Source organism: Erythrolamprus reginae, chromosome 8 (assembly GCF_031021105.1).
Source record: "Erythrolamprus reginae isolate rEryReg1 chromosome 8, rEryReg1.hap1, whole genome shotgun sequence".
In the NCBI taxonomy this organism is placed as follows: Eukaryota; Metazoa; Chordata; class Lepidosauria; order Squamata; family Dipsadidae; genus Erythrolamprus; species Erythrolamprus reginae.
The window spans coordinates 33,470,913-33,531,217 of record NC_091957.1 but is presented as its reverse complement, the minus strand read 5'-3'; the positions used below and the strand labels follow the sequence as shown (position 1 = coordinate 33,531,217).

The 60,305-nt window shown below is 43.1% G+C and overlaps 1 protein-coding gene and 1 non-coding gene across 4 annotated transcripts; one reads left to right on the top strand and one right to left on the bottom strand.

Moving 5' to 3' along the window:
- Positions 1–2,498: 2,498 nt before the first annotated feature.
- Positions 2,499–48,891, bottom strand: ATP7A (ATPase copper transporting alpha). Of its 3 annotated transcripts, none has more exons than XM_070759613.1 (23): positions 48,821–48,891; positions 38,599–38,738; positions 34,190–34,679; positions 31,393–32,130; positions 27,318–27,536; positions 25,815–25,978; positions 24,249–24,410; positions 23,323–23,399; positions 22,435–22,657; positions 20,809–21,042; positions 19,628–19,719; positions 18,894–19,021; positions 18,638–18,792; positions 18,166–18,300; positions 15,693–15,887; positions 15,345–15,527; positions 13,436–13,649; positions 11,075–11,221; positions 9,538–9,680; positions 8,862–9,065; positions 7,813–7,930; positions 5,879–5,981; positions 2,499–3,763 (listed from the first exon to the last, which is right to left on the bottom strand). In XM_070759613.1, the coding sequence occupies exons 2-23, from the start codon at positions 38,734–38,736 to the stop codon at positions 3,487–3,489; spliced, it is 4,539 nt and encodes a 1,512-aa protein (XP_070615714.1). In that variant the 5' UTR covers positions 38,737–38,738; positions 48,821–48,891; the 3' UTR covers positions 2,499–3,486. The 3 variants fall into 3 exon arrangements, with proteins under 3 accessions (XP_070615714.1, XP_070615715.1, XP_070615716.1); XM_070759614.1 differs by lacking the exon at positions 48,821–48,891 and adding an exon at positions 38,831–38,900; XM_070759615.1 differs by lacking the exon at positions 48,821–48,891 and having other exon boundaries at positions 34,190–34,704; positions 38,599–38,701.
- Positions 48,892–55,857: 6,966 nt separating this feature from the next.
- Positions 55,858–55,971, top strand: TRNAL-CAA (transfer RNA leucine (anticodon CAA)). Its single transcript has 2 exons — positions 55,858–55,895; positions 55,926–55,971. It is a non-coding gene; the product is annotated as a tRNA-Leu (tRNA).
- The last annotated feature ends 4,334 nt before the right edge of the window (positions 55,972–60,305 follow it).

The window sequence follows — 60,305 nt, the reverse complement described above, 5'->3', positions numbered from 1 at the left end:
CCTTAACAAGACTGGGATGAGGACCAGCAGCAGTTAAAATATCTGCTGCTGTGGAATGTGCAGGACAGACATAAAAATCTTCAGAAATCCCCATCATAAATGCAATAAAACCAACCCTGCATTTATTTTAATTTTGGATGCACTGAAGTATGTTTGCATGAGATAGACAGGTAATCCTTGGCTTGTGACAAAGGAAGACTTGCGACTCTAAAACACTTCCAGCTGCCAACACTCCCCCCCCCCTTCGTTCAGATGACTTCATTTTGGGTCTTGGCAGCAACCAACTGGTTGAAGGTCCTATGGTCATCTGACTGCAATTTGCAATGCTTTTTGAGAAAGTGCCCATTCAGGAGAATGGATTCATTTAAACAACCATGTGATTCCCACAATCACGGATCTGTAAAAACTCTTGCACAAATTGGATAGGCCATCTGGATGCCTCAATCCACAACTTTAATTACTTAGGACCAAAATTCTGGCCTAAGCCGAGAACTATTGATTGGTATACTGCTGGAGTGAAAATCTGCTCTGGAGGCATTCCAACCCCCCCCTTGTAACTTGGGGAGCCTGCAAAAATGCTTGGACTGCAGCTTTGCATTATCACCAGCCATGCTGCTGCAGGATGCCAGATGACCATGTCAGGAACCAGGATGGATGGAAACTTCCAAGAGGGTTGATGCTGGCTTGGGAGATCTAATCAGCTAAAGGACATTAAAAGCGCCATCACTAACCCTGGACCTCCCCTGAAGCACTTTTTCAGCATTTTTTTTTAAAAAAGGGACTTTTTAAAAGCCAGACAGAAAAAGGGGAAGAATGACAAGGGGAAAATCCTGACTTGCATATATGTCTGCATATATGCTTTGTCTAATAACTTAAACAAATCAGAAAAACATGTTCCAGATACATGGAACTACCGGAAGCAAATAACAAAAATAAATACAGTTCAATGAAACACAGAGCTTGTTCTAAAATCTGCTTTGGAAGCTTTTTGGCTGACCTCTGACCGTCTTCTTTATCAGGGGCGCTTGAGGCAGGAACAGCAAAGTTTCAATGAGCATTGCACATTCAAAGCATAGAAGCAACTTTTGGTTCTTTGAAACAAAGTCAAATATAAAACCTGATTCACAAACATACCAATATAAACACTCTAAAAATCTTACCAAGGCATGCCAAGATGGCAGAAAAACTGGAGGAGAGATTTAGAAACTGAAACTACGGAATTCAATTCACTTTTCAGTTTTCACACTTTGTAATACTATTCACCTGGCTAAGCTGAGGCATATTACTTCTTACACTGAGATATATACTGCTCAAAAAAATAAAGGGAACACTTAAAGAACACCTCCTCTGAATGAATGAAATATTCTCATTGAATATTTCGTTCTGTATAAAGCTGAATGTGAACAACAGCATGTGACATTGATTGTCAATCAGTGTTGCTTTCTAAGTGGACAGTTTGATTTCACAGAAGTTTGATTTCCTTGGAGTTATATTCTGTTGCTTAGTGTTCCCTTTATTTTTTTGAGCAGTGTATAATATGACGTGCCCCGTTCTGTGAACAGAACTTTTTTATATACATTTTAAAAGCCCAAATTTACTTTGTTCCATATCAAGAGCATCAATGCTGCTCTTCCGGGAGAGCCTGGGCAAGTCAATTTCCCTGCTCAAAGCTGAGAGCTGCTCCTGTCATGGGCCCCTTTCTCTGCCAGGTTTTGGCCAGAAAGCAGGATAAAAGCTGCGAATATTGGGAACCATAATCCACAGCCATCTTGGCTGAGGTGGGCTGCTAAGGTGGAACGGTGACATGTGCTCGCCCCCGTGGCTCTGAGTGCTAGCGGAGTCCAGCACAATTCTGGTACTGCACCTGTGCAGGTAGCAAAATCACGCGTGGAGATGCAGGCGCGCCCGTCTTTCGGCATGTTTTTTTGCTTCCGCGCATGTGATTTTGCTACTTGCACAGCTGCTGTAGCAGAATTGCGCTGGACTCCGCTAGCACTCAGAGCCATGAGGGCAGCCCACCTGTGCATCTTGGGCGGGGGCAAGCCAACCGTGAGCCTCCGTTTCCAAACAACCCGATCCGCTAAGAGCAGAATCAGAGCCTGGAGAGTGAAAAGGGGGGCAATTCTTCCTGGACACAATCTTTTCCTTTCCCATTCTCTCTTGGAATCCTTAGTGGATGCAACAGGCCATTCAGGTTTTTTTGTGAACAACTCATAGGAAACATAAATAAATAGTACAAGGTATCCCTGGAAATGGATTTTCACTAATCTATGAACAATTTTGCAATGGTTTGTTTTTCTCGGCACAATCCCTGCCATTTTCTTAGTCCTCTCTCTTGTGGAGGCCACTCCCAGAGGGCCAAAAGAGGAGATAAGGAGTTTTAAAAGTTGTGGCTTAGGCTATGTTTCTCTAGGTGGCTACTCCGAATAGCTTTATAAGGGATATTAAAATGCCTAAATTGGCTGACTTCAACCAAACTGAAAATGAAATAAACAATCTTTTTCAAGAACTTTGATCCTGACAGATGTAATCTCACTTCTTTCATTGAAGACAAGTCCATCATAGGTAAAAAAGACCCCATTGATCTTTCAGGGCTAATTCTTGCAATTCTCACTAATTCAAAATTCTAAAAGCAACAAAGTCAATTTTGTTTTGCCGGAAGCTGCTCATAATTGAGCCAAATCTCGTCTTCTCTGAATCCTCTCAGCTATGCAACCCTGACCAATTATTTTAACATGATGGAACCCCATGAGAAAGGGCGGGAACAACAGGGAGGCCACTGACCATCTCAGGTCTTCAGGGGTCTGTATGAGGATGGAAGGAAAAAGGAAGAGCTGATTTTGCTGGACTCCCACAAAAAACGCAAAGGTAAGAAACTGGACGGCATGTGAAGGAGTGGCACAGCTTTGATTCCTGCAAAACAGGCAGGGGAAGAGCAAGCTAACCACAAGAGTCTGTTCTGGCAGGCCTCACAAGCCACAAATGAGGGCAGGAGAGAGGAGAGGGAGTCCTGCTGAGGCCCAGGCAGTTCCAGAGCCTGACTGGCTTCCAAGAGCCTCAGGAGGAGGAAGAGGAGGAAGGGGAGGGTCCAGTCCGTGGTTGGCCAAGAGGCAAGGCAGCCAGAAGAAGGACCGCTCTGCTTTCCCTCTTTCCCAGTTCCAGATGTGACCTTCCCTGAGAGTGCCTCTGCTTCCGGCTAGAAGTAAGGCACGCTTCTTTGGTAAATGGGGAAATAACAGCCTAGAAACTATGGGCGGGCAGCAGCCTAGAAAATATCCTTATTTTGGCTTCTTCCCCCCAAAATCATCTTGAAAAACGACTCAGTATTGAAACTCCGAGTTCTGCTCCATTTTGGAATCTTTTGTCCCAGTTCTGGCTGCTAAGAGGGTCAAAACAGTGTAGAACACACTGATCCCCCTGTAGCAGAGAGTGCTGAGCAGGTCCAGCACAAGAGAGCCAAGGACCCCCTGGGCCTGATCCACCTCTTCAGACGGTCGTGTCGTCTTCCTCCCGGGAATCCCCAACCAGAAGCGAATGCTTGTCAGGCTCGCTCAGGGCAATGTTGCTGAGGGAGTGCTTGTCGGAGAAGAGGGAGCTGATGGAGGCTTGGCTGTAGTGGATAATTCGGTCCATGAGGCTCAGTTTTGGAGACCCAGGTCCAACGTCGTCAATCCCGATGTGGACGCTGATTTCCGAGGCGCTCTTGCACCTCACCTGGGTGCAGGCGTGGCGCTCGTACTTCTCACAGGTAGGCTTCTTATAACTAGAGGGGAACACAGCCTAGATTGGTATGTGGTTTCTTTTTTTCTTTTTTTAAAATAATTTTTATTAAAATATATACATTTAAAACACAACATATAAATACTTAAAGGCACACAGTTATACACACACACAAATAAAAAAAGATTCAAATTATTCTCGTCCATTAAACACATTATCTCCATAGTCATTTTTATGGCTATTACAGACGGTGATACTGAAAAAGGAGATAGTTTTGGTTATTTAATTTATATACATGTTTGCTCTGCTTTTAATCGCCTTGAATCAATCAATATTGCAATATCTTAGTTAATACAAATCAAATGGTTGATCACCGATCTTTAAAAGGTTATTGTTTAAATAACTTTATCCTTCTTATTTTTATATCTATTCATAATTATATACTAATTTTGTTCTTTCCTTATTTCTAAGCATTCATAAAATTTATTCCAAGTTTTATAATATTCTGAATCTTCTTTGTTATTTAATTTTAATGTCAACATGTCTGCTTCTGCACAATCCATAATTTTCTTTATTAATATGTAATCATCTGGTAATTCTTTTTGTTTCCAACATTGCACTACTGTGATTCTGGCTGCTGTTAGTATATGCAATATTATATAATACTGTTTTTTCCCCCATTTTTGATCTGTTATTCCTGTGTGTGGTTTCATTGAAACTCGAGCAGGGATTGCCCAGACCTTCAAACCCCAAGAGCCCCATGTGTGAGGCTAACTTTTCTGGCACCTTCTATATTATTATTTTTTTTTGGGGGGGGGGGGGGGGGGCACACTTTGTGTCAAGAGTGTGAAGGGCGCAACTCTTCCACAAAACTACTCCCGGTCAAGAAACTCCTGGTCATGACTTCTCTCTATGTCTTCTGTAGCCGCAAAACATTTTCCTACCTGCTTCAAGCCTATCATATACTAAACTTTTTCTTTAACCAGACAATGTTGTTTTGCAGGACCTAGGAGAAGAGCCTTCTCTGTGGGGGATTCGTACAGCCCCCACCCTCCTTGCCTTTCGTATGAGTCTGAAGACTCATCTATGCCGCCAGGCTTGGAGTCACTAGACTCTAGCCCCCTGGCCGATTAATGTATGGTGAGTTTGTTGACTGAATGGATATGAGTGCATTTTAATTGGTTTCTGGTTTTTAGATTTTTAACTATAATTAATTGGATTTCGATGTACATTGTTCTTTATATGTCCTCGGAGAGTCCTCGGAGAGGGGCAGCATATAAATCCGAATAATAATAATAATAATAATAATAATAATAATAATAATCATCATCATCATCATCATCATCATCATCATAATAATAATTTATTCTTTATTTATTAATTGGATTTGTATGCCACCCCCCTCTGAGGACTCAGGGTGGCTCACAACATATCAAACAATATACAATGTACATATCTTAAAAATCCAATTAATATCGCTAAAAAACTTTAAAAACCCTAATAATATTTAAAATCATTCATTCCCATTCACACAGCAAGACATACTACACTTGTCGGCCAGGGGGCTACGGTCTAATGGCCCCAATCCTGGCGGCACAGATAAGTCTTTAAACTTTTATGGAAGGCGAGGAGGGTGGGGGCAGTACCAATCTCGGGGGAGAGGAGCTGATTTCAGAGGGCCGGGCCCCCCACAGAGAAGGCTTTTCCCCTAGGTCTCGCCAAATGACATTGTATAGTTGATGGAATGTGGAGAAGGCCGACTATGTCGAACCTAACCAGTTGCTGGGACTCAAGCCTTCCTTGCCCAGAGCCCTGTGAAGGGGAGCCTGGTTCCCTTTCCTGCCCCAAGGAGAAGGCCTCTTCTGAGCTGGGTCCACTTTGCGTGGTTCTGCACTCCACTTTCATCCACCCACCAGCACGCATCCAGAGAGCAACTTTGCCATCCTCCACATCCAGCCCTCTCCCTACAGGATGCGGCCCACTAGGAAGGTAGGCAACTAGAAGAGCATCCTGGCTTCTCCTCCTCATTTAGCAAAAGACCAAGACCTGGATGGCCTTTCACTAACGGGGATCTCTCCCCCCCAGAAGGAACCCCCCACCCTCTCCTGCACTAGTCACCCAGTGGAGCTACTCCCCTCCTGTCTGCAGAGCTACTCACAGTTTTAGCAGCAGAGAAGACAACACAACCGACACAGAGGAGGCTGCCATTGCTGCAGAGCCCATCCAAGGCTGCAGAACCAAGCCGATCGGCAGGAAGACACCTAGGGACAAGCACACTAGAGTTTGAGGGAGCGCCAAAACTCAAATACACAGAGCGTGGTGTTTTCATAGAAGATTGATGGCAGAAAAAGACCTCATGGTCCATCTAGTCTTCTCTTATACTATTTCCTGTATTTTATCTTAGAATGGATATATGTTTATCCCAGGCATGCTTAAATTCAGTCACTCTGGATTTACCAACCACGTCTGCTGGAAGTTTGTTCTAAGCATCTACTTCTCTTTCAGTAAAATAATATTTTCTCACGTTGCTTCTGATCTTTCCCCCAACTAACCTCATATTGTGCCCCCTTGTTCTTGTGTTCACTTTCCTATAAAAAACACTTCCCTCCTGAACCTTATTTAACCCTTTAACATATTTAAATGTTTCGATCATGTCCCCCCTTTTTCTTCTGTCCTCCAGAGTCCAGACTATGCAGATTGAGGTCATGAAGTCTTTCCTGATAAGTTTTATGCTTAAGACCTTCCACCATTTTTGGAGCCCGTCTTTGGACCAGTTCAATTTTATCAATATCTTTTTCTAGGTGAGGTCTCCAGAACTGAACACAGTATTCCAAATGTGGTCTCACCAGTGCTCTACATAGCAGGATCACAATCTCCCTCTTCCTGCTTGTTATACCTCTAGCTTTGCAGCCAAGCATTCTATTTGCTTTCCCTACTGCCTGACCGCACTACTACTTCCTGTCACTGGGGGGAGGGGGGGGAGAGGTAGGAAAGAATTTCCTTTAATCCTCCAAGGCACATGTTCTTCATCGTGGATCAAAGCTGTCGAGTCCAATCTTACCAAATTAGGCTTCTCCCCAGCTTCAATACTCGAGATGGACTGTGATCTAGCACAATGATTCCCAACCTTGGCAACTTGAAGATATTTGGACTTCAACTCCCAGAATTCCCCAGCCAGCAAATCTTTGACAGCTGGAATCAGCAAGTAGCAAAGCATTTGCCCTTGTAAAGTGCCATGCGCTTCCACCAGTCATTTTGTATGGCAAGAATAAAAGAACACCATTCACTAAAAGACTTTGCCCTTGCGGCTCAGGAGAGGTGGAGACTGAGGGGCATATGCTCCTGAGATGCTCCTTTTATACGGAGATTAGGAAAAAACACATTCTGCCATTAATCGCAAGGTATCCAGGCTGCTTAGACACTACTTATCTCCAGTGGTTGCTTAAGGATGAACAGGACATAATCACAGCACAGGTGGCCAGATTCTGCACAGCAAGTGGGGGATTTGTCGCAAGTGTCTTCTTCACCATAGAGATATATACAGACCATCTGTGGTTAGCCTTAAAGTGTCTAATCCACCATAGCTAATTTATACAACAAATGTCGCAACCCAGTTTATTCCTTTCCCTAATAGTATTAAACTGACTATAAGCCTCAGTTTATTGGATTGTAATTTTAGTGGTATTGACATGTGTAATTGAGAGACTGGATTTTATCATGGGTTTTATCTGTTATTGATTGCTTTATCTTGCATCATTTGGTTATACTTTGGCTGAGTGTTTTCGTTTGTTTTGGTTGGATTGAATTCAAATTGAAAAGAGGGGATTTAGGAAGCTACTTGCAGAGAAAAACATTTTAAGCCCTCCAAATATATTTTCTCTGAGAAAATTCAATAATTTCCTCTTTCTCTACCTAAACTAACTGGAGCAAAATGGGAGGGAAGTCTGGAATTTGATGCCCTCTTCATGCTGCTTTTCTTAGGTATCATTTTCTGCAGATTTTTAGCTTTAATTATTAGCTCTATACACATAAATGTAGAGACCTTTTGTGGAGGACACCATGCAGCAGTTAACACCAACAGACATTACATACCTGCAGCAACGGGAATACCAATAAGATTGTATATGAGAGCAAAGACAAAATTGATCCGTATCCTTTTAACAGTTTTCCGTGATAAATCTATGCTGGCCACCACATCCAGCAAGTCGTTCTGCAAAACATGTTGTTTCAGAAATTACTTCACAGGATTAATTCTATCAATCAACGCTTTAGATTCCTGGTAACTTAACAAAGCCCCCTCTCGGCTAACTCAGCACCATTGGCCCATTTTAGAAAGTGCGCATATAATCAAAAAATGTAGGGAGCAGGCTGAAACAACCCATAACCCCGAGGTCTGCTTTGCATCCCTTTCCCCTTCCTCTACTTTCCAAAGGAACTGCTGGGCTTCTGACTCGTCTGGAGAAGAAGCACACAAGAGGGACCCCTGAGGCTGTATAGACTGGGCTTCAAAGAATAAATAAGCAGTGCTATTGCTATTATTTTCTATTTCCTTTTCCGGTAGAGTGCTTATTTATTCTTTGAAGCCCAGGGTTCCTTCTCCATAAAGTCTATACTTCACAGCCCTCTCTAAGCAGTTTACAGAGCCAGCGTCTTGCCTCCAACAATCTGGGTCCTCATTTGACCCACCTCAGAGGGTTGGGAGGCTGAATCCACCTTAAACCCAGTGAACTTTGAATTGCCAACTGCTGGAAATCGGCAGCCTGCAGTAATGCATTCTAAGCACCAAGCCACCACAGCTCATCTTTCAAAATCTTTTAAAATCCTGGCTCTGGCCTGCTGACATTGTACCCCCTGTCTACCCACTGGGCCTTTCATCAAAATAGGGTTCCTGGCCACCAAAACAGTCAACGTTTTTCATTAAAATGAAGAAAAGCTGCCAATAAGAGCAATTCAAGAGTGGGACGAGTGGCCTAGGGGCCATGACCCTCCCCCTTCCCTGAAGGAGTCCTCCACCAAGCAGAGCTTGAGTTAAAGCATCTCGGATTCCCCTGTAGCTTTTCCTCCCCATTCCACAAAGGAAATGCACAAATCAATGCAGGCTCAGACTTTGGCAGAGTCTTTCCTTCCACGGCACAACTTACCCTGATCAAAACCACGTCCGCTGCTTCTATAGCCACGTCTGTGCCTGTGCCGATGGCAATGCCAACGTTAGCCATGGCCAGGGCTGGGGAATCATTGATGCCATCGCCCACCATAGCCACCCGTTTCCCTTCTTCCTGCAGCTGCCTCACTTTGGCAACTTTGTGGGAGGGCAGAACTTCGGCAAATACTTTTGTGATGCCAACCTGAAAGCAAAAGTGGGAAGGTTGAAAATCCCCAAAGGAAGGACACTATAGCAATAGCATTAATATACCGCTTCATAGTGCTTTTACAGCCTTCTCTAAGCGGTTTACACAGTCAGCTTTTGGCCCCCAGCAATCTGGGTTTTCATTTTACCCACCTCGGAAGGATGGAAGGCTGAATCAACCTTGAGCCGGTGGTGAGATTTGAACTGTTGTACTAGGAGTTGGCTGAAGTAGCCTGCAGTGCTGCACTCTAATCACTGTATCACACTGGCTCTTGGGGGGCAGCACCAGGCTCCGAAATCAGGGTGAGTCAAGCCCCCCCCCCCCCTACATTTCAAGAGACCCTGGTTTTCCCAATACCTATCTCCAGTCACCGGTGAGGGTGTATGTAAGGTACGTTAAATGAAAATATGCTATAAGACAACTGCCTAGTGGAGGCATCCAGGGAACCCTCAGGAATCCAGCAGCTTACCTGAGAAGCAATCGACCTGGCGGTTTTGGCATTGTCCCCCGTCATCAGGACCACCTCCAAACCCATCCCCTTCAGAGTCCGCACAGCAAGATCTGCTTCGGGCTTCACAGTGTCAGCAATGGCTACCAAGCCACACAATTCCCCTAGGAGACAAACATGTTCCCATGAAGGCACGGATGCCTCGGAAAAGACCCCCTTTTCCATTGTGTTCCTTCCTAAACTAGGATCTGACTTAGTCATGTTTCACAAGATAAAGACGTGTTGATTGTTGTGAGCTGCCCACAACAATTTTTGAGAGTCAGGCAGCCTACATGTTTAAAGAATAATAACAGTGGACCACTTGGTTAGTCCTACAAGATCACCCAGACTGACTACAAACAATGGCGTGACAAACTAGCAACAATGATTCATTGGAAGAGCATATATTTTAAAAATTAAATCTTGTTGCATTTATATGAATGATTTGCCCTTATATGAATGATGTGAAGGATTTCTGGAAGCCAAAATTACTTGAAGTCAAATATGTGGTTAGGATTAAAAGAGATGAAAGCTCAAACGATACTTCAATCTTGTTGCAATTATAAATACTGAAGCAAGGTACAGATCTACAAATAGCGGAGGCAATTATTCTTTGGGGAGGGGGCAGCAGTGAAGAATCAAGAGGGAAGAGAGTTCTCATTTTTAGTCAAAATAAATGTGTTAAACTTAATATTTATTTCAGCTTTTTATTGCAGGAAAACTGAAAAATCACACATCCATAAAATTAGACTTTAGAAATATACATTCAGGGTACTGTATATGTCTCGGGAGGGTGCAATTTGCATATCATGACACACTTTCACAGAGAATAAACCTACATTTGCTTAAGCAAACGGAAGCAAGAAAATACTGTGCTCATCCAGGGTGGGCTTAACCCTGTTTTATTGTGGCATTCAATTTAGTCCCATGACTTAAATATTCAATGAAACAAAGAGAATGTTTTATTTCTAAAAGAGTTTATTAAGAATCAATTTACTTATTAAATTTATTAGCTATCCATCTCATATTGAAACAACTCTGTTGAATATTTGAAGGCAAGACTATTTGATTGTATGTATGTACGTATGTATGTATGTATGTATGTATTTATTTTATTTATTTATTTTATTTATTTAGATTTGTATGCCTCCCCTCTCCACAGACTCGCAGACATGTATGTATGTATGTATGTATGTATGTATGTATGTATGTATGTATGTATGTATTTGTATTATTTAAGACAATGACAATAGTTAACACAGTTTAGATTGTCAAATGATTTATGTTCATTGTAAATGCAATAAATACTCCTAAATTGCCATTCAGAAATACTCTGGAGTTTTATTCCTTATTTAGAATTGTTATGAGGTACATCTTTGGAAATAATTTCCCCCACATCAATGAACATTTCTATCCCTGCCCCATCTGTTTCAACACATCTGGTTATATGTCCTTTTTCCCCCAGCTCCTTTTGGTCCCCTTAAACTAAAATACTGAATATCCCAATCCTCAAACCCACCATCCACAGCTATAAGAACCGCCGTGCGCCCTCGACGCTCGTGCTCCGTCATGGCTTCATCAATATCATTTCTGAGAAGAAGGCCGTTCCTAGACATCCACTCTCGGTTTCCAATGAGAACAGAATATTTGTGCGATATCCATGTGTCTGAAAGGAAAACTTCCATTATCCAAAAAAGTGAAAAAGAGGGCAACAAGAATGAAAAAGGAAATGGAGCACCACCCTTATGAAACCAGGTTGCAATGCCTTAGTCTCTTCAGCCTAAGACGTCATTTCAGACGGCATTTAAGGGGTGACTTGATCGAAGGATATAAAATCATGCATGGGATAGAAAAAGTGGAGAGAGAAAAAATATTTTCTCTATCAGACAATACTAGGACAAGGGGGCCCTCCCTAAAGCTCATAGGTAAGAAAGTGAGGACGAATAAAGGGAAATATTTCTTCACCCAGAGGGTCATTGGTTTATGGAATTCCTTTCCAGAAGAGGTCGTGACAGCTGTCAGCCTTGATAGCTTCAAGGCAGGATTAGACAGATTCATGGATGCCAAGTGTGTCGGTGGTTATTGAAACGGATGTCCGTGTGCTGCCTCTATGTTGGTTAAGGCAGGCAGGATTCCCTTGACTACTATTTGTTGGGGGTCAGGGGAAAGGGAGGGTCTTGCCTTCTCTTTCTGCTCAAGATCCCCATGGACAATTGCTGGGCCACTGTGTGGCAAAGAATGCTGGACTCAATGGGCTTTGGCCTGATTCAGCATGGCTCTTCTTAGGTTCTTAAAAAAGGAGGAACAATTTAACACTGAGAACCATGGCACCAGTGTTCCCTCTAATTTTTTTGGGGGGTGGGCGGAAAAGTATAGTGTCTGAGCGGCAGTCCCTTCGGGACTGGGCGGCACAGAAATAATAAATAAACAAACAAATAAAAAACCCACCCTGTTTTGCCTCAGAGAATTTCAAAATAAAATACTGTACTGTGTGTCTATAACAGTGAGCTCATAATAGGGCAACTCTATCAATATCAAAAGGCCACTTAAATAGTTGAGCTAGTTTCAAACTAGATTTTGATTTTCTTTCTCTCTTCCTTACTCCTTTCTCCTTTCTTTCTCTTTTCCTTCCTCTCTTTTTTCTATCTGTTTCTCTCTCTTCCTCTCTCTCTCCTTCCCTCTCACTCTTTCCCTCTCTGCTTCTGGGCAGTTTTGGAAAACTCTGAGTTGATGATGATTTTTAAGTGAGCGATTGCTCACTGCTCAGCTTAGAGGGAACTATGGATGGCACCCTTTCTGGCTAATGAACGTTATTCAAAGATACAGGCTTTAGAATCATAGGGCTGGAAGGAATCCAGACCTAATTTCATCCTGGACTAATGGTTGTCCAATATTTTTTATTTTTTTTGCAAACCACAACAATGGCGCTATTATAAGCTTGGGAGGCCATCTGATTCTCATTGTTAGGGAGATTCTCCTCAGTTCCAGTGGACTCTCTGCAGCCACTGCCTTTTGTTGTGTCCTCAGATGCTTTGGCCCTTTTGGCAACTGTAGCACACAGCTGGCTCACCACAGGGATGGAGCATGAGGACACCTAGATCCCTCTCACAGGTATTACTGGTATTCATAAGGTATAATTCACAACAGGTGCGCAAAAGGTATAATACACAGACGTTGGTCATCAAAACAAGGTTTGAAAACAAGGACAAAGTAGCATAGGGGCATTTCAACCCCATAGACAAAGACACTATTATAGCGGGGGGCAGGGGGGGAGCTTTAATAACATGGTAATAACATTTAATTAATCAAGAAGAGAAGCCACATAGAGCCAAGGAGGGTGCATAAGTGCATCAGAGTGCCTTTCGTCCCCTGTCCTAATGTTTCTCTTTTGCTAGTATCATGTATATAGAAACATAGAAGATTGACGGCAGAAAAAGACCTCATGGTCCATCTAGTCTGCCCTTATACTATTTCCTGCATTTTATCTTAGGATGGATCTATGTTTATCCCAGGCATGTTTAAATTCAGTTCCTGTGGATTTACCAACCACGTCTGCTGGAAGTTTGTTCCAACCATCTACCCCTCTTTCAGTCAAATAATATTTTCTCATGTTACTTCTAACCTTTTCCCCAACGAACCTCAGATTGTGCCTCCTTGTTCTTGTGTTCACTTTCCTATTAGATATAAATATTATATCTTTGTATACCAATGAGTACTTGACAAAACAAACAAATAAATAAATAAAAATAAATTGTCAGACAATGCACAATAACAATCCAATCCCCAAAACGGAACTCCCCTCCTCTCTCCAGAAGCCAATTCCCTGCCAAGAACACAATCTTCCAATTACCAGACACACAAGTGTCACACGTCAACTCACCTGGCATCTGCTCGTTGATGATCAAAGCCGGCTGCATGAGGGGCTCATCCATCTCATCCATGTTTACTAAAGCAGCGTTCCTGACATTGGTCTCTTCCACAGTTTCGCTTTTGCGACGGAGTAAAGCTTCAATATTGGTAACTTTACAGCTAATCCCACAGCCGGGCACCACCTGGAAATCTGTGCACGTCCCAAGAGTATCTGAATCCAATTCCTACAGAAACGAAAGGAGCACATAACAATCTCAGCTGGGCAAAAACAGGACCAACATCTGAAACAAGAGTTCCAAATCCAGATTCCAATAGCACTAGCCCTTGGACTTATACAGTGGTACCTCTACTTCAGAACTTAATACGTTCCGTGACCAGGTTTCTTAAGTAGAAAAGTTTGTAAGCAGAAGCAATTTTTCCCATAGGAATCAATGTAAAAGCGATAATGCGTGCAAACCCATTAGGAAAGAAATAAAAGCTCGGAATTTGGGTGGGAGGAAGAGGAGGAGGAAGAGGAGGAGCGAAGGGAGCGTTTCTTTTCTTTGGGCGCTGGCAGAGGTTTATTTCCTTTCCAAGTGCCCAGAGAAAGGAAAATGCTTTGTTCACTCTGCACTGCCAAAGCCTCCTTAAGCACCACTGAAAGGCTCCTCTGGCAGCCCAGAAAAGCCCGAGATGGCCAGGATTAAAGGGAAAAGGGCAGGAAACTGGCTGGCCCTTCGTGCCGCTCTTAAATTTCCTGGAAATTTTTTCTGGCTCGGGTTCTTAAGTAGAAAATGGTTCTTAAGAAGAGGCAAAAAACATCCGGTTCTTATCTAGAAAAGTTCTTAAGTAGAGGTAGCTCTGTATATAGCTTCATGGTGCTTTATGGCCCCCTCTAGGCATCTGGCCCCCAGCAATCTGGGTCCTCATTTGACCCACCTCAGAATGGAAGGCTGAGTCAACCTTGAGCAGGTAAGGCTCGAACTGCTGGCAGTTGATAGTCAGCAGAATTAGCCTGCAATACTGCATTCTAACCACTGCGCCACCACAGCTCCTATGTGGGAATACTGCAATCTTCAGCACTACCGATGCACCTTCTCCATTTCTGGCGCGCAGGCCTGTTGGTGCAAGATTTCACTTCTGCACATATGCAACAAGCAAAATCTTTTGTGAAGACGCTCAGGTGAACAAGATTTCAGCAATTTTCGCTGATATTTTTGCTTCCACGCATGCGCAGAAAATTGCCAAAATCTCGCTTGCACAAGCATCTTCACACAAATTTTCACTTGCTGCGCATGCACAGAAGCAAAATCTCGCATGGGGGTGCACATTTATTTTATTTATTTATTTCTTTATTCGATTTTTATGCCGCCCTTCTCCTTAGACTCAGGGCGGCTTACACCATGTTAGCAATAGCACTCTTTAACAGAGCCAGCATATTGCCCCCACAATTTGTGTCCTCATTTGACCCACCTCGGAAGGATGGAAGGCTGAGTCAACCTTGAGCCAGTGATGAGATTTGAACCACTGACCTACAGCCAGCTTCAGTGGCCTGCTGCACCACTCTGGCTCTTGCGCACATTGAGGGAATGCAGTTGCGAACGCATCCTGAAAATCGCTTCGGGAACGTAGCACCTTAGCATTCCAGCAGCAGGCCATCACTAGTATCAGGTCTCCTGCCTTAAGCAGGAGTCTGCTTGGAACAAACTTCCAGTAGATGTGGTTGGTAAATCCACAGGAACTGAATTTAAACATGCCTGGGATAAACATAGATCCATCCTAAGATAAAATACAGGAAATAGTATAAGGGCAGACTAGATGGACCAGGAGGTCTTTTTCTGCTGTCAATCTTCTATGTTTCTAAGCAGGGGGTTGGGCAAGAGGACCTCTGAGTAACCTTGCAGCTCTAGGATTCTATCTTCTGCGATCTGCTCTTCTACCTGTTTGCAGTATTTGGTGATCGCTGCTCCTAAAGGGTGCTCACTGTGGCTCTCCGCTGTTCCCACCAGTGCCAAGACTTTCTTGCGTGGTATCCGGTTACTCTCCAGTAGCATCTTCATCTGCATCACCACTGGAGTCCCGTGGGTGATGGTTCCTGTTTTATCAAACATCACAACTTTAACCTGCAAAACACCCATACGCCCACAGAACTTGAGAGTTGTAAACAACAGCAAATAGTTTGGGGTGGGAGGTGGGGGGAAAAGATTGGTAACATTCTTGGACAAAGGCAAGATGTAAGATCTTTTTGCCTCTGCCACTCAACCGAAAAGGGCATCCCATTCCCTCACCTTGTGTGCCATCTCCAACGGTTCTCCGCCTTTGATCAAGATGCCATTTTGTGCTCCCACGCCAGTCCCCACCATCACCGCGGTTGGAGTGGCTAATCCCAAGGAACAAGGGCAGGCAATACACAGCACGGTGATGGAGGCTTGAAAAGCAAAGCGGATCACGACCTCCGCATTGGAAATGCTCTTATTGTAGCCCTGTTGGCACACAGAAAGGACCAGATGAGCAGTTGTTTTAAAGAAAGTCGCAGTTAGATGAGGTCAAACACTGCTGTAAATGAGTTTTCTTTGCCTTCAAATTAATACAATAAGGCAGTGGTTCTCAATTATTTTCTGTTATGCCCCCCCAGGAAAAAGTAAACATTTCATGCCCCCCAACTCTCTGCTGATGCGCATCTTGTAGCCCACTCTGCCAGACCTGCCACCCCCAAACTGTGCCCCACGGCAAGATGTGCATCCTCCCTGACGCTTGTGCCGGTACCTCTGTCACGATCCTTGGCGTTGTGTCCAGGGCAGCTCGTTCTAAAAGAAAATGTCTCACGAGTTCGAGAAGTTTGATTGAACTTGTGTGATTTTTTCTCTTAGAAGGGGCTGCCCTGGACACAACGCTGAGGAACATGATAGAAGTACCAGTACAAATGTCAGGTAGGACACACGACCTACTCTCTTTGGCAAAAAAAAGCATGTTGCCCGGGGTCCCATGCCCTCCTTGGCATCACTCTGCCCCCCCCCCCTGGGGCGGGGGGCTGCCACACTATTTGAGAAGCACTGCAATAAGGGAACTTGCCAGTTGTGGCATATAAAATAGGGTGTAAACATTAACCCAGCCATAACTGTAATTTATACAATTCTTCCACAGATATGTGCTGCTAAGTCAGTAAGATGGTTGTAAAGTGAACTTGGCTTCTCCATTGACTTTGCTTGTCAAAAAGGTCACAAAAGGCGATCACGTGTCCCTACCGTCATATACACACACCAGTTAGCAAAAGCATCCAGATTTTGATCATGTGACCACGGGGATGCGGCAGTGATTATAAGCATGAAAACTGGTCACTTTTTCAGAGCCATTATGATTTGAGCAATTATTAAACGAATGGTTGTAAGCAGAGGTGGGCTGCTAAGGTGGACCGGTGAGGTGTGCTCGCACCTGTGGCTCTGACTGCTGGCAGAGTCCAGCACAATTCTGCTATCACAGCTGGACAGGTAGCAGAATCGTATGCGGAGACGCAGGTGTGCCTGGGCTCCACTAGCACTCAGAGCCACAGGAGCAAGCACACATCACCGGTCCACCTTAGCAGCCCACCTCTGAATACGGCATTAAAAATATTACAAAAAGTATAAACGTGCATTGTTTCTGAACACAATTAAGCAGGTGATCAGTGGAAGATTAAAATGGCCCTTTCACACTCCGAGACCTATAAAGAAAGAGTTCCTTTGTGCAAGCACAGATCATTTTTTTTGCTGCCTCCTTTTAAGTGTGGTGTCTTCTAGCCGCATCTTCAGAGAGCTTTGTTAGCAATTATTAGCATTTATTTTTTTATTTCTTCTCCACCATAAAATCATAGATACATTAGAACACATGTATTTTCAGTGAATAATAGTATACTTATAAAGTCTCTTTCATGCAAAATAATAAAAAATCCTAAATCTCAATTATTCATTCTATCTAAAGAAAAGCCATATCTAATTTTAACTTAAGAAAAAATAGCCTAAACAGTTTTCTTCATTTTTCAATTCTAGTACTCTTTTTTTAACTCTTCAATTCCACTTCAAATCTATTTTTAATTTAGTTTTAAAACATGTGTTATATATTTAACTAATGCTGCCTCCTTTTCTCTTTCTGTCATCCAGGTTCTGTCAATTCTATTTCTAATTTCCTTATTACTCTTATATTAAATTTACCTAACATTAACTTTTTTTTAAATTTTCAACCAATTCATAAAATTTCCCCCAAATTTTGTAAAACTACAAGTCTTCTTTGTCCTTAGTTTTCATTGTTAAGTCTATTCGTTTCTGCACAGTCCATAATCTTCCTTAGTACCTCTCTTTCTATTGATATGCTATTCAACTTCCAATTTTGTGCATACACAATCCTAGCAGTAGTCACTATATGCACAATTTAAAATATTTCTTCCTTATTAAATTTCTCAGGCAAAATACGTAATAAAAATATTTCAGGTTTTAAATCAATACTTTGTTTCAATATCTTCTCAATCCATATTCGAATTTATTAGCATTTAGAAGATAATCAAAAATCTGCAAAAATGTAAATGTTAAGTAATGCAGGCAAAGCAACATAAAACAATGCATCTGAATGTTTCCTTTTTGTTTTTTGGGGGGGCTGATTAAATTCAAATTAATCTATCATACATAATATAGGAAATATGAACAATAATCAAGAAAGGAAACCTTTTGGTTAATTGGATTTTGCAGATCATTTCTTTACAAAAATTAAAACGAAAGGAAACAGACTTACAAGAAAATAGGTTTCCACCACTTGAAAATTGACAAAGCCAATCACAATCCAAGCAAGAAGTGTAATCACGGAAACACCAACAATGAAAGGAACAAAATAGCCACTCAGTTTGTCAGCAAACTGCTGAATTGGTGCCTAAAGGAAGGGAAGGTGAGACAAAGAAGCCACGTTAATTCTAGAAGTCTTGTTTCAGGTTGAGCTGCTTTGAGTTTTAGCCTGCAGATCTGTCATAAATAATAAGACATGATTTGTGGGAAGAAAAGGTCTTTAACTCATACTTTTCTGATGCTATAATTATAGGCAGGGTAAAAAAAAAAAAAAGGAGGCACAGAATTCTGCTGAAATCTCACTGCACAGACCAGTTTGGCATATTGCATAACCATATACTGCAGCTAACTTTAAGCTACTAACTTGCTGCCTAGAATCACAGCCTTCAGACAGGAGAGAAACCTAAAGGTGTTAGTCTAAATACCTTTGATGTCTGAGCTTCTTCCACAAGCTTTACGATCTGGCAGAGGGTAGTGTCAGACCCAACATGGGTTGCTGAGATCAACAGGGATCCATTCTGATTAATCGAACCTGCTATGACTGAACTTCCAGGTTTTTTCATCACGGGCATCGCTTCACCTACATAGATCAGAAACAAATCCAAATAGAGGCCACTCTTTGACAATTTCTCTCCCCCCCAACCTGGAGTCTAGGGCCCACGAAAACCTATTCCGGCTTGCCTGTGATAAGCGATTCGTCCACCATCGAGTGTCCTTCAATCACTCGGCCATCCACAGGAAACTTGCCACCTGGGACCACCTTCACGATGTCACCCCGCTGAACTAGTTCGACATCCACTTGCTCTTCGCTGTAGGGAGGGCAGAACATTCAAGACTCAGCGATGGAAGCTATGTACCAGTTCAGATTGTTGCATCCTGCACAAGAGAACACCCTTTTCTTTTAAATTCCTGTTCAAGGTCTTCTTCATCTGCAGGAGGCTACAGTAATGTAAGGAAATCCCCAGCTGAAATTACGCTTTGGGGAGTTCATACACTGCTCAAAAAAATAAAGGGAACACTCAAATAACACATCCTAGATCTGAATGAATGAAATATTCTCATTGAATACTTTGTTCTGTACAAAGTTGAATATGCACAACAGCAGGTGACATTGATTGTCAATCGGTGTTGCTTCCTAAGTGGACAGTTTGATTTCACAGAAGTTTGATTTCCTTGGAGTTATATTGTGTTGTTTAAGTGTTCCCTTTATTTTTTTGAGCAGTATATATGCAAATTAATGTCAGGCTGCTACTCTTATCTCATTGACAAACATTTATAATTTACACTGAACTGCATAGTTCAGAAGTAAATTATACAGAAGAATACAGAAGTAAAGACTACCAGGGAATTACAGAGAACACAGCACTGAAGCATATAAATATTTCATTAAAAAGCCACAGCAGAACTGGAAATACCTTATGAGGATATTATCTGGACCTAAAGTAACAATAGTTGCTTCTGTTGCTTGTAGTGAAATTAACTTTGCAAGGGCCTCTGAGGTTTTACCCTAAAAAAAAAGATTAAAGTGTTTTATGTTCAAAGCACCATAGAAATTCATCGCAAGCATCAAAATCACTGGTTAAGCAAGAGATCTTTAACCAAGAGACTTTCTTCACAAGGTAGCAAGGAAAGAGAAAATCCAAGTTCCAAGGAAAGCATAATTATTTCCTTTTATTTGGCTTTTTTTAAGGACCCTTCAGTTATCAAGGACATGCACAGAGAAAATGTGGGATTGCAGTAAATATCCAGAAGATATGAGTAATTATCCAGTCATACACACAAATACATTAAAGTGCAATTAATGTTTACTTTTAGAAAAAGTAGTCACGTTAAACAGTCCAGGTGGTACGCATTCAAATGAGTCAACATCTCTCAATACAATAATCTTCTTACAAGCCTGGTTTTTTACATATTAAACATACATTACAGCTTACAAATACATCTAACTATTATAGAATAACAGAGCTCACTATATCAGTCAAAGAGTCAATAACAAATGAATCAGCTGTGAGAGAATCATGAGCTCTATCTCCCTCTTATGGTAACATGCAACACTACAGCCAATCAGAACTCAGTAATACATTTAAAGCTATATTACCTTAATACATACAAACATAAAGCATACAAATATACATAGTTGGCTTGTTTATATACTGCTTAAAAAAATAAAGGGAACATTCAAATAACATATTCTAGATTTGAACGAATGAAATATTCTCATTGAATACTTTGTTCTGTACGAAGTTGAATGTGCACAATAGCATGTGAAATTGATTGTCAATCAGTGTTTGATTTACTTGGAGCTATATTGTATTTAAGTGTTCCCTTTAATTTTTTGAGCAGTGTATATTGCCAACCCAACCCAAGAGTACTAATAGAGTGTGACATTTGTTTGAAATACATTTGCTTATTAAGAGTTTGTAATGCCAGCCACTGGTAGATTTAAAAAAAAACCCTTTCATTAATCTGCAGGCCATTTTTAATAACATCAAAATTGAATTTTAACAAAGGTAAGCCCAGAGCATGGCAGGCAATTTGAAAGCATGGTTTCCTTCCACCACCATCCTGAACCAGAGGAAGAGTCTTTTGCCCTGACCTTAGCCACGTGCTCCAACCAGCGCCCCAATGCAATGAAGACGAAGAGCATTGGCGGTGTGTCAAAGAAAGTCACTGGATTGACCACTGCCCGCTCGGCCATTGCAACCAGAAGAACTACAAAGGAGTAGACAAAGGCGATGGTCGTGGCCAGAACAATCAACACGTCCATATTGGCTGCTTTATGCTTCAGCGCTTTGTAGGCCTGAATGTAGAAGTGCCAGCCTCCGAAGAACTGTAAGAAGAGCAAATATCAGCAGCCACATTTACACTGAAACACAGAAAACAGGGAGGAAAATGCCAAAGTTTGAGAGAAAATGCCCAGGTGCTCCCCTTTTGGCATGAGCATCTCAAGAAGACAACCTCCCATCTAGCCTGGACTTGGCAGGCAGGCAGCAGTTCCCAAGAGGCATCTGACAGAGCAATCAGGAAATTCTAGGAGTGTTGTGGTCCACCAGCGGCCTGCAGAACTGGCAGCAGAGTCAGGCAGTGAGAAGGCTGGGGACGAACCTGGGCCAGGCCTAGAATCTGGAGAAGGCAGAGGATCCAACCTGGGTCATTAGGAAGGTTTGTCCTGACTCCAGAGCCTCCAGAAGCTGACATGAGCGAAGCAGAGGAACAGGAGGAGCCTGTTCTCAACGTGCGCATGCACAGAGCTGCCAGAAGGCAAGAAGAGTTACAGAGGAGAAGGACTATTTGGGACTAAGGCTTGGGGATAATTGACTCCACCCATAGGCTATATAAGTGGAGCCCACGAAAGAGTTTCATCACAAGAAGCAACTTCGCTCAACTCTAGCTCTAGTCATTCTAGTTGGGACTCTATTTCTGTTTCTCTTTGGCCTTGACAAATTTCTTGCTAATTGGTCCTTGGCACTTTGTTAAGGAAGATCAAGGTTCTGTTGTGTTTATCTTCTTTTCCCGTAAAGACTCTTGTCGGACTTGTTATCATTTGTTTGGGACCTATTATGGCTGGCAATGAAAATAATTACCAGATATTAAGAGGTTTTTGGGTGGAGTATGATTTAATCAGGAAGCCTCAGACAGAACAAGGGGAACCTCTTTTTCGGCGGCTGCCTCACCAGCAAAATTTAACAGGGACATCCTTAATTTCCTATCTTTTCTTTGGTTCTTCCATTCTTTCCTTTACCTTCTCCCCAACAAATGTTTGGTTTCGGAAGAAAATTCAGAGCAATTGAGAAATCGATTTTGTTTCATCAGGAAGCAAAATCTCCTACTGTATGTCATGGGAAAATGATACTGAAAATAACTAAACCTTAGATCTAGATGCTTGAAATGCCAAGATAAAAACATTACTCTTGACTTTTTTCCAAAAGAATAGAAAAGGAAAACTATTTCAATAAATGAAATAGTCTTTTAGTGGGAGCAGTGAAATAGTAGAGTCAAATGTTAACTTTAAAGGATGACGCCTACTGGACAGTTGGCGCTTTCTGGTGACAATCCACACAATTACATGCTCTGCCTAAACACTAAAGCAGTACTCTGAATTTTACTCACCCAAAGAGACTTAGTCAGTGTTTCAAGATTAAGTACCGTGATTAATCCTTAACCCTAACAGTAAAAAGAATTGGATCACGACCTTTATGCTCTGCCATCTCTTTCTACTTGCCTGAACAGGAACACACAATAAAAAGGAGAGCAAATTCATAATGGACAGCCCAGGAAGAATCTGCTGCTCCAGGAACATTGCTGGGTGGTGAGCTATTTCTTCTTGAGTCAGGTTAGAAGCCTGGGACATGGCTGACATATGACTGTCCATCACCATCATGTAAATCATGAGCCCCATTACAGGGATGCAGAAAATGAGGCTTACAAGGAAGGACCGTTTCCACCTAAATAAGAAGCAGACAAGATAATATTGAATAAACCATCATAACTTAAGAAGTTACACACAACTTCAAAAGGCAGTATGTACATATTTTTCGGAGTATAAGACACACCGCAGTATAAGACGCACCTTAGGTTTTTTGGGAAAAAATAGGGGAAAGAATCTGCTTACCAGATATTCATCTGGCTAGCGTCCTTAGTCTGGTCAGCTTCAGCACATTATTTTATCCCCTGGTTAGGGTTTTTAAAAAAAACTTATTCAGAGAGAGTAACAATAAAAAAACTTTCAAGCCAGTAAGAACTGGGAACATAATTAGCACCTGGTTAGGGCTGGAAAGAAACTTATTCGGAGCAAATTAGAGCAATGGGGGGAAAAACCTACAAAGACAGAGTTTTGAAAACATTCTTTGCAAAGAGTAACAATGAAAGAGCTTGCAAGCTGGGAAGAGCTGGGAAGATCGTTAGCACCTAATTAGGGCTGGGGGGGAGCTTCAAGAAAAGCTACATTTAGAGTATAAGATACACCCAAATTTTCAGCCTCTTTTAGGGAGGAAAAGGGTGTGTCTTATGCTTTGAAAAATACAGCATTTGGGGGGGGGGGGGGACGGGGGGGGACCATGTTCCAGAAAACATGTTGCAAAGTTATAAACAAGCACAAAAAAGGACGTACTGTCTTATTTCCTGCTTGTGGTCTAGATGGCTAGCAGATCGGTCTTTCTTTACCAATGTAGCATTAAATCCCAGATTCTGGAAAAAGACATAATGTGAATATGCACATTTCCACACAGGTAGATAAAAATCAGTAAGACATATACTACTAGCAGAGGGAAACTGATTCCTCATCAGAGTTGCTTCATAATTTTAGATATTTCTGCAGATTATTTAACAACCTTTGTCCCAAAACATATTGCTTTAGAATGAATGATATAAATTAACAATGATGGAACACTGGCACCAGCTTAGAGCCTAAACAAATACCGGTAGATATAAGAAATAAGAAAATATTAGGGTGGGAGTGGGGGGAATAAGAACATAAACTAAACTTAGAGAACCTAAGTTTCAGTCTTCAACCTAGCACATCACAAAAGATATATAACGATTAGTAAAGAATATAAATATGTAAATATGAATGATTTGAAGAGACTTTGCGATTGTATGAAATAATACGAATATTACTGTAATTAATTAATATGTACATTATAGGCTTTAATGACATATCTGATGTAGCAATGCAGAAATACTGAATGTTTGCTGATATCACATTTATTTTGTTTTTTGTTTCTTTTGTTTTTCCCCTCTTTGTCTGTCTTTTGTTATTATTTGTCTGTTTTAAAATATATTTGAAAACTAATAAAAAAAATTCATTAAAAAAAACCCCTAGCAACTGGTTATATCTACATATTGGGATCAGAAAATTCCAACTTCGAACCCACTTCCACATTCAGCCTCTGCTTTCAGAGTATCCTCTTTTTAGTTACAATGACTTTTATGGAAAGAATAAATCGAGTCAATAAAATGAAATAATAAAACAAACACAAAAATTAAAAAATGTAGCAAACTCACAAAAAGGGAAATTGTGCTGGCAAAAAACCTTACCTGTATAATCTGAATAATATCTCGAGGGCCAATGATCTCCAGATCATACTTAATATGGGCTTTGTTGGTTGCAAGAGCCACTGAGCTGTACAAAACTCCTTTTGTTTTCATGAGGGTAGATTCTATTTTATGAACACACGATGCACAAGTCATCCCTCTTACCTGTGAGGAAAAAAACCTTTGTTTGAAGAATATTGTTTCTTAAAGAATAATTTTGCCTGCATGATGAATAATGAGTGAGAAAATAACATGATGAAAGGTGATAAAATTCCCTTAAAAAACTCTAATTCTAGCTCAAGATTTGTGCTCGCTTATCATTGGTTTTTGTTATCCTTCTGTAATTACTCAAATGGGTAAATAGAGCCACTTGCTTTAGTGGTTAAGGCACCAGGTTAGGAACCAGGAGACTGTGAGTTCTAGTCCTGCCTGGAAACAAGCAAAACAAACAAATCGCTCCTTCTACTCCTGCAGAATGGAAACAAGGCACAGATAAATAGATTTTTAACAGTCCACCAAAGAATCAAACTCTAGGGAAGTTAGGAAAGTCTGCTGCTTGCTCTGCATTTCAACACCCACCCATTCTGTCAGTTAGCAGTTATGTTTCCGGTCTGCCTACAGCCTTATCCTGCAAAGTTTGCCTTCCTGACCAACAGGGGGGGAAACTGATACAGACACTGAAAAATGAATATACAGTGGTACCTCTACTTAAGAATGCCTCTGCTTAAGAACTTTTCTAGATAAGAACCGGGTGTTCAAGATTTTTTTGCCTCTTCTTAAGAACCATTTTCTACTTAAGAACCCGAGCCCAGAAAAATTTCCCAGGAAATTTGAGAGCAGCACGAAGTCCCGGCCAGTTTCCTGCCATTCCCCCTGGGTTTCTCTCTCTGCCAGTGTATGGGAGGCAGCCTCGTGCTACATCAGTCGTTATTTTTTTTTAAAGCCTTAAAGTTTTGGATTTTTTTGATTCCCCTCACCTCACCTTCTTTCTTCGGCAGCGACTCTCCTCCTCCTCCTCTTCCTCCTCCTCCTCCCACCCAAATTCCAAGCTTTTATTTCTTTCCTAATGGGTTTGCATGCATTATTTGCTTTTACATTGGGAAAAATTGCTTCTACTTACAAACTTTTCTACTTAAGAATCTGATCAGGGAACAAATTAAGTTCTTAAGTAGAGGTACCACTGTATACAGAAGCACGCTTCTGTTTGAGTAAAGGAGTGATATCCCACGAAGACAAGAAACTTGGAAACAGTAACAGAAACATTCTCAAACTTTTTTGCTGCACAGGCAGAAATAGATATGACAGCAAAATGAAATGGTTTTTAGTTATAATTTTGAGGGGAATGGGTACTACATTCAAGGATATGTCCACCTAAGCATGAGGAGCACGAAAGTGGCGTTGGTAGAGTTGGTTGTCCACCTCAGTGTGGTCTCACTTAGATAGAAGAGCCGCAGGACTTCCACATTTTTCAGAAGCCCTACTATACTGCAGTTCCCCAAGGGCTTCCATCCTTTTCATGCGTGGTGTAAAAATGATGCATGAGTGTTGATAGTGAAACAATCTGCTTACCACCAGCTCCAAGATGCCATCTCCTTCATCATAATCCTCCAGCACCAGAGCACCAAAGCCCAGTTCTCTAATCCTCTCTGCCACAGTCGGGGGCTGGATGACGGAAGGGTCGTATCTCACTTCAGCCTTCCCAGCCATCAGGGCAACGAGCACAGAGCAGATTCCTAGAAAGAGAGAATCACACTTGGCAACACTTGGGGGGAAACATAATAAGTCTGCTGTACAATCACACTGTGCTACTACTTTCATCAGTGTAAAACTGATGATCTTAGGACATCTCGTGGCCCAGATCCAGAGGTGTGGTGCTACTGCTCCCCAAAACCTTGATGTGTAGGACTCCTTTTACAAGTGATTCCCTTTATTCCCCACAAATATGGGAAAATTTGAAAAAACTCTAGCGCAGTAAAAATTCTGAACTCTGGTTCAGAGTATCCTGTATTAGTGACAATCCTCAGGAGGAAAAAAAGGTGCCTTATGGTCCAAGTGAATCAAGTAACATGGTAAAACCTGCATTGGGGGGGGGGGGGCTCTCTCCTTGAACCACACAGGGCCCTGCCTCATCCTTGAGCAGCAGCTCAAATCAGAATAGCTCTCCTTCGGCCTTTACCTGAGATCTGGTCAACATGTGCCTCATGTGTCCCAGCGGAGTTGGCCTTCTCAGGGTCCCATCAGCCAGGCAATGTTGTCTGGCGGGGTCTACGGAAAGAGCCTTCTCTCTTGTGGCTCCGGCCCTTTGGAATCAACTCCCTTGCAGAGATCCTGACCGCCCCATCCTCCTGGCCCTTCTGGCCTTCCTCATCTTTGCCAGCAGGCCTGGGGCCGTGGAGTGCTAATATCTAGCTCCGGCCAATGATATGAATGTGTAATTTGATGGGGTGAATGTGGATAACATTCAGAGAGGGGTGGCATACAAATCCAATAAATAAGTAAATAAATAAATACTTTTATGGACTGGGGTTTTAGACCACTTTTTCAAAGTTTAGTTTTCTTACACATTCTGTTTTTTATATTTTGTATTTATCTGTGTTGTGAGCCCCCTGAGTCTACAGAGAAGGGCAGCATAGAAATATATATACAGTGGTACCTCTACCTAAGAACGCCTCTACTTACAAACTTTTCTAGATCAGAACCGGGTGTTCAAGATTTTTTTGCCTCTTCTCAAGAACCATTTTCCACTTACAAACCTGAGCCTCCGAAACTGTAACTGGAAAAGGCAGGGAGAAGCCTCTGTGGGACCTCTCTAGGAATCTCCTGGGAGGAAACAGGGCCTCCACCCTCCCTGTGGTTTCCCCAATCACACACATTATTTGCTTTTACATTGATTCCTATAGGAAAAATTGCTTCTTCTTACAAACTTTTCTACTTAAGAACCTGGTCACAGAACGAATTGAGTTCGTAAGTAGAGGTACCATTGTATATATTTCAATCAATCAATCCATCAATCAACCAGGCATAAATTCTGGGACTGCAAATGTAAACCAGCCTCATGGAAGGATTTCTTACCGTCTTCTCTCTTCAGGTTCCTCTCAATGTTTGCCACGCAGGAAGCACAGGTCATGCCAGTGATCTGAATGTAGCATTTGGATGGTGCCTTCAAACCCGATTTGTTCGGAATGTGGTTGGGAGGAGCGATCGTTTTGGGCAGCTTGCTTTCTTGAGTTCTAGGCAGCCTCTCCTGGGAAGACTGAGTGATCAGCACCATGGGCTCTGGGCTTGGTGGCACTAGCAGCAGAAAAGGAGCATCAGAAAACAATGTTCCAGCTCTTCAACTAACTGCATTCTCATGACCGGAGTAGACATGCTGATCTTCCTGGATGCCTAAGCTCCCTCCCCCACCCTGGCTTTAATTTTTAAGGATTTTTTTCCCTTTTAATTAAAAAGTAAAACTAATACAGTTGATAAAGGCAACTATATCACCTCCAAACTGATTTAACTTTTGTTCATAAAATCATACACCAAAATGTCCTCCCCGTTAGCAACTACTTCACCTTTAACAACAACACAAGAGCACGCAATAGATACAAACTTAACACAAACTGCTCCAAACTAGACTGCAGAAAATATGATTTCAGCAATCAAGTGGTCAATGCCTGGAATTCACTACTGACTGTGTAATTTCTTCCCCAAACCTCAAAACTTTAACCTTACATTATCTATAGTCAACCTCTCCCCTTTGGTCTGTAAGGGGCGTGCATAAGCGCACCATTGTGCCTAGCGTCCCTGTCCTACTGTCTTTTTGTTCTTTCTATCACTATTTTCTACTTATGTTATGTTAATACAAACTATAATTCCATACTTGTTTGACAAAATAAATAAATAAATAAATAAATAAATAAAAATAAAGGCAAAGGTTTCCCTTCTCCAGTCTAACTCTAGATGTGGTGCTTACCTGTTTCCTAGCCCAGGGAGCCAATGTTCTCCAAAAATATTGCCGTGGTCATGTGGCCAGCATAACTATATGCCAAGGCACTTGGAACGCTGTCACCTTCCCACCAAAGTGGTACCTATTAATCTACTGTTTCCACAAAAATAAGACGCTGTTTTATATTATTTTTGAACCCATGTTTTATATTATTATTTGTGTTTCCCCCAAAATAAAACCGTTTTATATTATTTTTGGCCTTATTTTAAGGGAGGTCTTATTATTTTGGGGCGCATGGAGCAAGACGGGAAAACATAGAAGATTGACGGCAGAAAAAGACCTCATGGTCCATCTAGTCTGCCCTTATACTATTTCCTGCATTTTATCTTAGGATGTATCTATGTTTAGCCCAGGCATGTTTCAATTCAGTTACTGTGGATTTACCAATCAGGTCTGCTGGAAGTTTGTTCCAAGCATCTATTTCTCTTTCAGTAAAATAATATTTTCTCACGTTGCTTCTGATCGTTCCCCCAACTAACCTCAGATCGTGCCCCCTTGTTCTTGTGTTCACTTTCCTATTAAAAACACTTCCCTCCTTTAACATATTTAAACGTTTTGATCATGTCCCCACCTTTTCCTTCTGTCCTCCAGACTATACAGATTGAGTTCATGAAGACTTTCCTGATCAGTTTTATGCTTAAGACCTTCCACCATTTTTGTAGCCTGTCTTTGGACCCGTTCAATTTGATCAATATCTTTGCAGAAGTGTGGTTGGGTGCCACCTAAACAGACCCTGCAGGATTACAGGCAACCTTGAAACTGGCCAGCCTATCATGGTCATCATGTTGTGAAAGAGTCCTTTATATTTTACATGCCTCACTGTCTTTCCTCCAGACACTCAAGGCCTCTGCCACAGTCTTCCTCCCGTCAATTTTCTCCCATAGCACCAACCCAGGCAGGCAGGCAGGCTAGGCTGAGAGAGTGCAACTAGACTACACAAAAATAAGTCAGGGAGGTTCCATGGCACAGGATGAGTTAAATTTGGGACTCAAATTTGATGGTGATGATGATTTTTTGTAACACCACACTGATGTGTCTCAAGAATTTTCCCAAACTCTAAATGTGTCCCCATGAGCCCAAAAGATGCCTGTCTCTGCCCAGGGCCCCTTGCTACTGTCTTAAGCATGTATTGCAGAATGAAGAAAGCTACAGGTGAATGTTGCTCTTATCAGAGTGCCAAAGGAAACTGCAAAGAGCAGAGTCATTCTTTGTCAAGTGGACCAATTTTCAGAATCTTCCCCACTTAACCACCTCCAATTTCAATGAAACCTTTGCACGTATATTCCTTATGGTATAAAACCGAGGTGTGCAAAATTTTAGGTTTAGGATTTGGCATACCTCAGTTTTATACCATAAAGAAGTTTCATTGAAATTGAAGGTGGTCGAGTCGGGAAGATTCTGAAAATTGGTCCACTTGACAAAGAATGACCCTAGAAGGAATCTGGACCCACTCCTACATTGTTTTTCAGAAGATGCTGAAATAGGGAGACTTTCTACAATCCCCCCACAAAAGTCTAATAGAACCTGGTGCTCTATGACAGCTGAGAGGAGGTTACTAATCATCCTTCACCACATCTAATCTGCTCTGCTCTGCAAGGCATGCAGAACATAGCAAATCGTGGGGATCCAAGTCATTTTCAGGATAGCCGGACATCCCATGCGACTAGATTTACAATCCTAGTTTAGAAAGCTTGGAACTACGTCACTTTAATCACGACCTAAGCATAGCCCATAAAATCATCTGCTACAACGTCCTTCCTGTCAACGACTACTTCAGCTTCACCCACAACAAAACACGAGCACACAGCAGATACAAACCTAATGTAAACCACTCTAAATCGACTGCAGGAAATACAGTGGTACCTCAAGATACAAACCCCTTGTCTTACGAACAACTCAAGATACGAACCTGGGGTTCAGAAAAAAATTGCCTCTTCTTACGAACTTTTTTCGTGTTATGAACGCCAAACCCGAACTTCCGGGTTCGGCGTTCGGGAGGCTGCTGGGAAGCCCACCGGCTGTTTTAAAAGGTGACAGCCGGGCGGCGGGGCTTCCCAGCAGCCTCCGAACGCCGAACGTGGAAGTTCGGGTTTGGCGTTCGGCTTCGGGAGGCTGCTGGAAAGCCGCCCGGCTGTTTTAAAAGGTGACAGCTGAGCTGGGGGGCTCCCCAGCAACCTCCCGAACCCCGAACCCGGAGGTTCGGCAAAAGTTCGGGGTTCGGGAGGTTGCTGGGAAGCCCCCCAGCCCGGCTGTCACCTTTTAAAACAGCCGGGCGGCTTTCCAGCAGCCTCCCGAAGCCGAACGCCAAACCCGAACTTCCACGTTCGGCGTTCAGAGGCTGCTGGGAAGCCCCGCCGCCCGGCTGTCACCTTTTAAAACAGCCTGGGGGCTTCTTGGCGGCCTCCCAAACGCCGAACCCGGAAGTTCGGGTTTGGCGTTCGGCGTTCGGGAGGTCGCTGAGAAGCCCCCAGGCTGTTTTAAAAGGTGACAGCCGGGCGGCAGCGTTTTTTTGTGAGGGTTTTTTTTTGGTTGCACGGATTAATTGACTTTACATTGTTTCCTATGGGAAACAATGTTTCGTCTTAAGAACCTTTCGTCTTACGAACCTCCCCCTGGAACCAATTAGGTTCGTAAGACGAGTATGACTGTACAACTTTAGTAACTGAGTAGTTGATGCATGGAGCTCATTACCAGACTCTGTACTATGGTCACCTAACCCCAAAAACTTTACCTTTAGACCATCTTCTATTGACCTCTCCTGATTCCTAAGAGGTCAATAAGAGTGGCTTCTGTCCCCTGTCCTAATGTTTCTTCTTTTACTACTATCATGTATATGAATATTATTATATATTTACATACCTCCAATATGTACTTGACAAAACAAATAAATAAAAATAAATAAAATATGCCCCCCCTCCCCCAGAAATCTTTCTCCTAAAGAAACAGTCATGGTTGTCTTCTCAAACCTGCCTGAAATCTAAAGAATAACTCTATAAAGAGTAACTGTGCTTGGTAAATCCACAGCAACTGAATTTAAACATGCTTGGGATAAACATATATCCATCCTAAGATAAAATACAGGAAATAGTATAAGGGCAGATTAGATGGACCATGAGGACTTTTTCTGCCGTCAATCTTCTAATGTTTCTAACTTACCAGCGATGGATGCCTCAAAGCCCATGTCTTCAATTGAGTTTTTTAAATCGGCTGGAGAGATCAGCGTTGGGTCATATTCAATAGTCCCATTACAGTCCCGCAGCGACACACAGACCGACTTCACACCAGGTTTCTGTGAGAGGAGCCCCTCAACCGACTGCACGCACGAGTGGCAAGTCATCCCTTCGATGCGGATGACGGTCACCAGCATCAGGGGATGAGTCCCAATGCTCTGAACAGCTGCCGGAAGAGAAGGCTTTGGTGGAGATGTGGAGCTGCTCGGGTGCTCGGCCATTTCGTGCGCGTCCAAGACCTTGAAAGTCCCTGGGGAGACGGCTTCAATCGCCCGCCTGAGCCCACCAAGGCCGATGAGGCTGGGGTTATACTGGATGATGGCCGACTGCTCTTGCAAAGACACCGTGATGCCGTTCACTGAAGGGAGGGCCGAGAGGCTGTTCTGAATGTTGGACACACACGAATTGCAGTGCATGCCGTCCACGCGGAAGGAGGCAGTCTTCCCAGCCAGCTTTCCTTCTGGGCTTTCCGGAGCGGTCCTTCCCGAGGGTTTGCTGTGGCTGCTCTTGAGCCCCACTAGGTCAATAGAGCCGAGCTGAAGCGGTTTAGGCGTTTTCTTTACGGAGGCGATGAATCCTGCCGCTTCTATTTGCTTCTTTATTTCTTCGGATGTAATGACGTGAGGCTGGTGAGTGACAATGGCTTCCTGATTGTCCAGGGAAACTGCAACATAAATGAAAAAGGGTTGGCCTGACTCCCCCTTGGTATTTCATAAAACATTTATCCATCAAAAGACTTTCTGTGGGTAATGGCCTAGTTAACTCGAGGAGCTGGAAATGAGGGACTCAAAACCCAGCCCAGAGCCTGCTGGTTTTCTGAGAGTGGGTGGTTCCGAGTAAAGGCCTGAGGAAAAAGGGGGGGGGAATACTCCCTGTTCCTCCCCTCAGCATGTCACATCCCACCAACCAGTCAGCCACTACTTTTCTGCTCCTCCTCTGCTCCTCCCTCTCCATGGTCATCCCCTATATCCTTGGGCAGTGCTTCTTAATCTTGGCAATTTTAAGATTGGGAGTGGAGGGGGATTTCAATTCACAGAATTTCCCACCAGAATGGCTAGCTGTGGAATTCTGGGGTTTGTTTATTTATTAATTAATTTATTAATCGGATTTATATGCTGCCTCTCTCCAAAGATTCAGGGTGGCTTACAACATACAGGAAACAATATACATCCTAAATCCAATTAATTACTCTTTGTCCTTATCTTTGTTTGTAAAACTTTTGGGAAAAAAACATTTTTTTAAATATAAAATAAATCCAATTAATTAAAATTGATAATCTAAAAAAATTAAGAACCAATTAAAATATTCTCATACCCATTCAGTCAAGAAGCTCACAACAGATTAGTCAGCCAGGTGGTAGCATCTAATGACCCCAGGTCTGGCGGCATAAATGAGTCTTTAGACTCTTACAAAAGGCAGGGAGGGTGGGGGCAAATCTAAATCTCTGGGGGGAGCTGATTCCAGAGGGACAGGGCCCACACAGAGAAGGCCCTTCCCCTAGGTCCCGCCAAACGACATTGTCTAATTGACGGGCCCTAGAGAAGGCCGACTCTGTGGGACCTGACTGGTCATTGGGATTCATGCGGCAGAAGGCAGACCTGCAAGTAGCCTGGTCCAATGCCATGCAGGGCTTTATAGGTCATAACCAACAATTTGAATTGTGTCTGGAAACCAATTGGCAGCCAGTGCAGACCACGGAGTGTTGGTCTGCTCGCGCGGCTACATTCTGCACATTTTGCAGTTTCCAAACACTTTTCAAAGGTAGCCTCATGTAGAGAGCATTTCAGTAGTCGAGCCTCGAGGTGATGAGGGCATGGGTGACTGTGAGTAGAGACTCCCTATCCAAATAGAGCCGCAACTGGTGCAACAGGCGAACCTGGGCAAACGCCCCCCTCGCCACAGCCGACAGATGATGTTCCAAGGTCAGCTGTAGATCAAGTTGAAGTCCTCACACCTTAAAGTTGCTAGATTTGAGAATGAATCTCTTTGGGGCTTTTGCTAGACTTGTTCATTCCATGCCTGGAATCACATCAACTGTTCCCTTCTGAATGTGGTTGAAAAAGCCTGATGGGCCACCTAAAGCCAGCTGGAACAGTTTGCGTGCTGATACTTCCAAGCAGTCCAAAGGCCTTTCAAACAGGTAACATCCGGAGTACTTGACACAGGCAATTTGGGGGCAAGACTATTTAGTCATGGAGAGTTTTGCACAGCTTTACCTGGGAAGCATCCTTTTGTTCAGCTAGAACAGTCTGAAGGAACTTGCAGACTCTATCACTGCTGTGAAGGCAGGCAAGCAAAATGAATCGCACAGCAAAGAAGTGGAATTTAGCTTTTGGACTGGAAGTGCCAGGATCTGGAGCAGTGACATCATGCCATGAAGGCTGGATGAGTCTCTACTACTTCTTCCAGTTTGGAAAGAACCTCCATCCCCTCTCTTCTTGCTAATCTTAGTGATTTACTAGAATGAGGGGGGAAATTTTAACAGTTCTGTTTCTCGGTTCTGTTTGAGAATAGAAAAGGCTGGATGTCACCTTTTAGAAATTCTGCAGCTTTCTGAATGGTGGCTTTATGAAGGACCTGCAGCTGGGTATCTCCATAAACAGAATTGTCATCCATATTTTGTACTTCTTGGAAGTTAACTACCGGTATTCAGATTATACTGGAGAATTGATGAAAACGGTTTAAAAGAACAAAAGCTCCCAAAGTGCTCTATTTTTAATTACCTTTAATCCGCTTGACCCCTTGCAATTTGCCAATTTTCCCTTCAATGGTGCTCACACAGGAATGGCAGGTCATCCCCTCAATTTTCATTCTCAGCACCACGTCGTTTATTTGGTTTAAATTTACATCTTCACTCGTTCCTGCATTTTTATCTTGCATTGCATTGTCCAAATTTAATCCCGGTACTATTTGATTAATCTTTTTGCTATTTAGAATAGAAGAGATAAAGGTTACAACTAGAGTTGTTTTGTCAGAAGAGATTTTCACATCCAGAATGCCTTTGATCTTTAGGAGGTCGGCACGAATCTGTTCGCAGGTTAGAGTTGTCTGGGTGGGAATTGTAAGAAAAGTGGTGTCATGTGGAACGAACTGTGGGTTGGTGTCGCCAAGAACAGCATCAAACCCCATATCTTCAATGGCTTCCTGGAGGGACTCCGGGATTTGCTCTTTGGAGTTGTAAACAATGGTGGCATTCTTCTCATCCAGAGAAACCTTGCAGAGGAAGAAAAAAAGGCAACTGAGCCAAGCAAGATTAAGATGGTCTTAAACTGGCATTAACACGTCAAGGAAATTTGGCATATTACACTGACACCTTGAATGGCAATTTTGCTCACCTGAGAAGGAAGTGTAAGGCAGTACCTATGAAACCATAAATTAACTCGGATTTATTGGTAAGACAAGACGACTAGCTACAGGGTGAGCCACAAAAGCAGAAAAACGATTTCACACAATAATACAGGATACATTTCTCACATGAACTTTCTACAGCATCTTAAGTACACATTACAATCTATATACAGTACCGTAATGCCAGATAAAGATTAGCCTAATCTTCCACTGTCAAGCCCAGAAAGTTAAATAGGTGGCTGATATGGAACATGACATTATATTTAATGCTACACTGACTTGTGGTGGGCTGTGTATAGGACCATGAACAGAGTAATTTCCCCCCCTCCGTCCGCTCCTCAATTTTTTAAAATATTCTGTGACGTCTAACTGATGGGTAGTTAACTAGGAAAATAGACTTTGAAATTTCACACACATTGAAAAAAAGGAAAGCAAACTTTAAGAGAAGGAGTGGCAGAATCTGGGGAGGGAGTTGAAGAGAGAGAGTCAGAATCTCAACGTAGACACAAGTGGACTAAGCCCAACCCTTTGTTTAATTCTGTTGACCCATATCTACTCCAAACAGGGGCTAACGTAGTTGAGACTATCACTAGGCATCAGTCTAATTGGACCTTCACATGTGGACCTGATTTTTCATGCCTGATACAAACTGCCATGTAGTTTAATGTTAGTATGTTAATGTTAAGTTTAATGTTAAGTACGAGGGTTATCCGGAAAATAAGGTTAAAAGGCACGTAGCTCTCGCAGGGAATGTTTGTGGGGGAAGTTGGTATTACTATCATGTAGTGGGAAGCCAGCGGAAGAGAATGAGCAGTGCCAGTGGTTAGTAGATCATCGACTGGCGTTCTGGTGAAGGTTAGAGATGAGTGTCCTCATTCCATTTCCTTCCAAGAGCAAATTGTGCACTGTAATATGCTGCCTGAATGCTAAGGGCATGAACACGACTGCAATGGATGCCCAAGATTTTTCTCGCTGATTGCTGATTTTTGAATTTTTTGGCTGAAGGAGAATGGGCATGGTGCCACTGCATTGATTCATATGTGCTCTCTAGAGCAGTGTTTCCTAACCTTGGCAAATTGAAGATATTTGGACTTCAACTCCCAGAATTCCCCAGCCAGCGAATGCTGGCTGGGGAATTCTGGGAGTTGAAGTCCAAATATCTTCAATTTGCCAAGGTTGGGAAACACTGCTCTAGAGTATGGTGATAAGCCCAAATTACATCTCCTGTCACTCTAAGTTGAGAAAAGCCTCACCTTCAATCTTGAAATGGGCAAGAAATTCTTGGGCGGCACTGACTCTGTCGATTTTGGGCACTTCTTGGAGACCCATCACATCAGCGTTCCTACCTTTAGCATTCAGGTAGCATATTATAGCACACACTTCGCACTTGGGGGGAAGCGGAATGAGGACACTCATCTCTAACCTTCACCACAACACCAGTCAATAATCTACTGACCACTGGCACTGCTCGTTCTCTTCCGCTGGCTTCCCGCTACACAACAGTAATACCAACTTCCCCACGAACATTCCCCATGACAGCTATGTGCCTCGTAACCTTACTTTCCGGATAACCCTTGTATGTTCATATTTTAATAAAAAGTTACAAATACACCAAAAATAAAGAACTAAACACTGTCAGGATGGAAAGGCAAGTAAAGAAATATACTGTACATGCAAAAAGGGAAATGGTGGTAAAGCCTGCAGGAGAAACTAAAGGAGTTCCCTAAATAGCTTGACTTATTATTCTGGAATCTGGAGCAGCTAAGTGAAGGTGGAAAGCTCAGGATGGGTCCCACGCCAAGTGTCCAAAGGCAAAAGAAACTGGGCCAGGGAGGTGGATAATCAAAGCCCTATGTAGCTTCCCTTGCAGGACTCCTCCCAAAACAACCTCTGCTTTTCTTCCATTAACCCACAGCAAAAAGAGACTTTGATGGTTGAATCTTAAGCAGAGAACAACAGTTCCCAACCTATAGTCTGGAGAACACAAATGTACCAGGAAGGTACCAAAATGAAAATGTTTTCCGAAGGACTTCAATCTCTTGACAAATCTCAGAACACGTTGGCATTCTCACCCAAATTCTTGCATCTTATGATACTTGGTAATTTCAGAATGTTGCAGCTATTTTAGAAACTTAAATGAATGCTACTTTATGTGTGATAGATACTGTAAGGGAATAACACACGCCAAACCACACATACAAGCTCTAGGCTAGATTCCATGAGGGAACTACAGGCTTTCTAAGTTTAGAGTTGAATTGCTGGATTGCTGGGCTATAAATCCTAGCAAACCAAAAATTTCCATTTAACACCTCAAGGTTCTCGTCACACCAATGATTTCTCCACCCAAGCCATAGAAAAAGCCTCTCCCTCGTTCTCTCCTGGGTGGAATGCCTGGCTGTGATTAAAAGGGAGATGCTTTTCCTGAGAGCTTCTTCTAGGCAAACAAGCACTTCGACTCTTCTCAGCCTCTTTACTTTTGTAAAATACACAGTAGAGCTTGAACCCTGATTCTTTGGCAAAAAAGTCAGACTTCTGCTGAGATACCAAGATTGCAACAAGTAGACGGAACTTGTCTGAACTTTTACCCCTCACAGATTTACCTTCAGGAACCTTCTCATCATGCCTAAAACCTGATTTGTTTTTCAGCAGACTATCGACATATCCTGCTGCTTCAATTTCTAAAAGGGCAAACGGTCATTACTGGAAAGCTCTTTGAATTAACAGCAAATTTTCCATTTGCCATAGGCAAAACACAAGCTGGACACCCCCCCCTGTAACCTAATTACCCCAAAGTAATCATTTTAAAATGTTGCAGTTTATTTCTTCCGCCTTCAGCTATAGTATCATGGATTGATTTACTGCCAATTATATGGAAGATAACCAAATTCAGGCTCTCTGAATTGCACATCCTCCCCCAGCTTCCTCTTAAGAATACTGATAATAATATCTAATAATATGCAGCTGCCTGAGCAAACATGGGCCTTTCTAGGTACACCCATGTTTCTCCAACACTCTGCCGATTGGTTTCCGGACATAATACAAAGTGTTGGTAATGACCTATAAAGCCCTACGTGGCATGGGGCCAGATTACTTGTGGGACCACCTTCTGCCGTATGAGTCCCAGTGACTGGTTAGGTTCCACAGAGTTGGCCTTCTCCAAGTCCCGTCAACTTGACAATGTCACTTGGTGGGACCTAGGGCAAGAGCCTTCTCTGTGGGGGGCCTGGCCCTCTGGAATTAGCTTCCCCCCCCCCCCAGGAGATTTGTACTGCCACCACCCTCCTTGCCTTCCGCAAGAATCTTAAGACTCATTTATGCCACCAGGCTTGGGGTGATTAGATCTTACCCCCGGCTGTATGGTCATTGTCTGAATGTATATGAATGATTTTAATGTATCTGGGGATTTTAGATTGTTTGTTTAGTGTAATTAGTTGATTTTATTTATTTGTTTGTTTGTTTGTCTTTTATTTATTTGTCTTTTTGTTTATTTATTTATTGGATTTGTATGCCGCCACTCTCCGAGGATTTGGGGCGGCATTGCCCCGAGTTGCATTGATTGCATTCCGTTGTTTTTATATGCTGTAAGCTGCCCCGAGTCCTCGGAGAGGGGTGGCAAATGAATGAATGAATGAATGAATGAATGAATGAATGAATGAATGAATGAATATCTAAAGAATATCTAAAACCTGTCAAGATTCTTCTGCTAAGCTACGTGGAAAAGCAGTCCTCCACTACTGCACTCCAATCTAGCCTCTGATAATAAAAGCAAAATTACCGTACTTACTTTAATGCCATGAACTCCATTTAGTTTCCCAATATGCTGCTCAATTGTCTGCACACAAGAATTGCATGTCATTCCCTCCACCTGAATAACAACTGATCTGGCCCCTGCAGATGGATCCATTCTTTTATCCTTTTGCATTCCTGAAAATCAGAAAGAAAGAGATGATGGCACAAATCAAACAAATAGACACAAATCAGAAGCCCCATTTATATGGAAATGACAGAACACCTACAAGAAAACCTCCAGGAACAATAAGAGAACAGATTATTAGGTCACACGTCCATTCTTTGCCTAACTTGGCTCATGAGGCTATTGGAAAATGAAAAGAAAAGGGGCGTTTGTGGCCTTGAGCTGCTTGGAGCACAAAAAGAGGCAGAACAGAAATGAAAGGAATATATAAATAAGCAAAGGGTGTGGCTGAGGGGAGTGTAAACTACACCATCTATTTCCGAAAGCAAAGCATTACAAATGCTAATGAGAAGTAACTGGGGTTGCTCAAAAGAAGCAGCAGGAATAGATACAAGGCTGACAAGTTTATTCTCACTGGTATGTGGAAAACCCTTCAGAGGAGTGACCCAAATGAGAAATGTGGACTATGCAATTACTCCATATGACTAAACGCTTGTGTACATTAATTCTCAAAAGTGACAGTACTCGATCAACCAGAATGCGCACAGATTTTTATTTCCCTTTTGCTTAGTAGAGTTTTCCTATAATCTGCAGAACTGAAGGCTGCCCTACTCCTTGCTGAATGATCCAATTAAATAATTAAAGATCCAAGATAACAAACTGGTGCTTGAGTTACATACCAGTCTGGGTGTGTCTGGGTATAATTCACTGCAAACCACCTTAGGGACCCACACATTGGAAGTCACAATCCGGACTGAATAATACCAGACCCATAACTAAATATTTTCTGACCCCTCGCATCCTGGACACAAACTGCTTCAACTCCTACCTTCAAAACGTCGTTACAGAGCACTGCACACCAAGACAACTAGACACAACAACACCATCACTCTGCTAAACAAATAATTCCCTCAAAACTATTTACTAAGTCTGCGCTACTATTACTATTAGTTTTTTCCCATTATTCCTATCATCCCTTTCCTCCCACTTAGGATTGTATGATTGTAACTTGTTGCTTGTATCCTAAGACTTTTATTAATATTGATTGTTTCCTCATTTACTATTTAACCCCTATGACCATCATTAAGTGTTGTACCTCATGATTCTTGACAAATCTATATTTTCTTTTATGTACACCTAGAGCATATGCACCAAGACAAATTTCTTGTGTGTCCAATCACACTTGGCCAATAAAGAATTCTAATCTATTCTAAATGTGAATGTGATATCGGGGCACACTTTCATATCTCTCCATCAGGAAGCAGATAAAGATACCCCAAAGTTCCTTTTGCTATCACCAAAAATTAGGCAAGCTGTTCTCTCCAAACCCCCAAAGAGGGCTCTGATTCAGTAAATAAGGAATATTGATTGATTGATTGATTGATTGATTGATTGTATTTATATGCTGCCCCTCTACAATATTGAATATTTAAATAAAGATTAAATACTTAAATATTTAAATAATTTTATTTATTTATTGGACTTATATGTCGCCCCTCCCTGTGGACTTGGGGCGGCTTACAACATTTCAATAAAAATACAATATATAAAACAGTTCTAAATCCAATTAATAGAAATAATTAATTTAAATTATTTTTTTAAAAGCTAAGCATTTAAAAATTAAACATTCAAAAACATACAACATCACATTCACTGGCCAGAGGCTGGGGTCCACTGACCCCAAGCCTGGAGGCATAAATACATTTTCAAATTCTTATGAAAGGCAAGGAGGGTGGGAGCAGTGCGAATCTCTGGGGGAGTTGATTCCAGAGGGCCGGGCCCCCCACAGAGAAGACTCTTCCCCTAGGACCTGCCAAGTGACATTGTCTAGTTCAGTGTTTCCCAACCTTGGCAACTTAAAGATATTTGGACTTCAACTCCCAGAATTCTGGGAGTTGAAGTCCAGATATCTTCAAGTTGTCAAGGTTGGGAAACACTGGTTGCCAAGGTTAGGAAACACTGGTCTAGTTGACGGGACCTGGATAAGGCCAACTTTGTGGGACCTAACCGGACGCTGGGATTCGTGCGGCAGAAGGCGGTCCCGCAAATAATCTGGTCCCATAAATATTAAAGCCTTGATATTTAATAGTGCAGGGTACATAAAATATAAAATTACTGGAATCAAGTTTCCTACTAATCTGTTTTCTAAAATTAGCTTGGGAATTAGTACCGTACCCCAAACTCTCTCACGGAACACAGACATTATAGCAGAAAAAGTGTGATTCCTATTCTGGGTTAGCCATCTCAAACATGATCTAAATAACTGTCTGTGTCTTTCAATTTTTCCACAGTTCACCACAAAGACAAAAGTTTCTTAAGCGTTTCCCCTTCATCTGCTGTTTATGTTTAACTGAGTACAAAAGCATCTGTTATTGCATAACAATGACTCTAAAAATTTTAAACGCCAGTTTTAAAAGCAATTGAAGATTTAGAATTTTAGGTGCACAATTAAGTAGCAGGTGGAAATGAAGCTTTAACAAAGGAAGTTTCCATATAAAATAAACCTAACCGGGGGGGGGGGGTGTCCAGCTAAAATGCACTGTCTGGATATGGTTTGTGCATGTTATATTTATCAAAAGAAGGAGAGCAAGGTGGTGTTAGGGCTGACATCAATGGTGGGTTGCTCCCAGTTCTGCGAACCAGTAGCGTGATGCTCCACCCATCCCACGTTGCATGTGTGAACCAGTACCAAGGATTTTAGAACCCACTGCTGGCTAACATGCTGGGCTGGCCCTGTTCAGAATCCTCTTTTGGCCCAACCAAGGAAGGTTCTTCTTAGATGATAATTTGATTAAGAAATTGTATAACTAATGACAATGAGACATAAGCACAGAGAGGGCACTGAGTATTACAAGGTTTGGGTGAAGTGTTATAAATGGATAGAAAGTGAGTTTAGTTAGGGTCGGGATTAAGATAAAAACAGCAGGAAAGAGAAGAGAAAAGAAATAAATTAACCTGGATGACGAAATTAGAATTACAAGGTTTTAAATTAATATTAGTATTAAAAGTATGTACTAAAATACAGTGGTACTTCTACTTAAGAACTTAATTCATTCCGTGACCAGGTTCTGAAGTAGAAACGTTGTTAAGAAGAAGCAATTTTTCTCATAGGAATCAATGTAAAAGCAAATAATGCGTGCAAACCCATTAGGAAAGAAATAAAAGCTCGGAATTTGGGTGGGAGGAGGAGGAGGAAGAAGAGGAGGAGGGCAGCCGCTGCCGAAGGAAAAGGAATCAAAAACATCCAAAACCTGAAGGCTTAAAATAAAAAACCCAGAGGGACTCTGAGGCAGCAAGGAGGAGCACGTTTCTCCCATACACACTGCGCAAGGCTGCCTGGGCTGATTGCCAAGTGATCCCGATGGTAGTGGTGCTGCCACAGCTGGAACTTCAGGGACTGGTTGTAACTACCTGGGGTGAAGCTTTATCACAGGTTTGGTCCCTAAAAGGCAGTTAAATGAGGACCACCTGTAAATAAGCTGCTTTCCTGAGATGGTTGGAGGAAGCACCATTTGGACAGGTTCTTCTGCCCGTCTGAAGTGGGAGGCGGAAGTCTTTTGACTCAAAACCAGAGATGGGCTACTAAGGTGGAACGGTGACATGTTCTCGTCCCCGTGGCTCTAAGTGCTAGCAGAGTCCAGCGCAATTCTGTAGCAGAATTGCATTGGACTCCGCTATCACTCAAGAGCCACGGGGGCAAGCCCACCTCACTGTTCCACCTTAGCAGCCCACCTCTGCTTACAACCATTCATTTAATGATTGCTCAAAGTCATAACACCTCTGAAAAAAGTGACTGATGACTAGTTTGCGTGCTTATAATCCAGTGATGGTGAACCTATGACACGGGTGCCACAGGTGGCATATGGAGCCATATCTGCTGACACGTAAGATATTGCCCTAGCTCAGCTCCAACCTGCATGTGTGTGCTGGCCAGCTGATTTTTGGCTCACACATAGGCTCTGGGAGGCCGTTTTTGGCTTCCAGAGAGCCTCCAGGGGGATGGGGGAAGGCATTTTTACCCTCCTTCAGCTCCAGGTTCCAAAGGGGAGGGCGAAACATGAGCCTACTGGGCCCACCAGAGGTTGGTGAACAGGCTGTTTCCAGCCTCTAGAGGGCATGGGGGGGAGCTGTTTTTGCACTCCCCAGGCATTGAATTATGGGTGTGGGCACTCACACATGCACGATAAGACGCGTGAACACTCTTTTTGGCATCCAAGGGAAAAAAGGTTCGCCATCACTGTTATAATCACTGCCGCATCTCTTTGGTCACATGATCAAAATCTGGACACTTTTGCTAACTGGCATGTGTATATTAATGACGGTAGGGACACATGACTGCCTTTTGTGACCTTTTCACAAGCAAAGTCAATGAAGAAGCCAAGTTCACTTTACAACTATGTTACTAACTTAGTAACTGCAGTGACTCACTTAACAACTTTGGCAAGGAAGGTTATAAAATAGGGCAAAATTCACTTAACAGCCATTGGAAATTTTGGGCTCAATTGCAGTCAAAGGTGGAAGACTCCTTGTACATTTACTCCAACTAGCAACGCAGCACCAGATCTTTTGTTTTCAGCTGCTCTGGAGAGAAACCTGTTGGCAGCTTTAATATGGGTGGATTTCAAGAATTCCTGTTCTCGTTTTGCCTTAAAATGTTAGGATTTGATTCCCAGAATTCTGGGAGCTAAAAAGAGCTCACTATAAAGTTGCTGAGGGTCAGAGTCAGAGCCAGGTTCCTTTTCAAAAAGTTTAAAAGGACTGGAGAGCTGATAAAAACAAAGGCAGGCTAGAGATAAACTTCTAAGAATGGTTCAAGTACTGTATTTCCATGACTTGAGAAATGTTAGGCACAACGTAATTATAAATAATTCACAAAACGTAACTAGAGACCAAGCACATATTTTCAGAATGCTCTGGAGAAAAGAGATCACCACACACCTTTTTGCCCCCAAAGAGGGTGACAATGTTGGTGCATTTTATACAGCGAATACAGCCATTTTAGGCCTCCCGAAGCCCCAAATCCCATTTTTGTGGAAAAATGGGCCCATTGGAACCAAAATCGGTACGCAGAAGGTTTGGAAGACCTGCAGAGTGCTTCTGGGGGCTGCAGGAAAGCAAAAACACACTTTTTGCAAAAGTGGGCAAAAAACCAGACCGGGTGGGTTTTTTTGCAAAAATGGGGGCGTTTTTGCCTTTTTCCAGCCCCTAGGAGTTCTCTGCAGGCCTGTGTGCTCCGTTTTTAACAAAAATGGACCCTATTTCCCCCAGTTTTTGCAAAAAAACCCAGGGGCCGTGAAGGACAAAAAATGTTTTTTCTTACTTATCTATTCAAAACCTTTTGTACACCGGTGCATTTTATAGTCCGAAAAATACAGTACTTGCCCAGAACTGCTTAAAATGGGTGGCCATGTAAATCTGTTAAAGAAATAAAAATGAACAAATAGGACCCCGTAATCCCAGGTCTGGGAATAAAGCCAGGTTTCCTGCCCGATATCAGGGAAAAGTTGTCTGGATCTCTTGGGACCTGCAGTACCAAAGGACAAGTCTGCCAATGGAGAAAGCCGACTTCTTAGGTCCCAAAAGATGAGATCATTTGAATTGGCCTCCTGGTACATTCAGGCCCATTCTTCCTAATTCTACTGGGCAGGCAGAAACCATAGGAAATAAACAGTCTCTTGAATATCCAGGCCCTGTGCTGCGAAGGGCCTCATAGGTGACAACCAATATCTTGAATTGCGCCCAGAACCCAACTGGTAACCAATGCAGGTTGCAGAGAGCAGTGGTGGCACATGAGGGTCTTGTTGTGTGCCCGTCACACACACACCCCACCCATGCCACTGGGGCATGAATAATTTTTTTGAATGGCTTCACAATCTAGCATTGGGCACAACCATATTGTACAAAAGCCCTGACATCGGCTGCCACCTATTCTTTGCACACTTGGCTGTGTGTTCGGTATTGTTGCACAAACAGAATCAGAATTCTTTCTTGCTATGTATGTATGTATGTATGTATGAAGGTTTCTTCCAACATATAGATAACAAGAAAAAAGTCAAGAAAACAGTCAGTCCACTAAAGACAGAAGATGGCAAGGAAGAAACAGGCAGCAGAGAGAAAGCAGAGCTGCTGCTTAACTCATTCTTTGCATCGCTCTTCACACAAAAAGAAAAAGCCCAACCTACTAACAACCTAACTGTAGAAAAGCAGACTAGAAATAAAAATAAGAAAATTTAAAAGAACACCTGTCTGATCTTGATGAATATAAATCACTGAAACCTGATGGATTACATCCCAGAGTTCTGAAAGAGCCGACAGATGTCATCTCAGAATCACTGTACCATATGTTTCAAAAATCCTGGAGCACCAGGAGCCAATAGACTAGAGCAGTGATGGCGAACCTATGTCACGGGTGGCACAGGTAGCACACGGAGTCATATCTGCTTGTATGTGATCCGTTGCCCTAGCTCAGCTCCAACATGCACGTGTGTGCCGGCCAGCTGAGTTTTGGCTTGCATAAAGGCTCTCTAGCCTTTGGAGCCTGGGGAGGATGAAACACGAGCCTATTGGGCCACCAGAAGTTGGAAAACAGGTCTTTTCTGGCCTCCAGTGGGCTGGGGAAAGTAGTTTTCGCCCTCCCCAAGTATTGAATTATGGGTGTGGGCACTCACGCATGTGTGATAGCGTGAGCACACACTCTTTCGGCACCCAGGGGAAAAAAGGTTCACCATCACTGAACTAGAGGATCAAAAAAGAGTTGATGTGGTTTTTAACTTCAAAAAAAGAGAACATAGACTCAGGAAACTACAGACTAACCACCCTAACATCAATAACTGGGAAGACACTGGAAGAAATAATCACAAAACAGGTCTGTGAATATCTAGAAACAAAGTTATACCTTTGCTAAAAACAGATCACGCTAAAGCAATCTTATTTCATTCTTCGACAAAGTGACTAAATAAGTAGACCAGCGAAATGCTGTGGACATAGTATACTTAGACTTCAGCAAGGCATCTGATAAAGGAGACCACAACCTACTTTTGGTAGACTAGAAAAATGAGGGTTACACAGCAACACCACCAGATGAATGTATTTATTTATTGCATTTATATGCCGCTCACTTCAAACGGACTCTGAGCGGCTAACAACAAGTATAAATACAATATAAGTTTTAAAAAACCCAATAAAACATCACTAAAATCACAGGTATTATAAAACCATATTTGCAACAATCAGTCTTAATTCCAGGCCTGCTGGAAAAGCCAGGTTTTAAAAGCTTTCCGGAAAACCGGTAGGGAGGAGATGATGCGAATCTCTGGGGGCAGTTGATTTGTAACTTGCTGACAAGCCAAACTCAAAGAGTAGTCCTTAATCGTCTGCATGGAAGGAAGGAGGCAATGGGCTATTCCAAGGTTCTGTTTTAGGCTCAACACTTTCAATATCTTCATAAATGACTCAAATGAGGGACTAGAAGGGGAGCTTATCAAATTTGCAGATGACACAAAGCTGGCAGGAGTAGCCAACAACACCCTAGAAGAACTCGACTTGTGTGAACAGTGAGTTGGTGAGCATGAGCACGTCTATATCAGCTTGCCACTTACACATCCCACTTTCCTTCCCCCACCCCCAGCAGAGCCACCAAGCAACAAAGATTGGGGATGGCTAAACTGAAGACTTCCAAAGTCCCTTTCCAGCTCTATTCTGATTGATTGATTGATTGATTGATTGATTGATTGGGACATGAGTCTACAGCTGTATTTTTCCTTGCATTATTGCATAGATGAAATCCAAATAAAAGATTTTAAAGCAGCAACTTTCAAGGACTCTGAATTCCAAATAAGTGCATTTGCATTTGAACTTTTCGCCAAAATGCATTATACTTTACATTGCAAATCCCATTGCTTACTTAGGATTCACACAAGAAAAACCCTACAAACAGGATGGAGGTAGGAAAATATAGATAAGTCTTATTTCCAGCTAAACCAAGAACTGATTGCCTTTCTCCATAAATGTAAAGAAAACCAGGTATTTAACCTAATGTCCAATTGTACCACACTATTTGCAGCTTTTATAATCCAATTTATAAGTTACGATGATTTAAGAAAAAGGAGAAAGAAAAGCCTTTAAAATAAAACCGTAAAAGCACAATAAACCAAACCACAGAAGTAATCTTAAAACAGGTAAAGGTTGAAAAAGGTTGGATTTTTTTAATCACAAAAGTATTTTGTATTATTTCACCATCCTGAGTCCATCAGGATAGGGGTGGCTTATAAATTTGAAAAATAAATAAATAAATTTTCCTGGCAGGAAAACCATAATAAGCACAGAGGATATTCTACCTCCATCTTCTAGCCTTTGCTCAGCAAAGCCATTTAGCCCTCCCCCTGGATTCTACCTTCTGGGGGGACAGGGGTCCTTGAGCTTTTCAATCCCAGTATAACCTTAGGGCTAAAGGCAGGCAACAGCCAGTCTGAATATATCTGGATTCAGAGGCGGCATTCAATGACCACAGGAGCACCCGTCCCAAGAAACTGAAGGAATAATTAATTGCTTTCTCTACGGAGTGCGGCTAATGGAGGAGATACCCAAGTTCAGAGTTTCTAAACTTCAGCAACTTTAAGATGCATAGGCCTACCTACCTAATTGTTTTGCAACAGACAATATAATCTAAAAATTTATTTATTTATTTAAATTTGTATGCCGTCCATTCCTGAGGGACTCAGGGCGGTTTACAACAATAAAAATACTGAACAATATAACACTTATAACAATATAAAACCAATATTAACATCTCATTCATACAGTCACATCATGTCATGCATCCCAATTTCCTCAAAATAAAAAACATTATTCTCTAATTAACTTGTAATAACCTCCGAGGCCCCGTTTTTGCAGGGCAGGGTTCAGCCTCAAATACCACCCAATATTTCATTTTTAAAAAGTACAAAGCTCCTTCAAAGCTTCTCTTCATGAGAGCATGAAGGACAAAAGATGTTTCCTCTGTCTTCCATTGCACACCAAGGCAGATTGGCTTCCTAAATTAAACTTTATGCTTTAGAAATGGTTTAATGCTTCTTTTATTTCAAAGCACTTTCCTTACATATTGCTCAATCCATGTAGTCTGAAAAAAGAAACAAGGAAGGAAGGAAGGGAGGAAGGAAGGAAGGAAGGAAGGTGCATTTCAAACAAACCAAGGAAGATGTTTAGGAAATGGAAGGGGAAAAAGCTACAGCAGAGGAGCCGCAAAAGGAGTTCAGGGCAAAGGGCAGGACTGGAAAAGCAACCCCTGGGCAAGGCGGGAGAGATTGCCTTTCTTCCTACTCTGATCGCTGTCTCCTTTGGAAAACACCCTCCACAATTTGCCCCTTAGAAGGAGGGAGAAGACCGAAAAGCAGAATCTCCCTGTCCAGGAGACGAAGAGCCTGAAAAGAAACATCCCAGCAACTTTAAGGCAGGCAGGCAGGAAAGAAGGAAGGGAAGGAAGGAGAGAGGGAGAGAGAAATAAAGGAAGGACGGAAGGAGAGAGGGAGAAAGAAAGAAAGAAAAATAAAGGAAGGGAGGGAAGGGAAGAAGGAAGGAAAGAGAGAAAGAGACAGAGAGAGAGAGAGAAAGAAAGAAAACAGAAAGGGAGAGAGAAATAGAGGGAGGGAGGGAAGAGAAGAAGGAAGGAAGGGGAGAGAGAAAGACAGAGAGAGAGAGAGAGAAGAAATAAAGGAAGGAAGGCGAGAGGGAAAGCGAGCGAGGGAGAGAGAGAGAAAGAAAGAAAGAAAGAAAGAAAGAAAGAAAGAAAGAAAGAAAGAAAGAAAAAAAGGGCGCACTTCACTCTTCCGTCACCAGGACCACCGAGCCCCCCCCCCCCATCCGGCTGCTTTTGCTACGGGAGGTGGGGTGGGGGTCCTGGAGATCTGCCCTCCCTTCCTCCCCCCTTGCAGCCGGTCAGATTGAAGAGGCCGCCGAAGTCCCCGCAAGAGGCTCCTTTGCTCCCCACAGGGCACGACCTTCCCCCTCCCAGCTTCCCGCCGACCCCGGGGCCAAGGAAGGCGGCCTGGAGGCCGGAGGGAGGGAAGAGCCCCCGCCCAGCCCGAGCCCGCTGTACCTCAGCCGCGGCCCCTCCCGCGCGCGCCGCCGCCGCCGGACCTCTCCCTTTTTCCCTGGCCAGCGCCGCCGTAGTCTCCGGCTCGGCCACGCCCCTCCGGCCACGCCACGCCCCTCCCGCGCGACAGTTGCTACGCTCTACACGCCGTCCTGCAGGCAAGCGGAAGGGAGCAACGTCACGTGGGACAGGGAAAGTGAGTCAGGCGACGCGGATCACGTGACGCTAGCTGGAGCCTGCGGTCTCTTCCTCCCGCCCGTGTGGTCGTCCTGGCATTCGGCCAACATCACGTGATACGCCAAGTTGTGCCCGGGTTCTCAGCCCAATGCCAGCAAATGACCTCACGGAGGCCTCCCCCACCTATGGAGGCACTGGAGGGGCTAATTCAAAATAGAATGCGCCCACCCCCCATATCCAACATGAATTTTAATGTGGAGCAAAGTTTTAATGCGGAGCAAAGTTTTACATTTAGGCAGGAAAGATCTAAGATATAAATACAGATTATGGGAGACCTGCTTGGAAAGCAGTAACAGCGAGAGAGACCTTGGCGCCCTAGTGGATGATCACTTGAATATGAGCCAACAGCATGCAGCAGCTGCCAAAAAAAGCTAATACAATCCTGGGTTGCATAAACAGGCATAGTATCAAGATCAGGTGAAATATTAGTACCCCTTCATAAAACCCTGGTAAGGCCACACCTGGAATTGTGCATCCAGTTTTGGTCACATTACAAAAAAAGATGCCGAGACTGGAAGTTCAGAGAAGAGCAATTAAGATGACCACAGGCCTAAAGACTAAGATATATGAAGACTAGCTTTGCAGAAGGCCAGTAGAGTGTATACATACACACACACCCACACACACACATCGTTACAATGATCAGGTAGGGGAACTGCCTTGTCTAGCCTCTGGAAAAGGGCATTTGTCTCTAACCAAGTTGGTTTGGTCGAAAAGCACTAAGGTGCTTTTTTGCTTTGCTGATTAGCTGGGATTGGATTCCCCTCTCCCACTTGAGGCTCAATTTATATTGACTTCTTCAAATGATTTGTTTTCTTTTTCCCATGAGTTGTTTCATTCTTACCTATTTTCCCAGAGATATTTTAGACACATTTCTGGCATTTTATGCTTGCTTCATCTTTAGGTTACAGTAGCTTCAATGTCTCAACCTCACTCAGTCTCCTTTCCTGCATTATTCCACCAAGTATCCCCTTTTCATTCTTCTAATTGTTCCAATTCCATATATTTCTCGGTTATTTTTGTTTTGTTCTGAGCAGTTCAGATAGGACACAATTAGTGCAAGTGCAAAATTTGATTTAGTGCAATTTGTAAATTGATACCAGGTCACGCTGGAATAAAAATTCAGTTATACAAAAAGTTCCAGGTGAGGAAGGCCCTGCAAAGACTAGACTCCTTTTGAGAAAACCAATGTGTATTTTAACTACCCTGTTTTCCCAAAAATAATATGTACCCCAAAAGTAAGGCATGTCAGAGGTTTTGCAGAATTTGCTAATTTAAGCCCCCCCCCCCCCCCCCCCCCCGAAAATAAGGCGTAGTCAAGTTTACATACAATGCGGTGGAAAACATACAGTACCATTCAAAGCTGTTCATAGCGGCACCGTAATAATGTGGCGTCCCCTGCTGGCTCCTTCCATCGCTTTGTACTGTCCAGTACAGCAGACACAGTCTGCTGCTGTTTCACCGCCATTAGTCTCCACTACAGTGCATAGACTGTAGTTCCTCTGGTGGCCGGAAGCTGCAATAGCGGGAGTATATTGTTGTACCATGTAAGTGCCGTTGTTTGTGTGTGTGCCATACTGATAGGTACCGTACTGTAATCAGTGTACCGTACGGTACACTTTCTTTGGGGGTGTCAGCTTTTCTGCCTGTGAATTTGTCTTATTTGAGAAATATAAGGCACCCCCCGAAAATAAGACATAGCACAACTTTTGGAGCAAAAATTAATATAAGACAGTGTCTTATTTTCGGGGAAACACGGTAGTGCAAATCCAAATAGCGTGAACCTTTTGTGGAATTAATTGATCACGGTAATCAAAATACATTTGTAATCTTTTCTGCTTTCCATTCAGTTTTTTGGGAAATGATGTCAGGTTCCCAAAATCAAAAAGACACATTCTGATTCTTCCAAGCAGATTTTTAAAAATTGTTCTTATCTGAAAAATTTTGCAAAGTAAAGCATGCTACCATCCCCATAAAGCATTTACTCTCAGAACTATTAAGTAAGGGTGGTTATCGCCCTCTTTCTTTCACACAAACTATCTGAAGTGAGTTATTTCTTGCTCCTCTGGAATGTGCTCCCTTCCCTCCTGAGAATCTGAACTACATTCCATCACAGATGTCTGGATAATGCATGCACATGTAACGTCCTGATAAAAACCCAACTTCCTTGACTACCAGTTTCGCATTACAACAGTATATACAACATTATGATCACAAATTATTTATTTTCAATACTTTTATTATATCACAAGTAACGCAGAAGAGTGCCAGGTAAGGGTGGCACAAATACAGCTCAGATTACTTCCCTATTCCCAGAGGGATCCCAAAGTCACTCCTTGTTTCTCCATTCTTTTGGAGTAAGTCGGCCAACTGGAGAGAAATTCCATACAAGTGGAAGATTCAGGCAAGCCTGCAAGAGTAATCAGAAATAAAACCATAATCATTGCAGCAATTCTCTTCACATAACACATTTTCCCGCAGCCCAAGTTTACACCCAACCCTAGGACTGACACCATTAACCCATTTTAACAGGCAAACCCAGCAACTGAAGGAAGAAAGGTAGAGTTCTTACTACTGCCCTGGCTGCAGTGAAATCTGCCAAATACTTACCCAGGCCCAAGTGCCAATGCCAAAGGCCACCCCAGAAAGGAGAACGAGGTTGCCATACTTGTCATGGAAATTGGGTTCAAGTTTGCGGTGAGCCTGTCTCGTCACAGTATGTTGAATGCCACGGGCTGGAATACAAAGCTCTCTCTCAGTTGCAACGTCAGTTCACCAACCAACCAGGCAAACTGACACAAAACACGACTTATTATTATCCTGCTTTTGCTGCAGAATATACTTAGCTCTGAAATTCAATGAATGGCAGTCAAGGCAGGACTGGGCTACTCTCCTCCTCTGGCATTTTTTTAACTGAGGCTGGCTGCTTTTTATATTTTTAAATTTTGAAGCCGAGTTCAACATTTATAATCAGACCTAAGGTTAGCTGACTTTCTACTGTCACAGGCACATTCACAATATTTGTGCATGAACATTTAACATAATTATGAAAACCTATTTTTATTAAACATTTCAGCCAAAGAATCTGTTTTCTTGAAGAAAAGAAACGCCTGATTTTCGTGGTCAGCAATTCCAGGAGAAAAGACCCAAGTCCAGCTTCTAAGCCTCAGCCTGGCATTCATTTGGGGCAGGGACTATTTCATAAATAGCAGGTGCCAGGAAAGGGGGTGCCCAGGTCTTCTTGAATTGAGCAGGCTAAGCATACACAGCCCACAGTTGGTCCCAAAAGCTCTGCAACTTTTGTATCGTGCAATGGACTAAGCTGTGGTGAGAATGCATTTAGAAGGCCCAGCATGCAATATTTACTAGCTGAAGCACCACAGTGACCTAAAGGTCCAGATCTGGGGATTTTTCTGATGGGATAATACAGGTAGACCCCGGGTTACGTCGTCCCCGACATACAATGTTTCGTCATTACAACGACCCGGGGACAGCTTCGAAGCCACCGCCGCCGCCGCCTCCATTCAGGTGAAGGGATCTCCACGGTGGGCGGTGGCTTCGGACACCCCCTCGCCCGAACAGAGGCGGAGGCGTCTTCAAGGAACCAACAGCCGGTCCTTCTCGGTGCTATGTTGCTGCAGCCTCCGAGGCTGCCGCTGCCTCCGTTCGGGTGAGGGGATCTCTGCGTTAGGCGGCCTCGGAGTCACCGCCGCTACCCACCGCGGAGATCCCCTCACCCGAATGGAGGCGGCAATGCAGCGCCGAGAAGGACTGGCTGTTGGTCCCTTGAAGCTGCCGCTGCCACCACCACCCACTGCGGAGATCCCTTTGCTTGAACGGCAGCGGCAGCTTCAAGGGACCAACAGCCAGTCCTTCTCGGCGCTGCATTGCCGCCTCCATTCGGGCGAGGGGATCTCCGCGGTGGGCGGCCTCGTAGGCTGCAGCAACGCAGCGCCGAGAAGGACCGGCTGCTGGTCCCTTGAAGACACTGCTGCCGCCGCCACCTCCATTCGTGTAAATAGGAATACAGTATTCCAACTTACACGGAAAGTCGGCTTACGACGCCCCATAGGAACGGATCGACGTCGTAAGTCGGGGACTACCTGTACTTCTCTTTTTTCAAACTCCTGGTTTATAATCGGGGGAGGGGGGAACAGAAGGGGATGTTTGTATCTTCCTGAGTTAAACAGGCTAACAATGAATGTTTGTTTGTACTGAAGTACTATAGGTTTAAAAGATAGTGTTGCAAATTGCCATAAGAGGGAACCAGAAAGCATGATTCTCTCTTTGCTCTCTGTTTTTTCTGCTGATTCACTGAGACTGATGTAGTAAGTTCTGTGTTAGTTTTTGATGTATTTATAAGCTGCAATGTATGTCTGATATGTAAGGTTTGTAATATTATTATTGTATTGAAAGTTATTGACTAATTTGAATGTGAATGACTGGACTGTTTAATTTGACTGTGTTATTTCTAAAGTAAACACTATTTTATTCGCTTTGATGCATCTGACTGTATAATTATTCATATCTCCTGGATACCTGCTGGATAGTTTTTCTCTGTCCATGATAACTCAAGGGTTCTGCGCATTTCTTAACACTGGCAGCTTCTGCTTGGAAAACCGATGAGTTGTGGCCAGAAACACTATTGGACCAACTCCATCTGGAGCACCAGCTGCATCTTCTATTATTGGCTAACAATGGTTATAAATACAGTGGTACCTCTACTTAAGAATGCCTCTACTTATGAACTTTTCTAGATAAGAACTGGGTGTTCAAGATTTTTTTGCCTCTTCTCAAGAACCATTTTCCACTTACAAACCTGAGCCTCCGAAACTGTAACCGGAAAAGGCAGGGAGAAGCCTCCGTGTGGCCTCTCTAGAAAATCTCCTGGGAGGAAACAGGGCCGGAAAAGGTGGGGAGAAGCCTCTGTGAGACCTCTCTAGGAATCTCATGGGAGGAAACAGGGCCTCCACCCTCCCTGTGGTTTCCCCAATCGCACACATTATTTGCTTTTACATTGATTCCTATGGGAAAAATTGCTTCATACAAACTTTTCTATTTAAGAACCTGGTCACAGAACGAATTAAGTTCGTAAGTAGAGGTACCACTGTACAATACAAGTAAAAAAGCAGTAAAAAACATCAATAAAATCACATATATCATAAAAAAAGCATGCGTGCTTGGAATCAATCTTAATTACAGGCCTGCTGGAAAAGCCAGGTTTTGATGGCTTTCCGAAAGACCAGTAGGGAAAAGATAATGCGAATCTCTGTGGGCAGTTGATTCCACAGGGTTGGAACTGCTACAGAGAAGGCTCTTCCCCGAGGTCCAACCATCCAACATTGTTTGGCGGATGAAACCTGGAGAAGGCCAACTCTGTGAGCCCTTACTGGCCGCAGAGAAGTATGAGGGAGGAGGGGGTCCCGTAAATAGTCTGGCCCTGAGCCATTTAGAGCTTTAAAGGGAATAACCAACACCTTGAATTGGATTCAGAGACTGACTGGCAACCAATGCAACTCAGGTAGAGATGGAATAATACAGGCCTACCTAGGTACATCCGTAATTGAACACACCACTGCATTTTGCACCAGTTGAAGTCTCCAAACGCTCTTCAAGGGTAGCTACATGTAGAGCGCATTGCAATAGTCAAGACAAGAGGTGATGAGGGCATGAGTGACTGCGGGGAGCGCCTCCTGGTCAAGGTAGGGGCACAACCTGGTATTTTTAGGCAGGGGAGAGGCTGCCTTCAGACATTCTCATGACTTAGTTACCTTGCAGCTTGACTACTGCAACAGGTTCCCCATGGGGCTGCCTTTAAAGGCCACTGGAGATGTTTCGGATGGGCCAGAATCCAGTGCCATGAGCAGGAAGGGGCCTGCCTTATGCCCTACGAGCCCCCCCCCCCCGGAATCCTTCTGCCAAGGTGCAGGGACACCCTCCCACACCTAGCAGAGGGGCTGCCCATCTCCCACTGTTATCTCAGAGCTGCTTGGATCCTGCAAAGCCGGTGCATGCCAGTTCCGTTGGAGGCAACGGCGCCATCTATGCGGTCACTCACCCGGTTGTTAAATGAATCCGCCCCCAATTGACTTTTGTCAGGCGTCAAAAATGGGGGGGTCACGTGACCCCAGGACCCCGCAACCGTCATAATTATGAGACACCTAAACTTCTCGATTTTGATCACGTGACCTTTGGGGGGAATGCCGCAACGGTCATTAAAGTGTGAAGAAAACGGTCCCACGTCACTCTTCTCAGTGGCGTTGTGGGTGTCACTAAAGAAACGGTTGTAAACCGAGGGCTGCCTCTAGTCCTCATTGAGGAGCCCCCCTTTTCCCTCTCCACACGCGTCGCAGATGTTTGTCCCACCTTCAACCAGGGGAGGCAGCCGGGGGTGTGGGCTCCGGGGCAGCAGACTCACCCGAAAGGCCCAAAGCTCTCCGCGCCACAGGGAACATCGCGCTGCGTCTCCCCGCAAAACCGCTTTCGCTTCTCCGGTCACCTCGCCAGGGAAGAGGGGAACAAAATGGCCGCTGCTTTGACGTCACACTCTTGCGCAGGCCCAGGCCCGGTGCATCTTGGGAAATGTAGTTTAGCAGGAAGGGGGAAGGGGGGGATTGGGGCGCCGTAATCGCAAAGGGGAGCGAGCGGCGCCGTGAGAGGGATCTCCGATCGGGCCACGTTTCGGTCCCGGCTGTCCGTTTCGCCTCAGGAGGGCCATATGATTCACTGGCGATAATGTCCCTCCGCCCCGCAGCTCCGGCGTAGCCTTGAAGGGCCTCTGCGAGCGCCGTATTTTCCGTACTGTCAGGATGGCCGAGTGGTCTAAGGCGCCAGACTCAAGGCGAAATAAGCCTTCCCGTTGGGCGGGGTTTTCTGGTCTCCGAATGGAGGCGTGGGTTCGAATCCCACTTCTGACAGTGTTGTTTTTTTGTTTTGGCGGGGAGCGCCTTTGTAAACATTTAACCGCACCAAATGGTATAGAAAGTCTTTGGGAGGACGCGGGTCTGCCCCTCCCGGACCCTCATCTCTCCTCAGAGTCTGCTATAGGCGCTGTGGAGCAGGGAAAGAAAGCGCATCTTTTCCAGGAAGGAAAGACAAGCAGGCTCCCCGGCGCGGTTGAATATAGAATTCTTTATTGGCCGTGATTGCGCACACAAGGAATTTGTCTTTGGTGCAGATGCTCTCAGTGTCCATAAAAGAAAAAGATGCATTTGTCAAGAATAAAATAGAATAGAAAATAGAGTTATTTATTGGCCAAGTGTGATTGCACACACAAGGAATTCGTCTTTGGTGCACATTCTCCCAATGTACATAAAAGAAAAAGATACATTTGTCAAGAATCATGAGGTACAACAATTAATGATTGTCATAAGGGTCAAATAGGCAATAAGGAAATAATCAATATTAATAAAAATCTTAAGGATACAAGCAACAAGTTACAGTCATACAGTCCTACATGAGACGAAATGGGTGATAGGAATGATGGGGAAAAAACTAGTAGTAATAGAAGTGCAGACTTAGTAAATAGTTTGGCAGTGTTGAGGGAATTATTTGTTTAGCAGAGTGATGGCATTCAAGTCTTCGGAGAGGGGCGGCATACAAATGTTGTTGTTGTTATTATTATTATTATTATTATCATCATCATTATTATTATTAAGCTGTTCTTGTGTCTAATTGTCTTGGTGTACAGTGCTCTGTAGTGACGTTTTGAGGGTAGGAGTTGAAACAGTTTACGTCCAGGATGTGAGTAAATATTTTCCCCATCCTCTTTTTGACTTGTGCGGTATACAGGTCCTCAGTGGAAGGCAGGTTAACAGCAATTGTTGTTTCTGAAGTTGGGTTTTGGGGGCCTCCCCTATTCCTCGGAAATCACCACCCCCTGTGTCATGGGGGCTTCTCTCCCCAAATACATTTCCTCAAACCCAAGGCTACATTAATAAATGAACCTGCACAAACAATAACAAAGTAGGAAAAATTATTTACACAAACTTATTTGAACCCACAAATATGGATGGCTGCAATTATTTTAAATTGTAATGCTATATATATATACTGTATATATATATAGATAGATCCATGTTTATTTTTGTTGGAAGCTGCCCTGAGTCCCTAGAGTTGTGATGGCAAACCTATGGCACATATGCCACAGGTGGCATGTAGAACCATATCGGAGGGCACATGAGACTGTGCCCTGTATCAACTCCAGCATGCATGTGCGTGTTGGCCAGCTGATTTCTGGGCTTGGGAATGGCCATTTCACCCTCTGGATGCTTCAGAGAAGCTTTCCTGAAGCCCCGGAGGCAAAAACAATTGCCCAATGAACAAACCAGAAGTTCAGGAAAATGCACTTCCAGTTTGCTGTTGTGCTCCAGAGGGTTCAGGGAAGCTTCCTGAAGCCATGGGGTGCAAAAAACAGTACAATGGGCAACCCGAAAGTGCATTTTCTGAACTTCTGATTTGCTCATTGTGCTGTTTTTTTGCACTCCAGTCTCCAGAGCTTCAGGAAGCCTCCCTGAACCCTCCGAGTGCAAAAAACAGCACAATGGCAAACCAGAAGTCTGTTTTCCCAAACCTCCGGTTTGCCCGCTTAGGCATTTTTCCCCGGTACCAGGCTTTACCGAGGCCTCTGTGCATGTGTGGGGATGAAGGGGATTGTGCGTATGTACGGAGGCAGTGTGGGGATGCACATGCTGGAGGGAAGTAATGTGGGCATGTGCACACATGCTAGCATACACACACACGCTCCCTTTTGGCATGCGAACCAAAAAAGGTTCGCCATCACTGCCCTAGGGAGTTGGGCAGTATAGAAATAGGATGGAAGGAAGGAAATATTTTATTTATTTACTATTTATTAATTTATTAATTAGACTTCTATTATTATTTATTAGATTTGTATGCCGCCCCTCTCTGAAGACTCGGAGTGCCTCACAAAATGCAATATACAGAGTACAAATCCAATATTAAAAACAGTATTTAAAACCCTTATAATAAAAAACAATCATACAACCCACATAAACCATACATAAATCATAATAGCTGAGGGGTATATTAATTCCCCCAAACCTGGCGACCTAGGTGGGTTTTAAGGAGCTTACGAAAGGCAAGGATGGTGGGGGCACTCCTGATCTCTGGGGGGCAACTTAGGGCAGCGTGCAACTCAGGGTGGCGTGCAACATAATGAAAATAATATGTATAAAGAAATCTAATTATTGTTAAAAAGAATTATTTATAAAATTGTAAAATCCCCATGTGCAGTCTTTCACATTCATTCAATTCAATCATTCACCGCATCGGCTGGAGACAATCTCGTCTCTCACAGCCCCCATGCCCGCAGGCAGAGGTAGGTTTTCAGAGCTTTAGGAAAGACCAGGAGGGAGGGGGCGGTACATATCTCTTGAGGAAGTTTGTTTCAGAGGGCCGGGGTCGCCACAGAGAAGGCTCTTCCCCTAGGCCCCACCAGATGACATTGTCTGGCTGACGGGACCTGGGGAAGGCCGACTCTGTGGGACCTAACCAATCACTGGGGTGCAAGAGGCAGGAGATGGTCCCGTAGGTAATTTGGTCCTAAGCCATGTAGGACTTTGCCATGTAGGGCTCTGGCTTTGTTGTGAAAATATTTTCCAAATATTTTCACAACACTAAACATCAGACCCGACCCAAACACGCTCATACCCTATACTCCCACAGACCACCTGCCCTATGTTTATTTCTCGCCTCTGTATCCCCATTTGCACCTTCTTCGGAGAGCTTATCTTTATGCCCCCAATATATATTTTTTATCTTTCAAAAGCCTGCGATGGAAAGATAACATGAGCTTGACCCCCTCTTCTTTCTGGCAGCGCCTCAAATATTGGAAGATTGCCATTCTGTTATTTCTAATTCTTCTTTTCATAAATCCAATTATAGAAACTCTTATTCATGTTTTTGTCTCCAGAGTCCAGACCATTAATCATCTTAGTTTCTCTTCTCTACGTTCTCTTCAAAGTCTCAACATCTTTTTTGGTCTTATCATTGGTTTCTTTTGCCACAGTTGTTCTGCTTTTATTTACCTGGTGCTTTGGAGAATCATTTGATCCCCTCTTATTTTAGTTATTGATTTTATTTATCTAATTTATAGGCCTCCCAACTCCTTCCTTACTCTGGGAGGTATACAACATTTAAAAATAATATAAAAACAGTTAAAAGCCCTTAGGAAAAAAAATAAAAAAGTCATTCTTTGTGGCAGACCCTCAAATACTGGCTATCATGTCATCCCTAATTCTTCTTTTTTCTAGACTAGCCAAACTCAAATCCTGCCATCATTCTTCATATGTTTTAGTCTCCAGGCCTTTGATCATTCTTATCTGCTCTTTTCTGAACTTTTTCAAAAGTCTCAACAACTTTTTTTGTAATGGGTAACAAAAACGGGAAGCATGATTCCAGGTGTGGCCTTGCTTGGGTTTTATAGTGGTATTAATACTTCACCTGCTCTTGAATCTATGCCTATGTTTATACAACCCCGGATTGCATTGGCTTTTTTGGCAGCTGCTGCATACTACTGGCTCATATTCAAATGATTGTCCACTAATACTCCATGGTCCCTCTCGCAGTTAATTGTTTATTCAAAGTTCTTATTGTTCAAAATTATGACCTACCTGAAAAAGCATAAGTTCTGAGAGTGGACTCCACTTTGGGCACATTTACGGTTACTTGCAGAGTTCCATGGTCATCTGACTACAGTTTGACCATTTTGCCAAAAACAGGCATTTATGGTTTTCAGTAAAACTATCATAGTGAACAATGGATTTGTTTAAGGACAATGGTGCTGGCTTAATGACTGCCTTTGTACTTAAGATTGCAGCATTTGCTTGACCACTGCCACAAAAAATGCTTGAAAATTGGATGAGTCACATGACAGACCCTATTTTTCATTGTTATGACTTACAATCATAATGGGCAGGTTCCATTATAATTGTAATTAAGGACTGACTAATTTGATTCTGAGCCGCTCAAGGTTGACTCAGCCTTCCAGGATTCTGAGATCAGTAAAATGACGATCCAGATTGTTGGGGGCAATATGCTAACTCTGTAAACCACTTAGAGAGGGCTGTAAAGTGGTATATAAGTCTAAGTGCTATTGTAATCGAAAATAGAAAAGGTTTGAAAAGGTTTACGTTTTGTTTCTGTAAAATAATTGGCATAGAATTCAATCTGATAAGAAATGCTGAGGCTTTTTTTCTTAGAATGTGAGAACGTATTGCAACCTTGAGAA

Excerpts from the sequence above, each read along its gene's own strand:
- ATP7A (XM_070759613.1), bottom strand. The coding sequence starts at position 38,736 with ATGCAAAAGGATAAAAGAATGGATCCATCTGCAGGGGCCAGATCAGTT. Across the intron at positions 24,411-25,814 it reads ATGGCATCTTGGAGCTGGTG|GTAAGAGGGATGACTTGTGC; the intron begins GTAAGCAGATTG and ends TTTTCCTCACAG. Across the intron at positions 19,022-19,627 it reads CCAGATAATATCCTCATAAG|CGAAGAGCAAGTGGATGTCG; the intron begins GTATTTCCAGTT and ends CCCTCCCTACAG.